This window comes from Onychostruthus taczanowskii, unplaced genomic scaffold, assembly GCF_017590055.1.
Source record: "Onychostruthus taczanowskii isolate IOZ18803 unplaced genomic scaffold, ASM1759005v1 scaffold4, whole genome shotgun sequence".
In the NCBI taxonomy this organism is placed as follows: Eukaryota; Metazoa; Chordata; class Aves; order Passeriformes; family Passeridae; genus Onychostruthus; species Onychostruthus taczanowskii.
Genome location: NW_024501459.1, coordinates 19,356,261 through 19,427,974, shown reverse-complemented (window position 1 = coordinate 19,427,974; position 71,714 = coordinate 19,356,261). Strand labels below are relative to the sequence as shown.

The 71,714-nt window shown below is 42.8% G+C and overlaps 2 protein-coding genes and 1 non-coding gene across 8 annotated transcripts; 2 read left to right on the top strand and 1 right to left on the bottom strand.

Annotated features, from left to right (window-relative positions):
• Window positions 1-1,376: 1,376 nt before the first annotated feature.
• TRNAS-AGA lies at window positions 1,377-1,458 on the top strand. The gene has a single exon. It is a non-coding gene; the product is annotated as a tRNA-Ser (tRNA).
• A 203-nt stretch (window positions 1,459-1,661) lies between these two features.
• On the top strand, window positions 1,662-12,992 carry CUNH8orf37 (chromosome unknown C8orf37 homolog). 2 transcript variants are annotated; one of them, XM_041413074.1, is made up of 7 exons: window positions 1,662-1,811; window positions 3,671-3,770; window positions 6,130-6,200; window positions 6,704-6,769; window positions 7,568-7,663; window positions 9,614-9,745; window positions 9,841-12,992. In XM_041413074.1, exons 1-7 carry the CDS (start codon window positions 1,663-1,665, stop codon window positions 9,872-9,874), a joined length of 648 nt encoding a protein of 215 aa, XP_041269008.1. In that variant the 5' UTR covers window position 1,662; the 3' UTR covers window positions 9,875-12,992. The 2 variants fall into 2 exon arrangements, with proteins under 2 accessions (XP_041269008.1, XP_041269009.1); XM_041413075.1 differs by having other exon boundaries at window positions 9,614-12,992.
• A 27,161-nt stretch (window positions 12,993-40,153) lies between these two features.
• On the bottom strand, window positions 40,154-59,840 carry PLEKHF2 (pleckstrin homology and FYVE domain containing 2). Of its 5 annotated transcripts, XM_041412912.1 has the most exons (3): window positions 59,734-59,756; window positions 58,891-58,942; window positions 40,154-42,448 (listed from the first exon to the last, which is right to left on the bottom strand). In XM_041412912.1, exon 3 carries the CDS (start codon window positions 42,432-42,434, stop codon window positions 41,685-41,687), a length of 750 nt encoding a protein of 249 aa, XP_041268846.1. In that variant the 5' UTR covers window positions 42,435-42,448; window positions 58,891-58,942; window positions 59,734-59,756; the 3' UTR covers window positions 40,154-41,684. The 5 variants fall into 5 exon arrangements, with proteins under 5 accessions (XP_041268846.1, XP_041268843.1, XP_041268842.1 ...); XM_041412909.1 differs by lacking the exon at window positions 58,891-58,942 and having other exon boundaries at window positions 59,734-59,840; XM_041412908.1 differs by lacking the exons at window positions 58,891-58,942; window positions 59,734-59,756 and adding an exon at window positions 59,332-59,505.
• Between the last annotated feature and the right edge of the window lie 11,874 nt (window positions 59,841-71,714).

Here is a 71,714-nt window from a genome sequence, read left to right as displayed (position 1 = left end):
GGAGAAGGCCTCGAGGCACCCCTGACTTTGGCACCATCATCCCATAGACACTCCATACATTTTTGGCACCTTGCAACAGACACGCTGACAGCCACAGGATTGATGGAAAGGGAAAGAAGCTGTTTTACAGTCAGAAGAGAACATACTCACATTTCTAAGGCCATTTGAAAGAATGCCAGAATGATACTGGATTTCGGCATTCTTAAGCTCCTTTAAGATGCTGCAGCAAGTGGTCTTTTCCACATGTGATGATGTATTTCAGGACAAGAGTTTCTTCAAGATTTTCCAAGCCTGTGGGCTCCTGATCCTTTTTCAAATTAAAGAGATGATAGCATACTGGGGAGAATTGTGATTAGTTTAAACTCTCCACAGCTGCAAGAGATGAATGTAAAATTCCACCCAAAAATCCACTTCTTCTGGATTGAATTTACCTACATGACACAGAGTCCTGGCCAAGGGACCACTTAAAAGGGCTGGAGCAGCATCAATGCTATTTAGTTTCTTCCATCACATCAACCCAGGAGAGGCTCACAACTCTTCTTCCCAACACATCTCCCCCAGCAGCACTGACATGGATCAGGCAGGGTATTAACAGTGACCTGAGATATGTGGGGAGGAAAATGGAACAATGAAATAAAAGCTTAAGTATGAGGGAATTCAGACAGGGTTTGCAACGCATTAATTGAAAAGCACAGAGAATTGTAAAATACCTTGTAACAGAGAGGCTTTGCTTGGAGCTCTTAAGGACAGCAGAACCCACTTCATCACAGGCTGAGAAATCTAGAGCCATCTTGGCAACGGGAGGGTAAAGCACTGTGCCTTCCATCTCAGCTGACCTAAGGAGATGGCAATGCTCTGTTTAGCTTAACAGGACCTCTCCCTCTAAATTGCTTCATTATACTTCTAAAAGAATAAAATAATATGCTGCCCTTGGAAGACTGGTGACTGACACCTCCCACGTCTGTCTGGATTTATTATCAGGGCCATAGGTGAGACCCACCTTTATGGGGCTTTCCTCAAAAATGCCTGCCCCGACTTCCCGGGCGCTACTGGGGATGCCAGCTGTGGAGTGATCCTGGTTTGAAGGGGACTGAGGCCGCTCGCTCCACAACTGCTCCTAATCTACGCCAAAAACAAAAACAAAAAAAGTTTAAAAAACAAAAACAGGTTTCTCCCGCGAAACCTAGCAAAGCCTAACCTTTTGGCTCTAAACAGACCAATATCCAGCCCCGTGAACTGTATGACAGATGCATGAAGTTTAACCTCTATTTTAAACCTTTCACTGAGCCCCGTGAGGAAGACAGACCCTGGCACCAAACCCTGCTCCCTCTAGGGGAAGTAGTCATGGTAAGGCGGGAAAGCCTAACATGGCATGCGTAGTCGTGGCCGAGTGGTTAAGGCGATGGACTAGAAATCCATTGGGGTCTCCCCGCGCAGGTTCGAATCCTGCCGACTACGGCCGCGGTTTCGTGGCTTTGTATTTTCCTTTTTTTTTCTTCTTCCCCTAGTTCACTGCCGAACGCCGGGAGCGGCGCAGCGGGGCGGCAGCAGCGGCCCGACCCCGCAGGAGCCACGGAACCACCCCCGCCGCGGCCGGGCGGGAGGGCAGACCCCGCCCCTGCCGGCGCCGCGGGGCCGCCTTGGCAACCGCGGGGCGGCAAGATGGCGGACGATCTAGACCGGCTCCTGGACGAGGTGGAGAGGCGGCTGTGCCAGCGGCACGGCATCGGCGAGGAGCACGAAGCGGAGAGGCGGCTGTGCCGGCGGCACGGCATCGGCGAGGAGGAGCCCGCGGCGGCCAAGGAGGGCAGGTTAGCGCTCCCGCCACGCTCCCGCCCCCTCACGCACCCTCCCCGCCGAGCCAGGCGCCGCCTGGGGGGCGCGCAGCCGTCCCGCCTGCCCCGTGCGGCCGGACCTCCCAAGAGCCCAGAACAGGCGGGCTCGGGAGCCGGAGCGGGGCCGACGGTCGGCGAGTGTCACCTGCAGCCCGTGTTTTTGAAAGACCCAAATGGTGTGCCAGCGAGTTTAGTTATTTCAGTCTTTGTCGCCTGCGCGTACAGCAGCCTTGGATTAAATATGGCGTTAAAAGCTGCAGTAATTTGCCTCTGAGTTAGGGTTGGGGATTATTTGGCTCTGTTACTGACCTTATGATATAACCTCTCTGTATGTAACTGACCTCAAATATCTATAAATCTCGCGATTTAGAGCAGGAAGAACTTTAGCAGTAGCATTATCACATTTTTTATTCTCTTGATACTTCAGTCATTTCACTGAAATCACAGAATATTCAGAATTGGAAGGGACGCACAAGGATCATTGATGTCCAGCTCCTGGCCCTGCCCAGGACACCGCAAGAGTCACACCGTGTGTCTGAGAGCATTGTCCAGAGGCTTCTTGGGCTCTGGCAGGCTGTGCTGTGACCATTTCCCTGGGGAGCTGTTCCAGTGCCCAAACACCCTCTGGATGAAGAAACTTTTCCTGATGTCCAGCCTAAACCTCCTCTGACACAGCTTCATGCTCTTCCCTCTGGTCTGCTTTTTTCTGTTCATCATTTTTCTGTTCATACTTTACTAACCATATCCACTACAGTAAGCACTTAACTTACATGCTACACTTTGAGGTATCTGCCTCAAATTCCACAGTTTTCAAAATGGTGATTTTGCCAGTTTGGTCCTGGCAGGGTCATTGCTTACAGTACTGCCAAGCATTCTGTGTCCGACGTCCCAGCCTGCCCTCAAGCTTCCATCCCAGACATCAGGTATCCATCCTGGCCCTGAGGTTTCCATCCTGGCCCCGACAGGCATCTTTGCCAGCCCTCGAGTTTCCATCCTGACCATCAGATTTACATCCCAGCCCTCACAGGCATCTCAGATTCCTTTTGGAAGGTCTGTGGACCAGAGAGGCTTGGCCAGATAGAGCTATCTCCACAGGTGAGCTGCTGAACACTTTCCCAACACACATTTCAAAGTCTCAGGAAAGGATCTTGAAGAATCCAATGACTAATGCAGGACTAGCATCTTTGGTCACATTACTGGACTTCCACATTGTTTGCATAATGGTTAGATGAGCACTTAATTTTAGTCTATCTAATTACAATCTTGGAAAAAAAATTGCACCGTTTTCTTCTTTCTTAGGAGTAGATTTGTTCTTGATTGGTTAATGCAGTGGTACTACAGGCCTCTTTCTTTGACAAAGAGCTAGCAAACAGCAGACTTGAGTGTTACTTGAGCAAAAGCAAGTGCAGGTGATCTTTCTAAATGCATCCAGGAATTCTCCTCAGGACACCTGCAGTTGTGTAGCTTGAGTAGAGACCTTCCTCTGACCTTATCATATTCCTGCTGCTGAAGATAAGTGTGAAAAATCAGGGTTGTCCAGTTAATTGCCCAGTAGTAGCAGGGGTTATACTGTCACACTTTTATTCACAGTTGGGAGTGGTTGGAAATTAAAAGAAGCAAGCAAAAATAAGACCTATGATGGGACAACTCAACAGTGACTGAAAGGTGTTATCCTGCAGTTTACATCTGTTCGGTCATGATTTGGATGGCTTACCTGAGGTACTACAAAAATATTAGGGGGAAAAGGCTGTAACTGTTTATATTTTTAAACTCACAGTTCTTAGAATTGCTGTAGTCTTGCTACAAAAATGAAGGCTGATTTATTTATTTTTCAGATCAGCTAAAGTGTTAATGAGTGCTGGCAGCAGCGAAGAAGATCTAGACAACATTATTGATGAAATCTGTAATGACAGCAGCTTTACCAAAACACCTCCGGTGAGTAGGGGTTTGCAGAACAAGTCAGATTCAACAATGGAAGTAAAAGCACCATAAGCTAAAACTTTTAAAGCAAAACATGAATGAAAGCAAGCTGTAGAATAAACTTGGAAAGTAAAGCAGAAAGGAAAATGCAGTAATCCTGTGGTGAGAAACAGGAGAGATGTCCTTACCTAGGCAATAACAGGAAATTAAAGAACATGCTAGTTCAAAATAGAGCATAGTGTCAATGCTCAGAATCACAGAATGGTCACAGTTGGAAGAGGGACCTCTGGAGATCATCTGGTCCAAGCACCTGCTTAAGCAGGACTGCCTAGAGCCAGTTGCCCAGGACTCTGTCCAAATGGCTTTCAATTATCCCTGAGGATGTAGACTGCAGCCTCTCTTAAGTAGCCTGTTGCAGTGTTTGACCACCCTCACAAGTCATGAAGGTTTTTTGTACATTTGAGTGGAAATTCTTGTACTTCAGTTTGCACCCATTGCCTCTCCTGGCAGTGATCCCACTGAGAGGAATCTGGCTACGTGTTCTTTATTTCTCCCTGACATACCTTCATAAGGTTCTCCTGACCATTGTTTTCTCTAGGCTAAACAATTCCAACTCTCTTAGCTGATACCTGGATGTCAGGTGGTCTAAATCCTTAAGGACCTTCATGGTCCTTTCCTGGGCCCACTCCATTATGTCCATGCTTCTTTTGTATGGGACATAGTGCTCCAGACATGTCTGTGAGGTCGTATCTGGAGTAATGTGATCTGTTCTGGTCTCTCAAATACAAGAGATTAACCTACTGGAGAACCTTCAGCAAAGGCCCATGGAGATGGTTAAGGGACTGAAATGCCTGTCTTATGAGGAGCAGCTGAGAGAGCTGGGACTGTTCAGTCTGGAGAAGAGAAGGCTCCAGGGGGATCTTATCAGTGTGTATAAATAGCTGTGGATGTATTAAAGGAGGGGCCAGGCTCTCCTCCATAGTGCCCAGTGACAGGACAAAAGGCAATGGACATGAAAACACACTAAATACCATCTGTACACAAGAAAACACTTTTCTTACTATGAGGGTGGTTAAACACAGGGACAGTCTTCACTGAGAGGTTGTGGAGTCTCCATCTGTGGAGGTGTTCAAAATGCAGCTGGACACAGTCCTTGGTGAGCTGCTGTAACTGACCCTGTTTTGAGCAGGGGAGGATCCCTTCCAGCTGAAATGATTCTTTGATTCTGTCTCATCAGTGCTGAGTAGAGAGGAGGGATCACTTCCCTGGACATGCTGGCAGCATCCCTCCTAATGCATCCCAAGATACTGTTGGCCCTCTGTGCTGTAAGGACGCGTTGCTGGCTCGTGGTCAGCTTGTTATTGACTGAATTTCCCACAGCCCTCTCTGCAAAGCTGCTTTCTGGCTGCTCAGCCCACGTGCTGTTCTGTGCATAAGGATTATTCCTCCCCTGGGGTGAGAGTTTGCATTTCACCTTAGCTGAACTTGAAAAGATTCTTCTCACCCCGTTTCTGGAAGTCATTTGAGGTCCTTCTTAATGGCAGCTCAGTCATCTGATACATCAACCACTGCTCCCCATTTTGTATCCTCTGCAAATGTCTTGTCACTTCACAGCAGGAGATGGAGATGAAGCTGCAAATTTACATTCTCAAGGCAGTTACAATGATAGCAGGCATTGAAAATAGATATTCATTTGGGTATCAGCAGTAGAAAATGGTGTTACTTACACTTCATAACCTCCTGCAGATTCCCATATTTTCACGAGTGACATTGTTTTTGTCTTGTTTTTGATTTTTTACAGAGTGATTAAATCTGAACCAACAAAAAATACTTCTGTACATCTGAAGGAGAGAGAATTATGCCAGTAAATTTGTATAATTTTATCATTTTATATCCCTAGAACTTCCCCTTTAGGATCTAGAGTTCTCATTCTAGAATTCAAATAAACTCTTCTGTGTGCAGCAAATAAGAAACCTTTCAAAGACTCTGTCTTTTTGAATAACCTAAGTTTTGATGGGTTTTAATTAAACAAAAGCTAAAAAACATCAAGGAAGAGGGTTTCAAATTATAACTGTTTTTAAAAGCAAAATTAGCAAAAGAAGGCCATGAAATACTAAGTCTTGATTGTAAAGTCTAAGTAATCATGTAGTGTGGAATTCCTTCAGCCAGACCTGGAAATTCAGTGTGGGAAGAGAAGCCTTGTTCCTCATTTACCTGTTACTTCACAGCCTGACAAACTTGAACAAGAAAATTCCCGAAGTCTTAGTCTCCTTCTTTTGTGACTGAAATTTTCTGGCTCCTGGTTATTAAGTAAAACAGAATATTGTGACTTTGCTGTAATGCTGCATTTTATTCTTTGGTTGTTTTTAAACAGAAGTTGAAGTCTAATTCTGCAAGTCTCACACCTGAAAGAAATAGTCTTGTTGTACAGGCACATGGGAAAAGGTAGGTGAAAAATGTTCTGGCTTGTTGGACATTGCTTGATTATAACTTCTTATCAGGCTAATAATACTGCTGTTGTTTAATCTGTGTTGGCATTTCTTAAGAAAGATACCAAGAAGAGACACAGTCTTTTTAAAGAAAAAGCAAAGATAAGCAGGTAATTTCAAAGAATTGTTAATGTGTTTTCTTGTGGTCAAAATTTATTATAAATTTATTAATTATTTGAACAATCTCTTCCTTTGCTTTATGGACATATACATTTATCAAGTGCTGCAATATGTAGATCTTTGTATATTTGGCATAGAGAATGTTTTCCATTGAGTTTTTCTTTGAACACTTTGATAATGGAAATTTTAAAATTCTGTACTTTACAAGCATTTGGATGCTTTGCCTATATGTAAAAAAATATTTTATAAATACTATGCTGTTAAACTAGGGAGAAATGTTATACTGCTTTCTCCAACCTGTTTTGCTGTAATTTAATATTTTTTAATGAATCCATATAGATGCTGTCCAGTGTACTTGGGTGGAAGCCTTTCACCATCTGGGATAGGAACAAATATTTCAAAAAGGTAGGAAACCTGAAAAAATATGTGCTACTTGCTTAATCATTGTTTTTATTCACAGCTGTGTTTCTGTGGTGGTACAAAATTCTGCATTTGAACTGGGCAGAACAACCTTAGAGTCATCTAAAGAAGTGGCTGCTTGTAACTGCACTTGAAATCAGCTGGTCCCTTCCAGCCCTCTCTTGTTGACCACTTGACCTTTTGTTTGTTTGAGGTGGTGAAAGATGCTTGCAAATGAGACATGAAACCAAAAATCAGTAACAAGTAGTTAAGGAAATTGCTGCTGTGTTGTTATTTTTCCCTGCCTCTCTTGATCTTTCTATGTGATGCCAAGTATGTGACTTAAATCAGTGGATTGGTTGAAATCTCCCAGAACCTGAACTGAAAATGGTCAGAGTACTTTGCAATTGCAGCTGAATTTAGCAGAGGAGGTACTTTGATGATTTATCCACAACATTCTTTAGAACATTACTGCATTTCCATGTGGCATTTTTTGTAGTAAGTAATTGTGCACTCAACAGATATTTGGGTGCTGCCCAGGTACTGTGTCAGTGAGGAAGACTAGGGAGAATATATCAAGTGAATATCAGTTTATTTTATGTGTTCAGTGAAGATAGGAACCTGTAAAAATAATACATGAACATATAGTTAAATCCCATACCATAATTCTGAACATGCCAGAGATGTAAAGGCATTAAGATTAGGTGACATTGCTTCTAGTCTTTCTGATTGCTGTACTTTGGCCCATTTATGGTGGATGTGCATTGTATCAGTCAGCTTCTCTGATTGTTCTTCTTTGTCCAGAGCGTGCGATCAGCTGCGTTGTACTGCTTGTGACTTCCGCGTGTCACTTTTCAATGACTACGTCTGGGATCAGTCCTGTGACTATCTTTTTTTCAGGTGTGTCTGGGGTGGCTATTAGTGTTGTGCTACCATGCTTTGGAGCTCAGTAAGAAAAGCTGAAAAGCCCTTAGCCGTGCTGTGTCACCTAAAAAGCATGCATGATACCTGTTTGGGATCAGGTGGGACAGTCTGTGGGGAGGGGGAAGCAACATCTCCCAAAATCTGTTTTCATCCATTTCTATCACCTCTCCCATGACTCTCCCTGTGCCTTTCAAAAATAATTCAAGTTTCATGGCTGAAAAGGCCAGGTTATTGCTGAAATAAGCAGGTAATCCATGTGATGGGTTGAACTCTGCCAACCAGTGCAGGGTATCTGCCATGTCACCAACATGAATACGGGCTGTTCAGCATGTGCTTTGTACCTCACCTTCACTCCTACAGACTCTGATGGTTTCAAGGCAGATGTTCTTTTTTCCACTATCAGGTGTGCTGTCATGTTCTGTGAAAATCAAATAGCTTTATTTCTTAAGATTTCTTTATTGAAATACATTATCTATTCTCTATATTCTCTATTGGTTAAGTGGAGAGGTGGGATTTTTGTTTTCTACTTGTATTGCGATGTTTTTAATTCTTTAAATAGTTTTTGAAGACTCTAAAGTAAGGAGTTCTTATTTCCAGTTCTCTAAAGCTAATGCCAAGACTTAGTGAAAGATAGTGTAGTAGGCACGTTCCTAACAGACATCAGATTTGGAGTCCTCTTATTTTAGTACAGTCTCTGTGTGAGCTTGGTAACTGATGGCAGAGGTGGATGTGTTCAGAGTATGTGCTTGGAGAGTCACATGACAGTCAGAGAAGAACATTAATGGAGATACTGGCTCCTTTTCCTTTATTTTTCCCATGTTACATCTTTGGTTATTCCAGTATTTTTCTTCCAGTCTCAAAATTCGTATTTCTTATTGAATACCATTATTTTTCCCATTACTTAAAGCAGTTTTAAAAATACCATGCTGCACTAGTCTCCTAAGATTAGTTTGATAGTGGAAAAGATTTAAACAAAAGTGAGATTCTTTTATTTACCCAAAGTCAAAATTATTTTGCTTCTCAGAACTTGAAAGTAATTAATGAAACAAAAGAAAAAAAAACACATGAGCGGTATTAGTATCAGATACCTGTAACATTGACTAAAATCTGTAATCTCTAGCAAGATACTTGCCTGTTTATTTTGAAAAACCTGAATTTTAGAAAGCAAACTTTAAGGTTAAACATTTTCCTTCCATCAATAGGTGTCTGATCTCTTCTTCTAAAATCCTTGATAATTGTTTTGCGTTTTCTTTAATTGGGCTTGTTAATGTTATTTTTGAGCAATTCAATGTCTAGTGGCCAGGAGGAGGTCATGAGAGCAGAGATAGCTAAAATGCTACATTTTCACTTGGATTTTTTGAAACAACTTGTTCTTGTCATAGCATGCTGATTTTTCATTTGTTATGGTTAATGGCTGCACAGGAATTATTTCTGGTTTGATGTCCATTCTACCTTCTTATGGCCATTTCATTTCAGTCACTTTAACAATCACCTTGAGTAGCAGTTCCTGATGAAAAATTTAACCCTATAATTTTACCCATTATGCATAGCGATTTTTACAGTAAGTTTGATAAGATAAATTCATTTTTGGGTAATTTTTTAACACAAGAATTAGCTTTGCTTGGTTTTCTTCACAATTCTTTCTCTGGAGGCTGACTGGAAATCTCTAAACCCAACAGATAACATTGTTTACAAAAACATCAGTCTGTGGTTTATCTGAGAACACAGAAACTACCCACTGAGACTGCTCTCAGGAAAGGAGTGTTCAAAACAGAATTCAAATGTATCCCTAAATTAATCCATGACAGCAGTACTCAGAATTGTCAAGATGTCTTCCGATTTGAAATGGCCTCATGAATATTTTTTCTTTAAAAAAAACCCAAAACAACCCAGAATGATCCTAACTTGAATTCACTTCTTTGGCAGGAATAACATGCCTGAGCTCAGTAAACTAAGAGCAAAGATGATAAAGAAGAAAGGAGCACGTGCATATGCTTGTCAGTGCAGCTGGAGATCCATTGATGAATTAACTGACCTGCAAACAGAGCAGCAGCTTCGGTGGGTTTGTGGTAAACATGGAGAATGAAGTCTTCTTGTGTGGGATATCTACTTGTCTGGAAATGGCTCTTAAAATCAATTTGTTTCCCGTGCAGTTCTCTGAGAACAGATGGAAAATTGAATACTTAGATCCAGAAATAGATTATAGCACCTTGAGACTCTTCCTCACATCTAGCAGAGAGCCTCATTTCCCATGTCTGCAGAATCCTGGATTCAAAATGGTGGGTTGGGAAACAACCATGACACACAAGCATATGAATTTCTGCACAGAAGTGAATCCTGCTCTTCTGCTTTGCTCATTGTTGTTAATGAGCAAGTGGTTGTTTATCTCTTAAAAAATTACTATGGGATCAGCTCTCATCTTCAAGGTTTCAGCACACCCCCAAACTTTACTTACTTTTACCCATCAGTAACCAAAACTGCAGGTGCTGAACATTTTCTTCCAATTCCTACTGCTTTCTTCAGAGCACTTTCTGCTGACTAAGGACTTCTGCCACAATGAATTTCTTGAACTTCTCTTCAGCCCTCACTGCACAAGAGATGAAAAAATTATTGTGCAATTATTAAATGTTCAGTTTTTAAATATGCAATTTTAAAGATTTTGAAGGGTATGTTACTCTTTTTATCAGTATTTTTAAGGGAAAAAGGCTCAAGCTTTTAAGAGTGAGAAAATATAAATCCCTACTGATGTTCAAATTCAGATTTTTTTTAAGTTTCACTTACCTTTCACTTCAGCTTCTCTTTAAAAAAATTTGTATTCAGAAAGTGCAACTGTCCTGTTTCAACATACTCCCTTCCCTCAGTAACTTGTTACTTGGTGAGTTGTGTTTCTTACAGTCAGTCACTATAGTTAATGAGCTTTTTCTTTTCATTATGTATACATAACACAGAAGATAGATTTCAGTTTTAGGCAGGGGGAGAGGGAGGAAGGAATAACCAGCCCTGTCATTTACTACATTGAAAAGTGTCTCAGTATGGGAAGTATGTCAGTGTTTTTGCTGTGCCGTATGTGTATCTGTACAGATAAATTCAGAATTACTTACTTTGCACAATTCTAGCTGTACAGAGCCATTTCCCTTTTTCTGAAGTTTTGCTCATGGTTCTAGTCTGTATATTTGTTCTGTTTCTGAGCCTTCCCAGAACAATTGTGTGGTCTTACAGAGGTGATTCCTGTGTCTGTCGCCCTCTGAAAGAGCAGATCTCAGTAGTGATCAGAGGCATCACACACTCTGCACCCTGCTTACCTTGTCCTTCCAAGAGTGCTTGTTCTAGAGCCTGCAGAGGCCCAGCAGTGTGCCTGGGAAGTCTGGCAGTGCTTCCTCGGTGCTCCAGACTGCTCCTTCCAGTGCCCATGCAGCCTTGCTGCAGTCAGAGGTGAGTTAGCTTTGGAGAGGTACTACTTGGCATGATGGTGTAGACATATTTAGGGTCATGTGTTGTTTTCAATGAATTTAGTATTTCGGGCTGAGGTTTCAACTCCTAGAGTCCAAAACTGCAGTTTCAGGACCAGGGACCAGTTGACTACTGCTCAGACAGCTCCTAAAAGAGCTCTGCTTGCCTTTCTGTCCTTTGTGAAGATGTAGCCCTGGTCTGGGCTGTATGCATTGAGTGTTCCTGGGTGTTCTTCAAGTGGGCCCAAGCGGCTTTCATGCCTAGAGAACATGAGTGCTAAGAATAAGAGAAGAACCCAGAGGCAGGTAACAAGCTCTTGGGAGGAAGAAACCTGCTTTCCATTCTTCTCAAAGAATGCATTTCAAAAAGTGCTGAGTTGTCTTGGCTTTTGTGTTTCAAGGCTATTTGAAACTTATGACAAAGTAATTCCACATGGTTTCTTTTGGCTAGAATTGTACTGGAACTTGTGCCACAGTGTAGAAACAAGTTGGACTTGCAATCTGTGAGCCAAAAATGGGGAAAATCCTAATTCCCATCTCAGTTCATGAGACCAAGTCTTATGTGACTAGGAAAGGGATGGTGGAGTGTCTCCTGTACCCTGAAGACCCCCCTGGAATAATCAGGTATATTCAAGTGTAATTGTTTCTGGCCTTGGTCAGAGTGGTGGAATATGACAGCTTTTTGTCCAAGGGAAGTTGTAAACAGGTACAGAATAGTACTTCTTGTACAGGTTTTCAGAATTTATCATATTTCTAGATTTGAGAATAATTGCTGCGTCATTAGATACAATTATTTTGTTGGAGGGAGGAGCAGTATTAAGATTTGATTCCCTTTCCTTTGCTTTCTTCAGTTAAATCTTACAAACCACTCCAAAGTCCTCAGATGAAAAGAATGTAAAGAAAGGTAAAACTAGGGCTTGAGTGTTCATCTGATGAAGGTATTGTCAGATTGTACAAGGTTCTCAAGATGTTGTAGCCCAGACCCTAAGTGATATTTCTGTGTTGGTTATCTGAGATAGGAGGGATTATGTACAGAATTCTGTTTAAGAGTATGTAAAGAATTCTGTTTAAGAATGCAACTCAGCTGTTGTCGAATGGAAGTACTGGAGAAGAGTGTTGCTAAGTATAAACATAACCACTGTTTTCCTCCAATTTTTTGCTTTGGAATATTAATACCATTTCCAATTGTGAAATGGGCAAGGTGAAAAGTTAACACTTTTATTTTGCTTACTGATACGCTTTGAAATTTTCTGGCCTGTCCCATTAGTCTGCAGCAGATCCCTCAAAAAAACAAGCAATGAAGGATGACAAAATGAGATTCCATCAACTTCTAATATGCTGCTCTGACTTAACTTTCACTTGTTTTACCTGCAAACTATGGAGGGTGAATATAGCTGAGAAGAGTCATTATTAAGACTTGACCTGCCATTAAAGTTAACTTACAGAAGCATAATATCATTACATATTGCTCTGCACTGTATTATATCAAATAAAGATTTTTTTTGTCCTAACACCTATTTTAGTTTTGTACAGAAGATATTCTGCAAATGCTGCCACTTGCTGAAAGACTGCCACTTCTCTTGTTTCCTGACATGTGAGTCTTTGGATCATGTCACCAGCACATGTGGTAGTCACACAATACATGAAGTGCTGTGTTGGGAGCTGCATACACAAATTTCTCTTCCTGCCAGGCCCTTTTTTCAAAAGACCGGACATTCTGTGCGTGGTGTGACACCTGGTAACTGCAGGCAGGTGGAGTAAAGGAACATCAGGTGCTGCTCATTTGTGAGGGCTACATCTGATGCCTAGGGTTTGGCTTGTGTGCTTTGAGAAAGTTCTTCAAATGTCAGCGCTTAATAAAATGAAAAGTTGGAACTAATCTGAATCTTGTGTTGCGTGAGTTCTAGTGTACTGTTCCTATCCAAGAGGAGCCTTATAAAAATGATGGTTTTTGTCAGAAGTGTTATGACATGTCCTTAGTTCAAAAGCATTGTCCAGCTCATAAGAAGCAATAAGTATTGTTGTGTTTTCTCACATCAGTGGGGATACAGCAAATAGAGGAGAATTAAAGAAGCTTTAACATTCTTTACCAGCTAACATGAGGAGAGCACATGAAATAGAGAGATCATAAAGGTGAAGGCATTTGCCACGCTTCTTGGATGTTTACTGAGGATAAAATGTGGAGGCAGGTGCTGTACAGGGTGTCAGATAGCTAAACAACTTGCAGAGTGGGGTGCTGGTAGCCTGGTGTATCAGTCATGCATTTGCTGTGGCTCATGTGCCCCAGGTCTTGCTGCAGGAAACTCTTCTTAGTACCAGGGAGGAGTTGCTCTGCATATGGAAGTTGGAACTTGTTTCTCCACCATCCAGAAATGCCGTGTGGCTTACATTAGAGTAACAAACATAAATACTTCCTGTACCTCATTCTGAATTTGGATTCCAGGCATGGGTGCTATTCAGGCAGTAATTATTTCCTCAACTTAATTGGCAGTGTGGACACAGTGAGGATCATCAGAAACTAGCCACTGCCTCAGGAGTACTCCTGACTTCCTGAGGACTTGCAGTGTCACAGTGGTGTTCATGTGTGTTTCATTCACTTTGATAACTTCTTTTTCTGCTGAGATAGAAGTACGTGATCAGGGTTAATATGTGATTATGCAATCCAGTCTGCAGAGGGCAGAGCAGCACCGCTGAGAGTTACACTTCAGGCTTCTGTCTTACTTGTTCATACTCCTATTTTTTTCTGTAATAGTGGTTTACATTCAGCAGACCAAGGCTTGCATTTGTCTCCTACTAGTGTCATTATAAGTGGGGTAGCCAGATCTGTAGGAATTTCAATTGATTTTTATATGAATTCATCCAAATGGTCTTTAAGTGGTCCTTGACCAATACTGAAGTAGATTAAATTTTTAACTGTCATGTAAAGAAGCATAAAAAAACTCTTTGTGTGTCTATATGTAGGTATATTTGTGTATGTTTATCCTCTAATAACATCAGTAGAAAACCTGAATTGCTTCGTGATTTTTTCACCCTGCCCAAATTAATTTTCCCTGAAAATGTTAAATAATTTTGGCAAATAGAGGTTGCATATGTTAGGATCTTCTAATATTCAATATAAATTTATATAGCACATCACCCAAGGTGACAGCTCTTTAAAAGGAAATAGTAAAAGTTCAAAGTTTAGATATAAAAAAAAGTTGTTCCTGTCTATGTAGGAAAGCAATGTAGACCAGAAATGCTGCAGAGCAGTCTGAGATACAGCATGGGAATCATCCAAAGACCTACATCCTGCAGTCCATCATCCATGAGCCATGGCTGAGGTTAGTGAAGTCTCACTCTCTGAACTCTTCTGGTTCTTTGGGAGTCCAGAAAGTAAGTGTACAAAGCAGTACACTTTTTTTTTTTTTTACATTTAAAGTGCATGGAAGTAAACATTATTTCTAATAACCAGTTGTGTCTGTTTCTGCAGAAGTGACACGGTGCTTTTAACTAGAATACAAACATAACTAAACCATAAAACTAAAGTTTACATATTTTACTCTTAAAATAGGGAGTATGATCTAAATTTAGCCTAGTTACACCATAGGTGAGTGGCCTCTGTGACACTTCATTCTTTATTTACTTAATTTCTTCTAAGAGGAGAAACAATTGAATTAAAAGTTTAATAGAGCAGAAAGGAACAAGCAAGGCTGAGTAGCACACTGTCAGAGGTTTCATATATATTTTGATAAAACATTTTTTCGGATAAGCAATAAGCAGTTTGTTTTTGTTTGCTTCTAGACACACGTAAGTGAAAGAAATAAAAAATACCATGCTGCAGGGAGAGGTTCAAATGTCCATTTGCCAAAAGCAAGGACAAAACTTCACATGGGAGATGTCCTTTCTAGGAATCTTTTATGATTGCAGTTCCACAGGCTGGCCCAGAAGATGGAGGTGAATCCACCACCCCCACCTCCCCGCTAATTCCCTTTTTCAGGGTTTCCTGTAGTATTTTGAAACCTGTTTCCTGTTGTTAGGTTTTACAGATAATAGCTAACATAGATATTATATTTAGATATCAGAGCTAAGATATTCAGGGTTTGTAAAACCCTCTTAGACAGTGGTTAAAAACTGTTATTCAAATATAAGCAAAAGATATTGAAGTTTTTAAAGAGAGTTGGGTGAAACTAAAACCCTTGCAGCTTCAGAACTTTTTGCTAAAGGACTGGGAGGCAGAGAGGAGGAAAGGCATTTTCACAGCAGTCAAACCAGCACATAACATTCTAGCTCCTTAGTACCTTAAATTCCTCTGCCTAGAAAATGTGATTGCCTGCAAAGAGGAAAAAATGTTCACTATTGAATGGTGATCTGATGTTTATGATGTACCCATAGAATTTTTCAATCTCTCTTTGAAGGCAAGCCATATTGCCTCTCTAAGACATTGCAGTAGATTTGACAGTGAGCACACATCTTCCAGCTAGGAGCTTTGGGATAGTCAGCAGTCTGAGTGTGCTTGGAATTCTGTGTCCTGACTGCCCTGATGTAAACAGCATTCACAGGAAGGGGGAAGCAGTTAGCAGAGACAGGAAGGCTGAATTTAGCATCAAACTCCTTATCTAGGCAGAGCGGGCTGCTCAGGATGCTGATAAGAAAAAGTGTATAAATTACTCCAGCAGCCTGTGATAGCTGCCTGGCCCTTCCTGGGAAGACCATTCTCATCAGTGTAATCAGAGTACAATCTTACACGTGCAGATGCGTTTAGGAAGGGATTATATCTGGGGACCACTTGTCCAAAATAATGCTTCATGTACTACAGTCTCATTCAGTCTGGTTTACTGGCACTTGAAGGAAGAGATTAATCTGCATGTTGAAGTAGGAGGTGTGTGGGGTTTTTTATTTAATTTATTTTTAAAAATAAAAACTTTGTCATAGTAAGAGTTATTATTAGTCTTGCTAGCCATAAAGGAATATAAACCTTTCCTGAATCTGAACATGCACTGCAATATCTGGTTTAATTTTTAGATTACAGATTTTATATCAGTGCTGGCACAGCTCTGGTTCCACCTCTTCAGAAATAAAAGCTGTTGCTGCATTGTCTTAAGTGCTTTGGGTCAGTGAGATGTCTTGTTTACAAGTGGCAGATACATGGCTTCAAAACACTATTTGCAGTGTAATTAGTTTCTCATTAACATACGATGTCATTTTTCCTTTTGATTTATGTGTGTCTATATTTTGGGAAATCCATCTGCTCTGAGTCTACAGCACAGCAAAGCACCATTCCATCAATATGTGCTCCTCAGTGGCTGAAGTGGCACAAAATGCTAGGCTCCTCCACAGTGGTGGAGGAGCCTAGCATTTCTATGAATGATGACTCTCATTTCTCATGTCTTCCCCAAAGTATACTGAGAAATTGTTTTGGCTAAGATTGAGACCTGGAGGCAGTTTAAAACAGTCTTTTAGTTGCTTCTTCACACACATAGAAGTATCTTTGCCTTTCCTTTTCCCTTTCCCCTTCCCCATCCTCCATGCTAGATTTATATTTATTTCCATTCTAGTGAGGAAGGCTAGAAACAAACTATGAAAAAGGAGAGTGGTATAAAAGAGTCTGCCCATGCCCTGAGCAGCAACAAAGCAATCTGTCCTGAGTCATTGCAAAGATGACATTCTGGATTTGAATGGCTAAAGTAATTCAAGTCAAGAGGATATTGGGGTCTATCTGTTCTGCTCACTGAATGTGAGTACCACACATCTCCTGAGCACAAGAGGATGTGGTGACACAGCTGTCAGCAGTCTTAGCACTGGAGTATCCAGCCAGGTGCTCCACACCAGGGTTGCTAGGGTAAGCCAAAATCTTTAATCCTTCTAGTTTTGCAAGAGTTTTATCTCTGTGGTATGTTGCAAATCGTTCCTCAAACCTGGAGAACACTATTCTTTATAAAGTATATGTTTGTAAACTGGATAATTTCCAGATGTCAAATCAGTTGGCAGACTTTACAATAACAGTTCTCTACTCCGGATTCTCAGCCAGTGCTGGACATGTGGTTACCTTGGGTGTTTTCAGGATCCATCATAAGGCAAATGACACCTTTAAGTAAGTAGGGGAAAAACAAGCAGCCTAATGGGCACCTCGTGGCAGAGAGCCATCAGGTTTATACACATTCTCACATCATTGTTCAAGAGGGTAACAGGCCATAAAAGAATGAAGCAGCTACTTTCCTTTTCTGTCAGATGTTGCAGGTTACTCATATTTCCTGTCCTGCTTTTTAAAGGACTAAGGGCTGAATATGATAGTTCATTAACTTGTCTGGAATTAAATATTCTCCTTTTTCTACAGCCATGCTCAAATGAATTACAGTAACATAGGGCTGCAAGGCGTCACCTTCTGCCTTGAGACAGGAGTACCCCTACAGGAAGCTCAGGCTGAGCCCAGGTGCAGGTTGCTATAAGAAATGCCCCTCCTGTCTGCAGGGGAACTGGCTACAGGATGCATCAAAGAAAGTGGCACCACGTGTTCCATGCCAGCTGCCCCGTGTGTCCCAGGAGGAAGGGAAGGAACACCCTTCTCTCCCTGCTGACTGATGGGTTGGGCTGTGTCCTAGCCAAGAAGAGAAATACCTGGGAGAACAGGGGAGAGCTGCAATAAGCTAACATCACAGTGGGCTTTAGGCACTTGATGATATTTTTGACAGTCTTGCTTTAAGTGAACACATACATGCTTCAAACATTTTAAAATAAAACATTGCTTCCCGCAATTTTTTTTTTGCTCCTGTTGGCTGTTGTTTTCTTTATGGACTTAAAACTATGCTTATTCTTCCTCCAGAAAAATCCTTATCTCTGTCCAAATGGCCTGGGAAAAGCTTAGGGCATGCTTGCAAAGCAAACTTTGAGGAAGTAAATTTAGTTTCTCAATAAATATAGCCAATTCAACTGTTGTGTTCAACAGCCATCCTTCTAAATTTTGAAGGAGACTGAGCAATTCTCTGGGGCGTGCAGTCTGGAGCTGTGGGTCCTTGGGCCTTGGGGCCCCAGGAGGTCACAGGCCACATCAAATAGGTCTAAGAAGGGTAGCTAAGAAAAGCAATTCTGTTGTCAGCAGCCTTAAATTTTTCTGTGCTGATAACTGTACTGCTGGGGAAAAAATAAAGTGTGGGTTTGCAGATTGAAAGAAAGGTCTGAGAGTATGGCCACAATTGGGACAGCCACAGCTGTTGTGTTTTTCAAAATACAGAGCCAAATTCTTTTTGAAATGCAAAGATGTTTTCAGGAAAATCTTTCCACCGTAGCATATTGTGATTCAGCTCTTGTGTGTAAACTATAGACCATTAACATATTTGTGTACAAACATCATCACATAAGTTGCTGCCATCCAGGTAGGTGTGAGTGAGCCTGCTCCCTGGAAAGGCACACCTGAGGAGCTCCCCTCACTCTGCTAATTATACTCTAGGAAGTTTGAATTTATGGCACCAACCCACCCTGCCAGCCAAGGGGCTCCATTTTTTTCCATGCACCTTAAATACAAAGGAAGGGGCTCCTAGCAGGAGCTCCTCAGTGGTTGCTGCCAAAAAGAGTAACAATGAGTTTGAAAGGGGGAGGAGATGGAGGATGCTTCCTGTGAGATGAAGGCCCTTCCACACCTCCTCCTCTCCTCAATCCCACACTGCTAGTAGGGATTTGGGGCTCTACCATGAAAGAAGAAGGCATCTGTGACGCTGTAAGTGCACTGTGCTTGAGGAAGGCTTGTCAGCAGCCAGAAGGCAGAGGAAGATGAGATGAAGGAGGCAGGCTGCACTTTTTTAGAAGTTTGGGGAGTTCAGACAATGAGTACTCACATGCATAGCATACTTTTTAAAATTTCTCCATAAACTGCTAGTTATTTAAAAAAAAAGTCACCTCTTAGCAAGGAAAGCAAAAAAATTAAAGAGAATAAGCTACAGCCACAGTCTAATGACACAGGTTTTTACACCTTACAGCCTTGAGAAATTATCTTCCTTTGATTCATAAAATAAATCAACATGATGCAAACAGCATCAGGAACTTAATAGTTTTAAGAGGAGTTGATGCTAAAATAAGGTATGCCAGCCCTGAAATGCCTCCAGACTGTGGTTGTGTAATGGGGATAAGTACAGTACTTCTTTGGAGCATTAACCTGAATTAAAGGATGAAAGCACTCGGTGGCTGGGCAGGGATCAAGGACACCCCTGGTAACTGCTGAGGCCTTGACTGAAGGATTAGGCAAAAAAAAAGAATTTTTTTTCTCAGAAATTCCCACTGAGGAGTGCAGCAGTTTTCTTAAAAGGACCAAACTGGCTCTCAGGGCAGCCGTGGCTGTGGAGGGAGGCATTCAAGAAAGGGTTCAGCATTCACTCTCCACCACGTCCACGGCCAGTGCTTGGGGGGCACAGCTCCAGACTGACCCTGCTCACCCCACAGGTTGCAGTGGCTCTCCACAGAGCTGAGCATTGCTTTCCAGGGAAGGCAGATGGATGAAGTATTAGGGACTGATGCAAAAGCAGTTTATTGTGTCTATGATGCAGCTGCGTCAGGAGTTACATACATAAATCCTTCCACATCACAGCGGGGGAATGCTCCCTACGCAATGCTGCTTGTTGACAGCAATCCTTCCAACTCACTCTTCAAAGTACAGCACACAGCAATTGCTGCTGTGCTGTGGAAAAAACTGTGGTGTGTTCCTAAGTCACGTAGAGCCTGATCTTCAGCTGGGGTCAGGCCGTGTGAACCAGGGTGACACCTGCCACAGCTGGTTCATCCCGCTGGAGGCATTCCTTCCTGTGAGAGCACAGGCAAGGCCACACACCAACAGGAGGCTCCACTTCAAATACACCCTTCAACTGGATTATTCCAGGTTTTCCTTGGGGATCTTGAGTCTGGATTTAGCTAATAGCACATACACAAATGCCATTTGAACTAAATCCACTAGTTTTGTTTCAGTTGAGAGATACCTCAAAGGAACATAGCTCTGTGTGCTTCACAACCCAAGAATGGATTTTAAGATGCTGTTGCCTGCATAGGGCCTGTAATGCACTCTGCCCTTGCAGAGCTGCCTTGTATATGGCACACAGGACAACCTTAACCTTCAAACTGCACACCAGAAAAAGCTTTCCTTTACTACTGATTAAAGGCAACGTGAAGATGTTTGGCTGGTGTGTTCCCCTAAACTGATCGTGTGTCTGAGCACTAAAACGTGCTATAACTAGGCAAGGCACGCTGGTTTAACATGTGCTGGGGAACAAGCTGACAGTGCCTTTACTTGTTTTACACTGTGGTGGTTCCATCAAACCAGCTGAGATGATCATCCCTTTCAGCACTAGAATTAGAAAGCCAGAAATAAGGTCAGCTAGACTTTGATACTCTCCTAAGAAAACTAGTTTAAGAGTCATACCTCAGGACCTTATCTAAATGTAGGATTGCATTAATTCAACAGGAACAATTAACCTAATTGAAGCTTTTGCAAAACATTGTGCACTTGCATTTTAAACAAGTGTTTTTCATACCTGCCTCCACCATTGTTTGTTCCAGTGGCTTTTGGTGTGTGCTTTCTCCACATTCATACACGTCATAAAAAACAGCTGAGATAAGCAATTTGGCAGCAGGTTTGAATTCCTCTTGGATAACTACTGGAAAGTGTCTGAGCAAATGACAAATTTTAAAAGATAAAAAAACTACTGGCTTCTTTAGTGAGCTAAATAAGCATAGAGCTAAGCCTGGGGATGAAACCCACCTCTCCCTCGTACAACGATGCCTTGGGAGTGACCTGACTGATGGTCCTGGAGCATGGAGCAGAGGTGCTGTGGCAGGGCACTGGGGTGTAGCTGCAAAGTGGGATCCCATCTCACCACTTGTTCTCTCCATGTCACAGGCTTCAAAAATAAATTTAAGAAATCACAACCTCTCGCCACCTCACCTCTGCCAAACCCAGGTGCTCAGATCTGCTGTGATTTCCAGAGCATCGCTGTCCAGCTGCAAACCTGGGTGACCAACCCCCAGCACACACAAGGCACCCATGGCACTGCCCTTCCCACTGTCCCCTGTCAACACATGTGATCCTACACACAGGGATGTCCCCACATGGCTGAGGTTTGGTTTTACAAAGAATCCTCAGCCTTGCTAGCAGGTGGGAGCTGAACCAAGCTGGCTCCTCAGGGAAGATTTTGCCTGTGTGATTTCAGTAGTTTCCACAGCTAAAATACAAAGCATTGAGGCTGAAGAGCTTAAAATCTGCATCCACACTGATTATTTTATAGAATTATTATTACTGTATAAAAATGTACTCTTCAGATCCTCTCAGAAGCAAATGCTGGGGTAGTGACACATGGTGGGAAGGAGAAAGACTCACAGAGGTTTCACCCCTTTTCATCCTTTAAACCGCATTTTTAAATTATAGTAATCACAGTATCTAATCATATTCCAGATGACAGAACCATTCCCAACAGAGTTGTCCTCCTTGAAGTGTTTAACCTTGAAATGTAAATAGATTTATTTCAGATAATTTTTTATAATTACAGATAACTTTTGGCCGCTGAAATGTCCATTCATTTCCTGTACACTCACCACTTTTTTAATTTGGTTTCTTTTTTAAGGATCTGCTTTTGCAGAAGTAAGAAAGTAGCATCAAGTACAATTTCATTGTCTTAACCTGCTTTTAAATTAGTGATCTAACAATATGTTAAACAACCACCACTCCAAATATTTCAGTTATAGCCAAATCAATTGATGTGCTCAACTGTAGCTAAAGAATAAGGGAAATATAGAGAGAAAAATCTATGAAGAAAGAAATTTTGGAATGTTTGTTTACATATATGTCCTTTTATCAAACCAGTATTTAGCTATCTCATAAAAGATAGAACCTGGAGCAAGGAGCTCAGCTATTCCTGCAGTTCTTTTACATTAATTTGAAGAATCATGCACTTAAAACGGAAGAGGATCACCTCTATAACAGCAGATATCAGTGTGCAGATGTTTCCTCTGGACAGTGAGATGTCTGAAGCTCACAAACCTTTCTCTTGCTGTGAGAGCAGACTGGCATTAAGGCAGATGAGAGACTGCTTATTTAACACAGAAATAACCTGTCAGGAGTTGTGCTGACACTGCCGCTCTCCTTTCAACCACAGGCACTTGGTGGGGGAAATCAGAGATGCTACAGTGAGGAAAGGTGACACTGAGGAGCACAAGGCATGACTAGCAGTACTAGTACTCAACGGGAGGTTGAGTATGACTGGTGAAGCAGCTGGAGAAGGTAGCACAGAGCAGGGAAGAAGAGGTTAAAGTGTGTTTGGGAAGTGCAGGACCCATTCATGTTTTTAGGGGAAACACCGGGAGTGATGGGGACAGATATTTGTGCCAAGGAACCCACAAGGGACAGTGACAGACTCAGCATGGCAAAGGGTGACATTAATGCCCTTGGAAGAAACCACTATGCCAATGACACAGCCAGAGGAGGAGCTCCTTCATGTCCACAGCAGCAGCTTGGGAGAGGCTTGTGGAACACTGAAGTGTTTGGGGTGACCAAGGGCTGACTGTCCCACAGCAACTCCTCAGCACCCTGAGGTCTCTCAGCCCTCCTCCCATCCTGGGAAGGTCTCTCCATTTCTAGGGGCAGGTTTGAGCCTCCTATTTCCCCTTCCTGCCATTTTTCAACTACCAGACTTCATGGCATCAGCAGAGATCTGGAGGATTATCCAGCCCTCACTCAGGAGGCAAGAGACAAAGGCTCATGCTGTTTCCTCCTGCATTAGCTGTGTATTTCTATTTCAGTGGCTATCAGAAACTGGGAAGGGGTATGGGCAACTAATAGCATGGCTGCTGTTCTCCAGCTTCCTGAAAGAACTTAGGTACAGGAAAGCAAATCAGGCAAAATAAGTAACCTATTTCCACTGTCCTCCTTGGCACTCCCTTTCCTCATTCCAGCAGCTGGAGACACACTGCAAGCAAAGAACATTACCCCAGCATAGGCAGGGTTGTGCTGTACAGGAGCAAAAGTCCAGAGGTGCCTCCCTTCCATATCCCAGACATCAAGAAGCTTCAGCTACCTCCATTTGCTTGGGGAGCTGCAGAAGGACAAAGCACAAGCTCTGTCTGTCCCACCAAACAAGGTTAAAAAGATACTTTCAATGTCAAGAGACCTTATTGCTCTCTACAACTTCTTGGAGGGAGGTTGTAGACAGGTGGGGTCGGTCTCTTCCACCGGCCAGCAACTGACAGAACCAGAGGACACAGTCTCAAGCTATGTCAGGGAAGGTATAGGTTGGATATTAGGAAAAAAATTTTCACTGAAAGAATAACAAAGTACTGGAATGCTCTTCCCAGAGGGGGGGTAAAACCACCATCTCTGGATGTGTTTAAAAAACGGCTGGACATGGCACTTTGGCATTTGGTGCTATAGTCTAGATTCTGAGTTGAGGTGTTAGGACATAGGTTGGACTCGATGATCCTGGAGGTCTCTTCCAACCTCATTATTCTGTGATTCTGTGAAAATGACCCTGTGGGGCCTGAAGTGCCCTTCTCCAGTAGATGCTGCCTGCCTTGCCAGACCAAAATCCACCATGGATGAGGTGTCATGGAACTGGGGAAAACCACCTGCTGGGCTGGATCAGACCCCACTTGTAGCTGGGGCTGATCATCAACGCGTCTTTCAGAGTAGCAAGCTTAGCAGGAGACACCTGAGAAAACAACCCCACATTCCCAGCCTATTTTCATATCCCAGGGTTCCAGATGTCATTCCTGTGCCTCTGTGGATGCCTCCAGCTTGGCAGCTCCCCCCGTGCAGCCCACAGAAGGATAACCCACATCTGTACCCAATTCTATGTTCTTCAGAGTGGTTTTGAAGCAGGTTTAGCCCCCCAGGTACTGACTGTGCCAGTCCTTGACATGTCGGCTGCTCTGCTCAGAGACACAAGCACTGCTTTTATTCATCAGGGAAACGACTGCAGCAAAAACAAAATTAGTATTTATTTGGTTTTCTTCTCTCAGGAAGACTTTCAAAAAGCACCATTTCTGTGGCTTCAGCCTCAAACCCATCTGAGGTCCATTATGGCCTCAGCTTCTGCAGTGTTTCGCTTGAGCCTCAGGCACGTGGCAGGGTGGAGCTGGGTGCAAGAGGAATGCAAGGTGCTGTATTTAGATTCCCATTTGCTGGGTAAGTAAAGACCTGGTGAACAAGGGACATTCCTCTGAGCTTGCAGGACCTGCCCTTCATCCCCACCAGTGGCCACTCACCACTGAGCCACTGCTAAAATGCTTTTTTAAGGCTTGTGCCTTTGCTGGTGTAGGGCATTGCCAGTGTAAATATTAAAAGAGCCACTTTGGCATGCTCAGAAGTTCTGCAAAGCATCTGTAGAGTGGTGCTGCCACGGGTGAGCTGCCCTCTGAGAGATACAGAACTGATTTTTGTTGTGTTAGTGTGACTTGGAGGGGCTAACACTGGGGAGGAAAGTCTGAATGTTTGGAAACAAAGATAAAGTCAGATGGGGCCTTGACATTTGTCCAAAATGAGTTCAGCCCAGAGAGGCCTGAGCATGCATGCAGACCAAGATGGGGAACCTTATTTCCCTCATTAAAGGGGATCTCTCACCCCAAAGTGCTTAGAGGAGGGTGGTGTGAGCTGGCCCTGTGGCACCATGCAACTGCCCAGGCAGCTCCAGCTCTCAGCCCCCGTGTCACACGTGCCCAGCCTGATGGCTGTAATATTTAAAATTACCACTTCCTTCATGCTGACAGCACAGGACATGCCCTGGCATCCAGGGCATCCCCTGCATGAAGCCATGGAGCCTTGCCAATTACAGCTAATCATGTTTACTCCCTGCATTCCTTCCCACCTGCCCACTTTCGGCAAGTTAAAATACATGAATAATATCTAAATGAAGAATGCCTTTGTGATTCCTAGTAATTTCCCTTGAAGTAGTTATGATGAGCACATTAACTGCTACTAATTAATCATGCTGCTTGTAATCTGGCCAGGATTCAGATGGGAGAACCTGTTTTCACAGCAGCTAATAAAAGATGGTTTATTGCTGCCCTACCAGGTGTCCTGGAGCTCCAGTCACCTTCTCAGCACAGCAGCCATGAGCATCTGCTTCCCTTGGCACAGGCTTCTGGTTAGAGACATGACAATTTACAAATAGGCCAGGCTGGTTATGACTCAGCCCTAATCACCACAAACAGTCCTTTTGTTTCATCAAGGGAAAACCAGATGGAGCAAACATCTACTGAATGCTGTGCAGCTCAGGTGCATTATACAGCACCTGAAGCCCAGGGATGTGTTCATAGGCCTTGCCCTAAAACACAGTGCAGGCTCAGGAAACCAAATTACACTGTGACCTTGCTTATGCATCATGCTTACAGCTGCTCCAGCTCACACTGGCACCCCCTGCTTCTGGGGTTCCCACGAGGCCAGACCTGCAGCAGGGATTGGCACAGCAGCACCGAGGACTTCAACCCAGACCCAGGATTCCAAAAAGGGAAGCTGAGGAAAAGGACTGCAAGAGATTGGCAGGATCCCCAGGTCAGAGAGCACTGACAGTAGAGCTCTGTGCTTATTCCCCCTCAGCAAGGCAGGAATTAAGTTAAAACCTGGTTTGTGAAGGCTGTGTGGGCTCTGCTGACTCACACCAGGATGTCAGAGGAGGGGGCTTGCCTTGTTAATCAGAGAAATGGCAAGGCTGGGAGAGGAAGAAAGGGCTGAGATTTCCATCCCACTTTTGCCAGCACACCCAAATCCTGTAAGGCAACACACTCATCCATGGGGTGGAAATTGCTTACAGGAACAGGGAGGGAATTGTCAGTCCCTCTAATTTGAAAGTGTTTATCCCAGTGAGGGCAAGGACAGAGGGCACTTGCCATAGGGGATGCAAAGAGCTTGCCAAGTACCTCCTTATGGCTAAAGATGCTAAGCTTCTGCTAAACCCATCAGTTAATAATAGCTAATAGCTAAGAAGAAAAGAAAGATTTGGGTTTTGGGGTCCCAGTCAAGGCCATGTGAAGACCTGACCCACAGTGGCCCCCAAGCCAGCAATATCGTGGAGTTGCTAGTAGCATCACATGCCTGTGTCACTGCATGGCAGCACTGTCCCTACACCCCTAGGTGCTGGAGCATCCCTGTCCCACCCCTCCTTTCTCAGGAGCCAACTGCACTTCATCCCTCAATATCAAGTTACCAGGCTGGGGGCAAACAAGCTCAGCCAGGAGCAGGAGGCATTGCAGGGTCCTTGGGTTAGGTCTGGCTCTCCTTCCCCACTGGGACAGTCTCATCATGGTCAATCTTCATCTGCTTTTGCTCACTGCTGCTGATGTACTTGTGTAGCAATGGTACAACTTGTAGGGTTCCAGCCATGAATACAAAATTTAAAAAGCCTCACAGCTGTATGGCCGCAGCAGAGACCCTGACCCTCCCCATGTTCAGTCTCATGAGGTGTCACCACTACCCAGAGGCAGCATGTGGGGACTGTTCCCAAGGAGCTGCTGTTTGCAGCAGTGCTCTGCTCTCCAGCACATCTTTGGAAGATGTGCCATGAAAGATGACACTTTTTGGAGCCAGATCCTTGGTTTTACGCACTCAATACTCCTCATAACTTCAAGAAGATTGCAATCAGGTAGAGGACTGCTAGGGCATGATAACCCACATCTAGCTTTGCCTTGTTGAAGGTCAGTTGCTCCATGGCCTCAAGAAGTTATTTTGCTTCTTACCTCCCCACTCAAAACCTGGACAAGCAGCTGTGCAAAACAGGCTGTAGACACTCAGGGGTGCTGAAGGGTTGTTGGGTATTTAGCCATGCACCAGCTTGCCCTTCATTAGTGATCAGACTCTAAGAATGAGGCTAAGTCAGGCTTAGATGTTAAAAATTGCATTTTGATTCCGTACATTCTGCCACACCACCAGCAACCATGTCTTCACATTTAAAAAATACCTCAAAAGCAAACTACAAACACAATTGGTAGTTTTAAAGTGGGTGGGGATGGCTTATCACACACTAACGTAGACCCAGATTCTTTCTCCAAGATGCAGCTAATTTCACATTCATTATTCTTGGGCATCTCCCCCCTTTTCCAGGTGCAGATGTAATCTAAAGCCCAATTTTCTCTGTTGGCAGTACAAGACTAGAATAGCCCTATGCTGAGAGGTGAAATAGATGACTTTGCAGCGTGAAAGGCTACAAAAACCAAAACCTTTAAGAAATTTCTACCACATTATCCTGCTATTCTGTTGTAAACTCTGGAGACAGCTCACCCCTGCAACATCTTCTGTGAGCCAAGTTCTTGCAGCAGATAATTTGCTTGGCCAGAGAACTCATTGGCACTTCATTCCACAGATGGTGGCATGAAGGCAATTTCGGCCTCTCCAAGGGGTGGGCAGTGCTTTCTCCCCTCTCCTGCACCTTTCATCCCCAGGGGCTGGGCTGTGCCCATCAGTAAATCCTTGTCCACTCCAGACCCATCCCAAACTACGCCCCTCTGTCTTCACCTCACCAGCAAAGCAGCAGCTCCTGGCCCAAGGCTGGCCAGACACTGGCATGTACTCCATCAAAAGAAATGTCCAGAAGGACAAGAGTCATCCTAGACCAGCCTGACCCCATCTCAAATTCTAGTTCTTTTTATTTTCTAATCCATTTTACTTTATTGTTTTCTGATCTATCTTTCTCTCTTCTGTCTTATCTTGCTTCCAGGCCTTTCTCTCCTTGCTTTTCCTTTGCAGCCCCTTCCCTAGCTGTCTTCCCCTCCCTCCCTGCAGCATTGCAGGGTAAACCATCACCCGTGGATGTGGCTGCCAGTACTCAGCAGTGCAGATGACAGCCTTGTGAGCACTCCTGTAACTCTTGCCTTGCAAGTTTAGGTGCTATATTGCAGGCTCACAGATCTTCCCTGTTTCCATCCAAGCAGACAGCAGCTGACACTTTTCTGGACCTTGGCAGGAGCCCAGGCAGTGCCTCCAGCAGCAATCACACCTGGAATGGAGGGGCTGGGTTTGCCCAGGCTAGCCCCAGCTCTTCACTGACAGAGCTTTGGCAATGAAAGTTCTTCCTAAATTAGTAAGAAAAGGGGGCTACCTTGCTTAAAGGGTTTGTACGTTTAGGCCATTGTACTATTTGCTATAGGAGGCAAAGGGTGAGGAATTGATGCAGGGAGAACCAAGGGGTAGAGAGTGGAGAGGCACCCAAGGCAGTGGCATCAGGCTTTGGGAAGCACATCAAAGCCCCTAAGCCATTAAGCTACAGCGTGGCTTAACCAGGAAGTAACCAAAGCTGCCAAACAAAAGATAAAAAGCAGGAGCAGCACACCACTTTGCACAGAGCTGCCAGCTCTCAAGAATGTAAAGGTCAGAACTCAATGCTTAAAAAGCAAGAATTTACATACAATGCACTTGCTTCTCCTTCAGACTGGGAGCCTTTAGGGTTGTGTTTCAGTTTTCCTCCCAAACCACTAACTGCTTAATGAAACCTGACATTTTGATGTACTTCATATTACTCTAGGAAGGTGGAGCTTTAATAAAACACTAAATACATCAAGAGCCAGTAGCACCTTTTTCATGGCACTTTGCAGCCAGCTGCCATTCTAATAGCCAGCAAAAGAATTCCTCTTCTGTGGGTTCCTCTTCTGACATTTAATTTCCAGAGCAAATTAACCATCCTAACTGCTCTGCTGAAGAGGAATGCTGTGTAGTCTTAACAACCCCAAAAAAAAAGACAGTAAAACATGAGAGGCAGAATCTGGTTGAGAAGAAAATTATTAACCAGCCATGTAATTCACTCCCCACTGCTTTTTTGGAGCCATTGCTGAAGCAGCACATTACCCTCACCCTGGATAAATACAGCACCATCCTGCCCACCTGCAGACAGGCATCCAGTCCTGCTCTGTGTCAGGTAAACAGCACTGTAGTGTACCCAAAAATGAATTCACACTGGTGTTGGGGCTCTCCCCATGCATGGCTTCCAGCCAAATTCTTGTCTTCTCCAAGAGCTCTGCTCATTCTTGGTTTCTTATCCAGTTTGTGCTGCAAGACTCAGAACTACGATTTTAGCCAGGTCATCTGAGGAAAGCAGTCCTTCTCTCCTGTTTAACATGCTTAAACAGGTTTTGAATCTGCCCACCGTATTTTAACATAATGAGGAAAGAAAAAGAAAATTAGAAGCCTTGAAGCCTGCAGAAGTCTTGTGAAGATAGAAACAGTAAATAAAAATCTTGCCATCACCCTCATGGCAGAAAAGGCTGAGAAAGGAAGCCAGTTTGCAGCAGGCATCAGGGAATCCCACAACAGAACCCCATCTCTGCTGGCTCACACAGCTGCCCATCTACAGGGCTTCTGTAAAGCAGCTCCTACTTTGGGCAGTTACAGCATTTCAGAAACACATGCAACATTTCTCTTGTCCCGTGTGGAGCAGCTTCCCACGGCAAACAGGGGCTCTGGCAGCACAGGGCCGCTCCGCTCTCAGTGCCCGCAGGCTGGAGGGCTCCACGCAGAAAGGGTCCGGAGGACACGGTGGCTCTGCACCATGAGCTGCCCTTTGCTCCATGGAAAGCCTGATGGAGGTGAGCAATGAGCAGGTTTCTCTGCTCATTGTGTGGCACAGTCTCCTTGTGACGTTCTCCATGTCAAACCCTGGGTGCCTCCTGGGTTTGAATCATGAGCCTCCTGTCTGATTTGCTTCCACGATAAGACTTTCAATAACTGACTGCATGTACAACTAAATAAATATTCAAACAACTCAGAGCTAGATTGCTGATCAAATATCTTTAAATCTTTCTTCTCTCCCTGTTAAAAGCGAAAGCCCACACATGCAGCCTGCAGGGGAAAAGATTGCTCTCTTGGCACTTCCCTCAGCTCATGAGATAAATAAGCAGCTACCAGTTTTGTACTTTACAAAAAGCAGGCGAGGCAGCTGCACCACTGCATACCATGGTAATGTGCTGGGAAAGAGCCAGATGCCTGCTGAGCTCTGGCTCCTCTTTTGCTCTTTAGTTCTGCCCTCCAACCCAGTTCACTGGCATGGCAGCATGGGCTGCCTGAGCTGCCTCTGGCCAGGAGAGGAGGCGAATGCCATCTCCTGTTCTTCCCCATCAAGTGGAAGGGCCTCAGACTAAAGAAAATCTCTAGAGAGACCATGGCTGAAAAGCCCAGGCTTAAAACAGAGGAGGAAAGAAGGAATATGGGACACATCCTCTTTCCTGGTTGTGGATCCTGCGAAGGTTGTGGATTCTGCAAAAGTGAGTGCCAGCCCCAGAGCAGGATTGCACCTGAGGACCAAGCAGAAGCCAATGTCCAATTGTTTCTGCATGCCACCATGGGTTTGGGAGCCCCTTCTGCAGGGCAAGGCAGTGGCTCCTGGTAAGGGGAGGCAAACTCTTCTTCCCCCACTGCTGGCATCATTTGACCAAAGGAGGGACACGGTCCATCATGTAAAACATCTGCATGCAAAACAGCAGAAAAGGTTTGTGTCCAGCCCCAGCATACTCTGCAAAATGCTTTGGGTCTGTTGGAAAGTTACTTGACTTTTCTCCAGGTATGCAAACTTTTACTTATAAGAATGAGAAACCCAGACCTGTGAATGACACGTTTGGGGCTGACCAGTGCTGCTCTGTTTGGAGCAGTCCTTTGTTGCAAGCAGCAAATCCAAAACACGAATGACTTCTTAAAACTTCTTGTCTGTGAGGAGTTGAAACTTGAGACACAAAACCCAAAAAGTAACCACGTGCTGCTTAAGCACAGGCTTGGCTGCCCACCAAGTATCAGTGACCACAGTGACTGGTGGAGAAACACAGGCCAGAGCCGTGTGTCACTAACAGCTTAGCATCCCCTGGTAACACCAGCTCAGCAAACAGCTTCCCCATGGGACAGACAACAACTGACAGCCACTTACCCTAAGCATTTTATCGGGGGGGAGCTCATATTCATGAGTTTCAGAGAATCATTATGGTTGTAAAAGACCTCTAAGATTCCCAGTGAATTGTGCATCTGTGTTCACATTAGTTTGACGTTGGACCCACAAGGATAACAGCTCCTTAAAAGGGCTTTGATTGTTACTTGTACAAAGATCTGTGTTGCAAAAACAATTGGCAGCACCTGAAAACTGAGATTTTCCTCTTTGTCCTCAGTTTGTAGGCAAACAGCAGAAAATGGCTGCCTTTCCTTTCCCCTCCGTACCTTTCCTGGTTTCCACCACAGCATGCTAGGGAAAGAGAAAAGAGCAGCCAATTTTCTTTCACAGGTGCTCCACTGTGAATCCCTTTGGAAGAAGCCTGCATTGTTGTATCAGACTCTGTGCTTGTTCCCTGGGTTGGAGGAGTTGCCCTCCCTCTCAGTTACAAGGAGGTTCATGCCTTCTCCTCAGCGAAGTGCATCGAAGCAGCTCTGCACAGCCCCTGCCTTGGCACAGGAAAGGACGGAAAGTGGCTGTGGTGCCATTGCCAGGGAGCTCCCCCTTCACAGGGGCTGGCCAGAGTAGCTCTTGCAGCACCTGTTACCCCACCTTGCTCTTAAACCAAGCTGCACTGGAAATCTACCAAGCACAGCTCAAGTTATCGACAGCGCCGAGCAAAGGCACAGGGAACTGCAGAGAGGGGAAAGGGACATCAATGGCATCTTTGACAGAGGAATGAATCTGAGCAGAGCAGAGGACTCAAAGATTTGGGGAAGCTTCCTGAAGGCCCTGAATAGCTTCCTGGAAGGCTGCATGGCACACTGCACTGTGAACTAGGCTCCACTGAACACCATCATATCCCTGGCAGTGGCCGTGCCTGACCCGGTGACACGGCCACTGCCACGCAGGCAGCTGAGCCAGGCAGATGCTGTCTGGAGACAGGCAGGCTCTGACGCAGTAGGGATTTAGCCCAGTTGGAGCTTTGCAGAGCATAAGCTGCACCCTTACCTCCACCTGCTAAAACAGCCCTGGCAGCCACTAGCTGCAAGGCAGGCACAGCATGGGAAACCCTCTCCTTCCTGCCACGGCCTCTGCAATTCCCAGCACAAGCAGTTACACAAATTGTAAGAGGAAAATCCAACCTGCAGCATTTCTTTATTATTTAACCTTGGTTCAGCTCCCTTCCTGTCTCCTTGCATGAAAAGCTTACCTGTAGTTCTGCTTTGATTTTTCCATGCAAAAAGACAGCCTTGGTTGCTTGGTCACTAACAGGTGACTGCCTGCTCCCCACATCCTAATACCCACAAAATACAGCTCTTAACATCCAGACAGCACCATTGCACGGGTCATGCACTATGTACAGTGAAGGACTGGGGCAAAGAGGAGTCTGCTCCAACCTTCCTGGAGCCACATCAGTGTTGAGCGTGCTCCCAGTGCACAAGTATGCTATGAGTGAGATGGATTTCCACCTAGACCCCCAGCACTGCCCTCCCTCCCCTTGAGAGAGGTGAGAGTGCTGCTTCTGAGGGAAATGTGAGGTCAGGCTTGATTACCAAACCTCTGATAGAAGAGGAGAAAAAACTGCACACAGCAGAGAAAGCGAGTCAAGAGGAAAACAGCACAGCAGTCTCCAAACCCTGCCTTGAGCTTCTTTTGAATTGCCCTGAACCAGTTGTTTCTCTGTGACTCATATTTCTCTTCTCCTTTATCTGCCCTTTTTTCTTCCAAACTTGTTAGAGAAGGCAGGTTTCAGCATTCCTACGAAGTGAAGCAACAAAGAAGCCCTTATCTCAGCAGGGATGCAGGGCTTCTGCAAGGGTTTCTGTAAGAGCCGGGGTGGGGTGTTGCCTCACAGAGGCGGAGAAGCACCGCTCCCTGCTCCTCACCTCCCTTGTCCCAGCTCCTTGCCTTCCTGGCCCTGCTCCTCGCCTCCCTGTCCCTGCTCCTCACCTCCCTGTGCCTGGTCCTCACCTCCCCAGCCCTACTCCTCACCCCCCTGTCCCTGCTCCTCACCGCCCTATTCCTGCTCCTCACCCCCCTGTCCCTGCTCCTCACCGCCCTGTCCCTGCTCCTCACCGCCCTGTCCCTGCTCCTCACCGCCCTGTCCCTGCTCCTCACCTCCCCAGCCCTGCTCCTCACCTCCCTGTCCCTGCTCCTCACGCCCCTGTCCCTGCTCATCACCCCCTGTCCCTGCTCCCCAGGCTCCCTGCTCCAAGGCGGGTGTCACCTGGCCCAGGACACGCTTCTTCGCCAGGGCACCCTGAGTGTTTAACGCCAAGGCCGATGCCCATCCCGCTTTTGCTTTGTGGTTTCATGCTCTGAGCACCACATCCTCTGCCCACCTTCTGCATGGCTGGAAGTGCAGCACCTACCACACCTCTGCCGGCAGGAAGCTGCTTTGGGCATTGAGGACAAGCACACTGAGGAGAGGGAAGTCCTGCTCCCACTGCCACAGGCTGTCATGGAACCAACACCCACAGATGGGCTATTTTAGTCACAGGCAGGCCCACAGGTGTGGCAGCGGCCATGCGTCATCTGGGATGTAACCATCCCAAACACAGCCAAGATTTTTGGCATGGGAACTCCTGGCTGGAGCAAATCAAATCCTCACACTGTGTTGGGAAGGCCAAATCAAAACAGTGTCAGCTTTTCTGCTAGAAAACAGAGAAGTATTTAAAAGGTTGGGTAGACTTCTCCCCTTCTCCCACCTAGAAACATGGGTGAGAATGCATGGCAGAGCAAAGGGGTGGCAACACGGTAAACATCCTTGTGTGAAAAATCTGGGTACAAATAAAGAAAATACCAGCAACTTTTAAAACCTCCTCCTTCCTCTTTCAAAACACATAAAAATACAAGTTGGGTTTGGTTTATTTTTGTTGGGGGGGGGGGGGGGGGGGGGGATGGGAAGAAGGAACACAACTACACAGGTGGGACCAGCAAACCTGAAATAAAAAAATTAAGTGAGCAGAAGTTTATAGATGTGCCCAGTACTTCATGATCCAATTTATCCAAGGCAAAATATGCCCTTGCAGCAAAGGCAGCAAACAGTATCTTCAGCTGCATGAGGAAAAATTGCCAGCAAATGGAGAGAGGTGATTCCTCCCCTTCACTTGGCCCTAGTGAGGCTAAACCTGAATCCAGTCCAGCTGTGGGCTCTCTAGTAGAAAAGAGACATGCACATACCAGAGAGAATCCAATGAAGGTCCACAAGGATTGTTAAAGGAGTGGAGCATCTCTCCTATGAAGAAAGGCTGAGTGAGCTGGAAAAGTTCAGCCTGGAGAAGAGTAGGCTCAAGGAGAACCTTATCAATCTATATAAATACCTGAAGGGAGGGTACAATGAGGGAGCCAGGCTCTTTCCAGTGACAGGACCAGAGGCAGCAGGCACACCCTGAAACACAGGGATGTCAGGAAACATTTTTTCACTGTGAGGGCAACTGAGCACTGGAATACATTGCCCAGAGAGATGGTGTAGTGTCCATCCTTGAGGATATTAAAAAGCCACCAGGACACATGCCTGGACAAACAACTCCAGCCCCCACTGCTGAGCAGGGGCTAGTTTGGACAACATCCAGAGGTCCTACCAGCCTCAGCTGTCCCATGACTTCCCACAGGAAGCAGCAGACAGACACCGTTTTCCTTCTTCTCCCAGTTTACACAGGTACAACAAGACCAAGAGAACAGGTCACAGATTTTTCTTCAGCCAAGGAGTTGGGTCAGTCCCAGCCTCATGTCAGTGGTCTAACAGCACACAGGACAGAGGAGCAGAAGAGACCTTGCGTGGCACTGTTGGTCCCTTGCTCCTGCCAGCAGTTGTGTTGTATTTATTCTGTGGACCAACAAGCTTCCTTTTAACCCCACTCAGGTTGCCACTGCGTGCTGGGGTGAACAGCAGCAGCCAGAAACACAGCAGGGCAGAAGCAGGCACCAAGCATTAGTCACCTGTACACCAGCACTGACGCTTGCACAAGCAGGACAACTGCCTGACGCTCTTCTGACAACCAAAACAGCCTCTTAACACGGTACCAACAAAGAACACCAGATCCAAGACAGAAACTGCAGATAAAGCTTCTCAGCCAGCAGCTGCGGTGCCAGGTATTCATCGCTGAGCCGCACCCACCCGACAGAGCCAAGCGACAGGCACGAGGCATGCTGACACTTGTGCTCTACACAGATTGCGGTCTCTGCACTTGCTGTACTACCAACTGCAAATTTCACCGAACCCACCTGCATCCTGGGGTGATCCTCCCTGCACCCCCTAGCCAGCTCTGAGTTACCCAGCCCGCTCAGGTGAGGACTGCAGGGGCACAGCAGGGCAGCAAGGGTTCACTGCATTTTTGGAGAGCTGCTGTAGAGCACCCAACAGTGCTGGGCTCCCTCTCCCAGGGCAGACAGGCACAGGACACTTCAGATAAGGCATGTTCCTTCCCTGTGAGTGGTTTTGAGACCGTATGGCAGGAAGGTACTTGTCTCCAAAACTACATCAAAGGATCCTCAGGCATTTGCAGCCACTAAGAATCACACACTGAACTTGCCAGCATTAATTTCTACATGTTGACCAGCAACAGCAATAAATTTTTCCTTCCCAAATTGTTCCTGTCCCTTGGAAAGGGTGAACAAGGAGGGTCCTTGTTAACACTGTACTCATGTGACCTGCTGACAGCACCTGTAAACCTGAAGCCACCGGTATGCAGCACATCGAGACTTTGTTTTAGGAATGAGAGAACAGCACCGTGCTCACTGATTTGCATTAAATATTCCCTGCAACAAGTCAGATAGATTAGTTTATTCACAGAGATGAGATTTTCTTGGATTTACCACATTTAACTTCCATCAAGGGAAGTAACACATGAACTACCTCAACAGAAGGTAAATTTCCTCTGCTTCCAGTTGTCTCATGTGAGACAAACTATATGCATCACTAAAAGCCAAATAGAATAATATTCAAAATAGACTTTTTATGTGCTCCTACTCTCATGCTCTTGTTTCAGCACTGTTAAGAACATTATACAACACTCTTATTTAAAAGCCAGGTTGATCTTTCCAACCTTAAAGCCCATCTATTCAACAAGTCAAGTTATTTTAAGTAACTTCAGCTCAGAAGCACACGAGTAATACTTTCACAGACCTAATACAGACTTCTTTTTTCTTTCAATAGTAACTTTAGCTTCTAGACTGCAGAGTCTCCAATGCCCATTCCCACTGAGGCTGGTTGCCTTTCCCTCTGCATCTGGCAGTAAGCACCACAGCATTTTACATGCTCTCAGTAGACTGAGAGGCCAGGTCTTCCCTTACAGTGTTTGTTTTGCCAGTGAAGCCCTTAGCTCTGTTGTCTTCCTCATTCCCAGCACAGTGTACACATCCCACAACCTGCTGTAACACCACAGGAGCACTCAACCATCCCGGTCCCACCGGAGAGGCAGGCTCAGCCCTCAGTCATTTATCTTCTAGGGCAATACCCTGATAAGGCAAGTATGCAGCAAGCCAGGTGGGAAAGGAAGGAAATTACCTACATATTTACACAGATGGAAGCAGATATCCCAACTCATTTTGGAGTTGTCATTCTGGAGAGTGCACAAGCCTGGAGTGGGGCAAACAAGTACCAGAAGGAACTGACTGCTATTTCCAACAGACAAAGCACATCCCCTTCCTTTGCTGCTGGACACATTTCTCAGAGACTGCTGAAGTTATGCAAATCTGATACAAGCCCAGAGGTTAGAAGTGCTCAACAGTAGCACCAGGCTCTATAAATAAAATAGCCAGCAAGCCCTAACTCTCATTACAACACAGTCTATGATTAAATTTGCATAAAGGCAACAGCTTTTGGAGACAAAAATCTAAATAGTAGGTCTAGCAGCCAGATGCTAAAATGAATCAGCAGCAAGACACTCACACCTGTAATAGAGCTGACTACATCTACTTTTCATCACCAAAAAAGACTACCTAAGAAAGGTCAACAAATGCTCTTGAAGATCTGACTGTTGAAAGATTTAAGCCCTTGAACTCATTAGCATTATGCCTCAGAATATCTGAATAAAATAATCTCTTGCTTTCTACCTGAACAATTATTTAGTCTGGGGGTATCATCTTGTCTAAAAGGATTTGTAAAGGAGGCTCCTTTTAGAGAAGTTCTTACCATTTAATCTAGTTACCTTCTGTGTAACTGAGAATGACCCTGAACAGGGCAGGGGAGGAGGCTGTGAGTGCAATCAAGCCTCTTGGCATCACCTTGGCCTTTGCTGCTGCTTCTTTTGCTGCTTTGTGTTAGCCTTCTATGCTTGCAGAAATTAACCTGAGATGGAGCTTTAAAAAATACTAGGTACAAGTAACTCTGAGTTTCATAAATGTAAAACTTCATCCCAAGGGACACATTCGTTCACTTAGATAGGACCAGTTAGATGCACTAAGTGACTAGGGAGCCTTCTGCTCTTTAGCATATTATTTCACTGTCAACTCAACTGATTCACTCTGTTAATTTTTATCCTAAATGTGTCCAAGTACATTTGAAACATTTTGGTTTTTACTCTGGGCACATGTAGTATTTCACAGACAATTAAAAATTTATACAGCAACTAAACTCTATTCCAAAGAGTGAGGTTCAAATTTCTTACTGATGAATGAATTTCAGAGAATGTTCAGGTCGGTGCAGTACAGCAGAGCCAGTGCTGCGCTCCCGAGCAGCTCCCGGCTCCATCACGGCAAGGGAACAGAGCAGAGATTCTTCCCAGCGCCGGGAGAGACCCGATGAGTCACGGGAGCCAGCTCTGGCAAGAGACCGGCTGCAGGCACAAACAAGTAGCTCAGATTTCATCAAATGAAATGCAACAGAGAGCCAAAAGACTTTCCAATATTTACTACAATAATTTGCAGTTGGAGGGGAAAGGGGGGACATCAACACCCTTAACTCTTTTCTGACTGTATCTGCAAACAGAACCAGGCATGCTTCTCTCAGTTCAGAGCTTACAGGAAAATACAAAAATCACCATACAATCCATAATCTGCTTCCACAGAAACATTAACCAGCAACTACGACAACCACAGTTTCATCTGCATTAAGAGATTAGCTAAAGCGTGTCCCCTGGGGGAAAAGCCTCACATAAATACAAGGTTTCTGAATGTGATTTTCATAATCTGCCTGTTAGAGACAGGACTTTAAAAGCCCCACTGCACACTCAGCACTCATTAATCCACTCTCCCATTTTGTTAAACTTTGTTTCAACTGAGTAGCAGTGCTTGACCCTCAGATTACAGCTACAGCAAATTCAGCTGCATCAAATCTGAACGGAGGGCAGCTGAAACTATCTTAAATGGCAGTTTAGGTGCAAAAGCTAAAATTAGTAGTGCTCAATTAAAATCTTCAAAAGAAAGCCTTTTCCCTTTCCTTTAACATTTCCAGCAAATGAACTATGAAGTACTGGTAAACAGTGTTCAAAATGTGAACTCAGCTAAAGCAAACACATACTTATTTTTCCAATACAGAATCTTCAACAAAGCAGAAACTGACTGCAGAGCCTTGCAAGAGACATTCCCCCTATCGCTTTTATTTAATTGAATTTGGAGGAAAAAAAAAAAAAAAAAAAAAAGGTTAAAACCACCAGAAACAAAAAAGTACATCAAATACAAAGACTGCTCACACATAAACCCTATTTTATGATCTGGAGAGTGCAGAAGTTTTGGGAAAAGTACCACATTCCTCTCCTGTTCGATACCCCAAGAAGTCTTGTTCCCAGGGGTGGTCTGACAGGACCAAGAACAGAGACCTGTAGCACTGGAGCTGGGCCACTCCAAATGCAGGAGCCCCCAGCCTCTTCCAGTGACTGGAACTGTCAGTTCCAGCAACCAATACCAATCCAACAAAACCCAAACTTTGCAACATGCTTGGCCATACTTCTTTTAAACAATTCCTGAAGTGCCCAAGTGGCTTCTAAATCCATAACCACACTTATTTCAAAATTAGTCTCAAAACTCCTTCAGTAGGGTTATGCTCCCAGTTTATTGGTATCTCCTGACAGTGAATAAACCTGCTGCACTAAACTACATGTCAATATAAAAACCAGCTGCCCTGTTTTCTCTCACCTTTGAAGGCCCACAGTTAAAGAAAATTAAACACAGGCTTGAAGCTACACCATGTATTTGTAGATAAAATAACTTGACAGGATAAGATTACAAAGTATAAAATGAGCCCTTTCAGAAAGTTTTAACTACAAGAGAAGTCAATGTTCAGTCCATTTTGTAAAGTTTTAAACAAATATCACTGAGGAATATTTCCATAAAACACATTTTTTAATGCTTTTTTAAAAAGCTTGGACCATATACAACAATTTCAGATGAAAAATTCCACACGCACGCATTGGTTTGGTTACAGCTTCAGGGGTCAGTGCAGCACAGTGCAAGTTTCATTCACAGATAAAAAGATATATGAAGTAGGTACAAGTACATTCTCAAAATACAGGATGCGATCTAAATCTCAGGAACCCTTTTCCCACCACCAAAAGGTGATGAAAAGCAAAACATATGAAAATCAAGGGGAAAGTACACAAGGAGATGGACTCTTTAATAAGACAAGTTAATATTTGACAGCTTAAGAAAGAGGAAACAATTGGATAAGGAAGAAAATGATTGTTAGTCATTGGAAGGTATGTACGAGGGAGGTTTGTACTTTGAATCTATAGAAAAACTGAAGCTGGCAAGTCTCCACTCCTAAAATAGAAATACCAAAAGTTACAAAAAGTAAGCACTAATTAACCCAAAGTGCCTTCTCAGAACAGCCCATTCTCCCTCACCTTTCAAGGAAAAAGTATATGCAACTCTTTATTTCCACTAGTCTTTCAAGATATACAATCTGGCAATTTTACAGAATCTTCCTGGTCCCAAGTCTGTATCAGTGTTTTTCCCCTTTGTGTATTTATTTCCAAGTAGAACAAATACTCCTCAGTGCTTCTAAAGAAAGCCTTATTTTGAGCCTCATGTCTAAGCTAAAAATACTGATGCAATTTTCACCTGAAGCAATGTCTTGCAAAGTATGAATGTAGAGTGCCTCTCTATAGATGCTAAGTGCATCTTTAGCTACCAGAAATCTCATGGAGGGATACAGCTCTGAAGTACTCTGCTAAATTTTATAAGAAATATGACTGCCACTTTCAGCATACAGAATGGGAGACTAGTGCAACATGCAGCATTGATTGTTTATTCAATAAATACTTAACCCAATTATTGCCAACCAAGGCAAACAGTGCAGAAATTGTCATTTATAGATACAAAAGTTTAACAATTTTTTGTATAAAGTCAGTTGCTACTATATCCATACAAGTACTTCAAAGAGGTTTTTCTGCTTCAAAATTGAGGTTATCATTATAAAAATACAGAAACATATAGCTGGGGGTTTAACATGTCTTTGCAAGTGTAAATTCTACAGTTATATGGGAACATGACACTTCTATGTTCAAGAAATTAAAGTGAACACTGTGATAGAGACATTTTCTGCACTGACAATTTCATGATAGTCCTTAAATATATCTTTCTTGGTCCTGGGTATACATTTAAAATGAACTTGCATCACATGTTTATCCTGAGGTCAGCTGTGTAAAAAGGAAAGCCAGTTTTACAAAGATACTTGCAGGCTTCTTGTTCAAAATATGAGGTTATTTTTATACAAGCCAATAAAACTCCTGGGGGGAAGGAAAAAACCCAGCACTCTCACCAGTGTTTTAAGAAAAAAACTTGTGACATCTTTGGGAATTACTTCCAAAAATATGTAGGCTAGCACACCCAAATGCTGTATCACCCAACTAAAATTTCAATATGCATTTGCCAAATTTGAAACTTAGAAACCGTTCTGAAAATAAAGTATATAAATCCCCATGAAGAATCTCCTTAACTTTCTCATCTCAAGATCCCAACCTACAACACAACTTCTGCAAGGAGGAAGCTGCTGAAGCCTGTGGGAATCTGCAGAGTCTTCAGGCCTGCCTGCACAGGTGAGGACGTAACATTTGGGTGTCCATCACCCAGCATGGGGTGCAGTTATGATCTTGTCAAAGCTCCACTTTGAACACAGCAGTTATTTTCAATAGCACCAACAATCTCTCAGATACCAGCATTTAGGCAAATACAGACAAAAAACAGGTTTGTTTCTTCCTGAATCAGCACAACTGGTACAAGGCACTGCTTGGCATAGGAAGTCATAAGTAACAGCAAAACAAGAGTTCCCAAGTTTTGTGACATTTAGGTTTGTGCATTGGATGACCTTGTAATTAATTATATACCATGGCTAGAAAAATAAGACAGTCTACATGATTAACAAAAACATCACCATCCCGTGCATGCTCACAGTTTTCCTCCCTGGTTCTAAAAAAACCCCACATAACATACCAATGTGAAACATTACAAAGTATGGATTGTTAAATTAAGAAAGTACATTTCATTCTCCAATCTTCCATGAAAGTCTAACCTAGACACAACTCAAGTAAATGAAGTTGGAAAATATTCTAATAACATTTGCACCAGTCTATCCCTGCAGAGGAGAAAAAAACCCAACTATTGTCTAGAGAATTCATAGATTGAGGCACATTGCAGTTGAAGATATTCAGGCATATTTCATGGCTAGAACAGGATTTCTCTGAGGAACCTCACTACAGACTTCCCCAAAAGCAGCTCCATATGGTTTGAAACACAGCTTGCAACACATGGAAAAACATTTGGTCCTTAATCGCTACTGTCTTCATCATCATCATCATCAGATACATCATTTAAAGATGACTTAGGCGACTGGCTGTAGGAGTCTGACCGAGTGGACTGACAAGCAGCCATCTCCCCCGTGGAAAGAAGATCGTAGCAGAAGTCGCAGATTCTCACCGGCTTGGAGGACTGGCTGGGGAGCAGGAACCTCTTTTCCGAGCAGGGCCCGCACACGACGAAGCCGCACTTGCGGCAGTGGTGACGGCGATTGACGGGCGTGAACTTGGCCTTCTGACAGCGCATGCACACCGTGGCTTCCGAGTCCGGTACCCACACAGCTGCGTGTTCATTGCTAGGGGTCTTCCCACTTTTGGAAAGCAAATCAGAAACACACTTATTTATGTGGTTCATCCACTCTGACTTCTCTGTAGCAGTGGCAGCATAAACCGCAAAAGACTTTGTTGGTGTCTTGATAAGCCACCCATTCCGTAAGTCCCCCTCATCCTGGATGGAATCAATAGTGACGTTTTCCAGTGGGATTATGTGCTGTTTGTTGTATTTCTTCTTCTGGATGACGATGTTACCATAAACAAGAATGTCATTGAACAGGAAAAACTGCCTTGCTTTGGGCTTCTTCCTACACAGTTTTGTTAGGACTCCTTCTCCAATCAGAACACGGCCAGGAATAGTCAGGGGTTGACCAGCTGCTCCAAAGCAGTTTTCCACTATACTTATTCTTCTAGTATTTGCCTCGCTGTTTGCCAAGCGATCCACCATCTTTCACAAGTATCCTAAAATCAGAAAAAAGGTTTTGTTATTAGAAGAGGACTGAATTCAACAGCAAGCAACCTTCCCCAAGGAAGGTACCAACCCCGCATTTCTTAAAATATCTAACAGGACCTGCTGGCTGAGAGGCATTGACTTGGGCTAGATTTAAATAAGTATTAACACCTAAGAATTTTTAGCAACAGATTAGTCTTTTTTCCAAAAGCAAAAATGTTCTATGCTGCTGACAGCTATCTTTATCACACAGACAGCACCTACAGCACTGCATTTGGGAGCATCCCGCAACAAACTAGCTCCTCTCTAGTAAGACTACTGCATCCTGGTTTAATGCTCATATTTCTCTGTATATCCTCCTGCACCTACTCCAGATAGCAACAGGAAGTATCATCCATCATTTCAAATTCTAATGCTAAAAAAACATCAAGTTAACTGAGCAGCCTGGAGACCCACATTAGTTTTAACACAACAAACAAATTATATAATTGCTGTTCACATAGGAAACCACACTTCCCAAGCTAGCTCACTACTGCTCATTTTTTTTCAGTATGTAAACCTCAAATCATGGGCCAAAACCATGAATCTACCTGCTGGAAACATTTTGTACAGGCCACAGCTTGCACCCCCCACTACATCTGCTTTCATGGCAAACTCTTGAGCCAGAAACAGGGAGTGAGTCATGGCTGGTGGCTCATCACCTGCTTGCTGCTGCCTTCATTTTGCAGGAGTCCCACAGTTCCTCCCTCCTCATCTACATGAACCACATCTGCATCCATCACATTCAGGCAACCTACACAGAGGATAAGCCACACAGCTCACAATTGCTCCTGACAAAGACTAAGTGACCTGCACCAGCTCAAAGTTTAAAAAAGATTACTTTTTATTTCAGGAAGTGCTAATGAACTGTATGCTCCAATTACAGATTAAAGCCCCATCTTGCTGTTCCTCAAGTAGCAAATAAGATTTTTTTTCTTGCGTGAGATAGCTAAGGCACCCAACAGGGAACTAAAATTAAGAAGTCACTATAGTGATTCATACCTTGGCAAACCACTCTTTAGCCTCTTTTGCCCCAGAATTTCCCAGGCAGAACTCTGGCAAAGGCAAATCCTGCCAGCCCAATCCAGATCTGCTCCCTTCAAACTCCTTGTGAGTACAGCCATGAAGCTGTGCTTGATGGAGCAGTGAGGCATCTGGCAGAGGCAAGTACTACAGACAGACTTTCTCAGCACGCCGAAGACGCCCCGCCATGCCTCGCACAGGGCTGATGCTCACACCACCCCTTGCTACAGCCACGGCTTTGAACGGTGAAGAAGAGTAGAACAGCAAATACTCCAGTGCCTTCTACCTGTGCTTCACAACACATCCCAGGCTGGGAAATCCTCTACATCACCTACTTCTTTAACCTGCACTGCCTGCCATCAATACAGCAGCAGCCTACAACTGAGAGGAAACTGGGCTGAAACAAGGCTCAGACTTGATGTTACTCAGACTTGATGTTACTCAGACTCCATTGCTCTGCTACAACCTGATCCAGGCAATCTTCCTCCTCTGAATCAAAGCACAGATACTTCCTTAGAAAACAGGGATGAAACATCTCACCAGGCCTCAACTAAATAAATATGTTACCTGTGATCACATATATTTTATTGTAAGTTACTGCTTTGAAAGTGTAATTAGTTTCACACTAAAGGAGTTTGACAAGTGAGCTTGCACAGATAGAACTACCTTTTTTAAGGTCTGCACACATTATCTTGTATTTAAGTCTGACACTCAAGACAGAAGAACCTCTAAAAGTTGTTTCTCAGCGCTGTTTTTGAATTTTCTTTACACGCCTCACAGCATTAGTTACAATACATGAGTATTGCATTAACTGCTTTTATGGTTAGGAGAATTATAAAGCCACCAAATACAAAACAATTTTGATCAGCAGAAGTTGAAGACAAAATACAAACTGCCAAGTAAAAAGTAATAAGAAGGGAATGGAAAAGAAACTAGCAGCTTTTTTATGTGCACTTGCTGCTGTCCTAGGCTCCAAAATGAAATTCAGGTGCCTGAATGCTAAAGCCTGGGATCTGGAATGACAGTTAATTGCCATTAACTGCCAAATAACCATTCCCATTTAACAACATAACAGAAATTCACAGCCTTTGCAAGCATCAAAACTGAACCGACAGCCCTTCAAATTTAAAAAGCAAGGCCTCAGTCACAGGGTCAGTCTGAAGTTATTTAGTAATCCCATGCTCTCCATGAAGTGGGAAAGGACATCAGTCATCAGAACGCAAAGCGAACAGCCCAGAAAACACATTTTTCTGCAGGTACAAATCAATATGCACTTATGTACTTACACATTTACACAAATTATCTGCAAGTTACATCAAGTTAAATGTTTTTGGTTAGTCCACAGGGGGAACACTACTCCCACCCCCACAAACACAACCATATTGAAGGGTTTCAGTGGAGCAAGCTCTCGGTGTGAAGTCACAGCCACCTGTAGGAAGCAGTCGCTGCTCCACAGCTCCAACTCAGCCTCTGCACTCCCGCCAATAAACAGCAAACTCAGTTCAAGGCCACTGCGAAAGCTTTCAAAATACAAGTCACTGGGAGAAGAAAACAAGGGCAGAAAAAACCTAAAGGTTTTAATTAACTGTTCCCTAGGACAATTGCAGAGAAAACAACTCCAGCCAGGATCATTTAATAATCACCATGGCTTGAAATCAAGAGACACGGCTCCAGAACTTTTGCCTGAGACTATTTTGAGCTTGTTGTGAAAATAACCACTAACTGGACATTAAACAAGAATCCTGGGAAAGTTAAAGACTATTACAAAAGACAAGATAAATTGCATTTCTTCTAGATTGAAACTTTTTTCTGTGATGGATAAACATTCCCACTTGCCAGCCTCAAGGCCATAAATGCCAGAGACTACTGCTGCCAATTCCACCTTTCCAAGGCATTAATTGTATCTTCCCACACTAACAGATTGGACTTTTTAGAATAAGCATTCAGATATTTTTCTCTTGAGTTTTTCAAAAACTAGAAATGAAAAATCCATCTGAAATCCTATGCACACTAATGCTCATACACCTTCACTAGCCTTTTCTAAGAAAGGAAGTAAGTTCAGAAATGGAAGGGAAACTACCCAAAATACATCCTGATTACAAATAATCATGAAATGTGACAAAAACAAATACAAGAGAAGACATCCCTAACAGACAGGAGCTGAAGTTACAAGAAGTTCACCTCTTCCTCTCATGAGCACACTGACCAAGGAGATGTAAATTAAATATTATCTGGACACACAAAGGAGTCTTTAACCCCAAGATGTCACAGTCCAAAAGCAAAGTTATCAATCAGCAGTCTTTAAAAATTACAATCTTGTCTTAAAGCATATTCAGATCTATGGTAAGAGACAGCAGATCATCATGCTCTGGAACTGGGTGGCAATATCCTCCTCTCTTCCAGCTAAACTTTATTCTGAAGTTTCTACTGTTGGCCACCACGAGAAGCAGATACTGGATTACTGCCCTGAAGACGAAGGATGTCAAGACCTGACCAAACAAAGTGATTCCTGATTGATGGCAAATTGCTGAAAACATACCCAAAACCTTCCTCAAGCAAGTGAGGAATAAACCAGAACTACAGGCTTCAAAATAAAAGGTTAGACAGCTCCACTTAAGGGGAGAGTGTCTTACACATAGTCTCAGTTTAGGGATGCTATGAAATCTATCATATGTGACTAATTTCACACTTCTGGCACACAGACTCCTAAACTCCTAAAAGTCCTGAGGCTTTACGCAAGGGGGACTCCATTTGTGATGGACTGCTGGTCCTCACAGACATCAGATTCATGTGCTGTGTCCAGACTGCAGCACAATACTAGCAGCTAGTCAAAACATTACAAAACCTGCCCCCAAACAAACCAAAAGAACACAAACAGATCACTTTGTAAGAAAAGTAGCTACAAAGAGCTACTTCACAAGCAGGGTTTAGCAGCCTTTCCAAATTAATAAATCTCAACTCTCAAAATGCTGCAATACCTTCAGTTTGTCCATCTCACACACACACTCTTAGTACCTTTCATGATTAAAATGCTGGGCAAAGGCTTTCATTTCCATGGCATAATATGCTGTTTAAAGGTGACAAAATATTTCATGACACAAAGCCCCAACTATTCTACAATATGAAGAACTGTTTATGACACTTATTTCCACTTTTATTCACAAGAAGCTTCTAGAGAAAGAACAATTCTGTTATCAAGATATCAAGATCTTCTTGCTCCCCTATTTCAATCTAGTTTTACACTTGTATCCTGTTGGTGAGAACAACCACCTTCAATGTGATCAAGCAATAGACATCAGTAAAATTTCTGAAGAACTAACAAGTTATCCACTTACCTAAAAAACAATCCGTGTTGAGGAAATCACACATTCACTACAATTATTAACATTCCAAACTACTGCAGCAGGAAATTAATTCTATTAGGGTTGCTGTGCACTGACAAGTCACTTTCCACATAATTTTTTCTTTCTGCCACTGTATCCTGGAGACCAAACCAATGACGTCCCAGAACTCAATGCTTCTACAGGTCTCATTTAAAATAGAATGTTTATTTCATATGCTAGCTCTGCTTGTGATAGTGGCCAGACTAAACTGCACAGAATTGCTGCAGCTGAAGATAGACATAAGGAGTCAACCAAAAAGAATGCAACCCTGACTGACACAGTCACACCCAATTCACTACCAGTACATTAGCACTGCAGCAGATAGCATTAGCACCATAAGCAGAACCACAAACAACAAAGGTGCTGGAGGGGAGAAATGAGATGGAAAAGCTGTTGTGGCACAGTGAGGCACACTGCATACAGCTCAGCACAAAAACATTTCCTCACCCCAGCTCAGTGTATACTACTATCGCCTGCACTCCCTTCAGGCTGTAGGACAGGCACAGAGGGTGTGCAGGAGAGACACAACCCAAATTCCCAAGTTTCTTCAGCAAGACAGCAGAACTGGCAGTGCTTCATTACTTCTGGCTTGAGCAAGAACAAATCAAGTCCAGTGTACAGTCCCTGCTAGCAACTGTTAATTAATAAGCATCTAATTTTTAGCATAATTTTTCTTCAACACTGCTTCAAGGGAGAAAAATATTACTGGCCTTGTTATAATTATCAGTTCATCTATCATCATCTTTGCAATTAGCTATTAGAGGCTGTTAACAACTACATTTAACATACTGCATTAATACAAACCAGGCAGTCTGTATTTCTCAGAGCTATGGTATCAGGACACAGTTTATCCATTCCTATGAATACTCATAGTTAAGGTGATAGCTTTAAAGAAAAAGAAGCATATTTAAGCCGCTGAAAAAAGTACAAGAGCTCAGAGCTAATCACAAAGGGGTCCATCCAGTCCTAAAGTTGCAGCAGGATCCTGGATGTTTTAAAGCCAGATTCAGTAACACAAGCCCAATAAAAAAGTGTCACAAGCCACACCATCAGAATGGCCAGGTGAGATCTAGATATGGGTGCACTGAAGCAAACGTAGAGAATAGAAAAGAGTCAGAAATGGAAGAGTATAAAAAGAAATAAAGACAGAAAAGGTAGAAACAGAAGCTCTAAATCAAAGCATGTTATACCTTGCCACCCAGTAACTTCTAAATAATTATCCAGTTGTGATAGAGAGCCCTTGTTCTCACACCTGCACATACAACACCAGCAACTACGCTACAACACATACGTTCAAATTAGCCAACTCTCCTTCTTACCTAAAGGTAACATACATGCTTCACACAAGTTTCTAAGTCTCTTAATAGCAGGCAAAAGTTACAGGTTTTATCATGTTTGACTCCACAACTTGAAGGTTCTGAATAAAACAGAAATTTCAAACAGAAATTCATTTTGCTTCATTATACTTAAATCACACAAATTAAACATACATGAAAGGTACAGAAGAACAAAAAATTTTTTTGCAAGAAGAAAAAAGTAAATTGTAAACCAAAGACAGCCAAGAACTATCTGCACACCAGATATCTAATGTGCATTAAATAACTGGTTTGCAAGATGGTTCATTATTTGGATTCACAGAGGAAAATATCACTCTTCCTAAGAGTTCATCAGGCAGATGATGAGACTTCATCAGGCAGAATCAGTCATTTAGTTACATGGAAGTATTTTAGTAACAAGTTTCAAATAATTATTATATTAGATCATCACATCAGACTCATACAATTTTTCCTCTTGCACTTTATCTATGCAAGGAAGACAGGCTAATTTGAGTTACAGTTGCACAAACACCAAAAATTGAGTTACCCAGAACCCTCATACATCCCTCACTTAAAGCTCTGTCAGAAACAGCAGTATCACTACTTTTTGTGGACAGCTATAAAGGCATCTCAGTACTGTTATACAATATGGTGACCTCTATAAATATTATATATACTGGTCTTAAGAGCAACATTTGACATTTTGCACTACTGCCAAGTAAAACACAAGTGTAAATTTCTGAAGTGCAACCTGTTTAAGGAAACTTATCCATGTTTAACGTGCTGAAAATTGTTTTAGTGTGGAAAATTGCTGAACTAAAAACACGCACAGCAGATCTGATACAAGTGAGAAGACAAATCAGCATGTTTTAAATCTTACTTCAGCCTCGCTAGTTACACCTCCTACCCTGCATCCTTCAGTACATCCAGAGAAGGATGGATACTGACGCTCGTCCTGGCTGGCAAAATTACATTTTCTATGGACTTAGATCTCATCAGCTGTAATCAGAATCCAAGCATTCATGCACAAGCCACCTTTATGGTCCTTGACAGGTAGGGACAATAACAAAAGCTGGATTAAACATAATATAGAAAGAAGCATTTAATCAAACTTTATTTCTATAATTTAGCATGTAAAAGAAAATACTGAGGAAAATTAAGAGTTAAGCTTTAGCAGCCCATTTTTAATCTATTTGTATTTCATTCAATTATCTACAGTTATTTAAATACATCTGTAACAATTAACTGATGGCTTTTTTAGTGTTAATTATATAGTTGCATTATCCACCAATTGCTTTTTATTAAATAGTAAAAAGACCAATTTGAGCATACAGTTAAGTGAAATTAAAAAAAAATGCACCCACAAAAATACTATGTTGATATGAGATATGGGTATGACAAATGTTTTCTAAAGGTCTTATCACTGCTAAAAGCTGACACAACAGCAACAACTGAATGCCTGTCCTGTGCTGGAGCTAGGTGGATGCTATTTAAAACATAAGCCAACAACTGTCACTTAAAGAGAAATACAGCCTTCTAACAAGCAGTTCTCTTAATTATTCTCTTCAAAAAAGTATTCCCCAAACTGCTGTGTTTAACAAACAGTCTTGCTATCCCTATCATAACCAGCTGCTAAGGATATCGAGGATAACCCTTATAATACATCAAAGATGTAACAAGTGCAACAAAAAGCTTCATCGCAATACTGAAAAGAAAAAAGACCAGAGATATGAAAGAGACTTTATCAAGGTAGAGATGATAGCAGGAAATGAGGCAATAAGATCCCTCTGAACTTCAGCATAGTCTTTATTCAGATAATCACTTTTGACTGACCTGGTTAATGGCTGCAGTGTTCAGAAAGGTGTTGATAGTGGGATAGAAACTTTGACTTGATTTACAGACCAAAAAAAAAAAAAAAAGAGCCCAAACAACCTTATCCTTATGGCAATGTAAGCTACTGAATCTTCAAACCTTTCCCCACATCCTTAATAAATACTGGTACTTAAAAAAGGCAAAAAACCTGCAAGACAAAACACTAGAACAGATGATGGCAACACCAAGGCTGCTTCAGATTACAGATGTAAAGATGCTTGCAACATTTTATTCTGAACACTATAAAGAAACAGTGTAAGCAGCAATCAGTAGCACACTGGCAGCAAAGAGGGTGTTACTGTAGACCTCTCCCAAGTCTTATTTTATGATTCTCATGATTTTTAGGATTTTCTTCCCCCCATGAAGACATCTTCCTGCATTGTGCAAGCCTGTGGAGCAATGGCTCCAGCGTGGGGAAACAGAGATTAGCTAACTCACCCCCTTACTGGTATATCCAGTATGACCCAGCAATCTTAACCCTTCATTTGTCTCAACCTGCTGGCCAATGCTGTGGCATCAACCACAGAAACCATGCCGGAAATATGTTAACAGCAACCACATTACTTCATACTCTGCAGCCTGTGAACACTCTGCCTTGACAAAACTTTAGAAACCTTCAGATTATTTCTGAGTCCAGCATACAGTCACGTCCAACTACATCAGGAAAGTCATGAAAGCAAATCCATGCATTTGTCTGGTTGGATGTCATCATAAACCTATAATTACTATAATGAACCATATGACAGTTCATACAAACTATAATTAACTGTTTTGTTTTTACCTTCTGCACATGATTGTCACAAAGCAAATCCTACTAAAATTCTTCTTGAAAGAACAGTGCAGAAATTCTTGTTTTAACTGGCTGACATCTTATAGTTTAGTAATCCTTTCTACAAATTACAGTTAATTTTTGTATAATCTGACTTCTATCTTACAAGCAAAGACTGCTCTTTCACTTTAGTTCACCAGTTGTGCAATAATTGCTCATATAATGTAAATCATTCTAAATGTATAACAACAACCAAAAACCTCACTTTATTATCAAACTTGCACAGCAAGTGCATTGCTTTTCAAGTTTGCATTATCCAAATGAGTTAGGAAGTCCTGAGTTAAGACTGCCTAGAAAGGCCAATTCTATCTTCAGGATAGAGATCATTTCTAGGGAGATCTTTCAAGATGTAAGTTCCCTAACCCACTCAGAAGCTCATTTGGGTACAGAAAGCTATTTTTAGCAAAAGACTATTTATTTTGCCAAGCAGCATATGTATTAGCAGAATAAGAGCAGAGCAATGCTGTTTTACTATCCAGGCTACTCTGCTGAACAATCACCACCACACTCCTTGAGCCGCTGTATGCAGGCAAAACCGCCCAAGTTCTGCACATCAGCTGCACACAAGGTTTGGTATTTAACACCATAAACCTCAGCTGGAAATAGAACACCCACTTAACCTGCTTGTAAACAGAAAGTCCACCTCCCACATCCAGAAGAGTTATAATTCTAAGTAATCATAGAGGAGACACAAAGAAAATAAAGGCATGCAGAAGAGGGCTGTCCCACCAGACATGTCTGGCCTGTTTTAAACCTGCCCTGCATGAAGGATGAGAGGAACCACCTTGGCCATAAAGCCACGTGCAGGAATAGCAGCACCCCTGCTCCAAGCAAGAAACATGTGGCACCCATGAAAGAAACAGACAAATCCAGAATTACTGAGTTCAAAGCTGCTCCCACTATTTTCTCCTGCTTGAGAAAACATGAAAGATGGAAATGCAAGCACTACTAAAGGGTTTGTACCACAGGGAAGTACATGACAGGAGGCCTCAATGCACACCTAGACCAGTTGGAAGGGGTAGTATTTCCCTTCTGTCCCCTGCAGCACCAGAAGTCATCCCTGAATGCCTCTTAGGAGAGAGGATACCTCACTGCAGAAGTCCAGGAGGAACATTCTTGTAAGAGGTCCAACTTTTTAATGAAGTCAGCTGCTTATTACCACTGTCAGGCATCTATCTACAATAAACCATGGTAGCTAGTACTGTTTTTGTCTTCTGGCATGATAGAGACAGAGCTGCTGTTCTGTAATAATTCTTCATCCCCCACCTGGCAGTCAGGAGTTGGAGCAAACAGAGCAGTTATCTAAACTAACTTCTCTGTGTCCTTACCCATCTCTTGATAAACTGAGCATTTCCCAAGCACCTACACAGGCTTACATGGCTTTGAGCAGCACTTTGGGAGCTGAGATGCTGCCACATTTAGATGAGGAAATTCTTAACACTGTTCAAGATGTGAAAGAGAAGGTTGCCAGCATGAGCATGTGAAATAGCTACAATTAAAGCAATTATTATAAAAGTAACCAACAAAAAACATACCAAAAAAAACCAAAATAACAAAAAAAAAAAAAAAAACCCACAGCACACACCCAAAAAACCTGAAAGCTTGAATTCTGCAAAGATGAACAGGCAGGCCTGATCCACCATGAATAGTGCTCAACTTTGACAAACTTGTCTCTCAAAGCACAAAAAGCAAGATCCAGGCAACTACAGGCACAGCAAATACTTGCAGCTGTCAGCATACTAAAACGGGGATAAGTAAAAAGGCTGATATTTTCTATATCTAAAAATTATGTATTAATAAACTACATAACACAAGCGTGCCCTTTAAAATTAATTAACAAACAACTGACTAAAAAAGTCCAGTATTCAGATCAAGTTTTTGTTGTCATGGGAAAACACCTTAGTATTTTGACTTGCCATTTCCATGTATTTAAGAGCACTATCAGTGGTTTAGCTTAACTTCTGGTGCTGGCAAACTGCATCTTTCATTTTAACCAAAGCACTGGGGACATACACCAGAGTATAGTTTCAAAATCAATTTCCACAGAGCTGAAGTTCAAAAAAGCTGAAGTTCATTCTGAAGTTTTCCACAGTTCTAAGTAAATAAAAGACATCAGAAGAAGCACAGACAACAGATCAACACCTTCGAAATGTGCCTGAAGAGTCAAGGGCAAAGGACACAGCAGCCTGGGATCCTACTCCACTTCAAGAAGCTCCAGGAGACACAAATCCCAGCTGCTAGGTCGGTGCCTGAAAGATACTTGACCCGGCAGCGATACCAAACAGTAGGATGTATTTTTCTGTTTACAATGTAACGTTTCCCTACTCCAAGTGTTTAGCTGTTTGGAGAGCCTCTCCCACAAAATGTTACTGTCCCGTTTGGCAGCAGGGACTCACTCACCCCTCCCTCCCTCCCAGGCTGCCTGGACAGAGGCCGGGAGCGCCCCTCCCATGCGCCACACGGCTTTCCAAGGAACAGCTTCACTGGTGACAGCCACTGCGGCAGCGCCGGGCCGCACATCCGGACAGCTGGGCTAGCAAAATACTATGACAGACATACACACTTAACATTAAACGGACATTGGGTGAGAGACATTTAAAAAACACCAAAAAACCAGCCAAAAGGACCTGACCAATTTCTGAGCAAGCTAGAGCCTACTTCAGCTTTGTCAACCCGGCATAACAAAGAGAACCCACTGCATCAACATTTTCAGTTTTAGAAAAGACCTATTTAAATTCTTTTGAGGAGGGGACGCAGCATCATCAGTATAGAAAAACACAGATGCAGATGCAGCTGTTCTACAAGAACTATTGCCAAATCCATCTCGCAAGCAATTTTCCAAAACCAGATTGGCTGTGTGGTTTGTTGTTGTTATGGATTATTACAGCACACGGGGAGGTAACTTGTAAATGGCTACCCAGACCTCTCAGTCTATGTGAAAAAGAGGATTTTGGCTTCCAGTGACTGAAATAAATTGTATTTTTCAGCATGCTTCTTGCAGCAACTTTAACTGACAAGTACAGAATATTCACAGAAAGATCTCTATGCATCTGTAAGACACAAGTATACATTAAAAATAGCACCTCCTGGATGTCAGGGCACCTGCTTGTTTCAGCACCTGAGAGCTACCAGACCACCTACATGTTCCAAAGGCCTTCATCAAGTTCACGGAATTTATTTTTCCTTTTTTTTTTTTCCCCCAAAAATGCAAACCTGTGACACGCCAGCCTGTTCAGTGGCTCATGTATTTTTTATTATGCATACGTACTTAAACAAGATTTAAAAAAAAAAAAAGCTTTCTGTTGTAAGTTTTCTTCGATTCACTTTTATTACCATTATGAGAGAAGTTACTGACTTCACTAACAGTCAAACAAGGACTAGAGGACGGGTAATAATTCACAGCACGACCAAACTAGAGAGTTACCAAATAGTCAGAGCCTGATGAGAGCCATTAATTTTCTACAAAGTACTACAACACAAAAGGACTTTCACTTCTAGCAAGCCATGTTTTAAAAGAGAGCAAAGTTTTCCCATGAAGTCTCACAATTTACAAGCACAGCAACATAATATCATTGCTATTTCATTTTTATTATATCAATTTTTTTCACCTGCACATGTTCTTTGAATCCTGTTATAGGAAAAGAAGCTGCACAACAAAGAGGTTTCTTTTATCAGCTCAGTAATTTTAAGCATTTCCACAAAACTAAACAAGACAAACCAAGTAACACTCAACCTTCTCTCTTCTAAGCAGGTGCAATCACCTCAACTTTCCCCTGCTCCTGACCCACCTAAGCTAAGAAATATCTACTTTAAGAGGTAACCCTAATAATATATTATACTGTAGAAATACTTTCAGGAGGTCAGGCAGCTGACTGCTGACCTAACAGGATCAAACAAAACACTGCTGGAGCACATTTTCAATATTATAGTAGGAAAACCAGAATATACAGACTTACTGAACTCTTTCAAATTCTTCACTCCTTAATTAAAAAAAAAGCTCCAGGTAACTTCTACCACTAGTTCACCAGCAAGAACAGACTAAGGACAAGTATGACTGGTCGCAGGGAATCCTTTCCCTACTATTTAAAACCACTGAAACAAGTTGCCCAAATTCGTACCAAAAATGGCTCATACCCCAGTAACCATGTGCAGGGCTGGCATCAGGAGATCCCAGAGGTGCAGGCAGCCAAAAGACAGCTCAGGGCTCGGAATCAAACTCCATGTGATTTTCAGAAAGCTTGACAACACTGAAGTGCTGCCATCATGGACCTGTCACTGCTGATCCCTAGCAGTATTTAAAATATCTTTACCCAGCATTATTTAAAAACACATAAGCCAGTATGGCAAGGGCTGAATTCTCTTTCTCAGCAAGGGACACAAGACCTTTCTTACACCAAATGCTGCTACCTGGTGAAACATGGATGAATGATAAAGGTCTAGAAAACCGACATCTGACAGCTATTAATAAAAACCAAAAGGAAAGCTGTAACAATGATACCATAAATAAAATTTGTCAACCTTCAATGTAACCAGCTTTTCAAACATAACCTGTGTGTTAAAAGGGCAGTTCACTTGCCTTGATGCTGTTAACCTAGATCAGAGAGAAGGGTGGAGGGGGAACTAATCACTGCCACACACAGCTTTCAGAACAGAAGTACACTGAAAATCACTCTCACAAGTTTTACATTACCAAGTATTGACAGCTAAGGCAGGAGAAATTTAAAGCAGAAGGAGAAGGGTAAAATCAAGGAATTATTTCCTGAAAGAACCCCTTAATCACAGCAGTTTAGTGTAGGTGATGGCTTCCTGGGAAATGCATTCACTGGCCCTTTACCCTTTCACTGCTTGTCAGATGTGTTTGATTTATTTTAGTTATATGGAAAGCAACTGGAGTACAGACTATACTGAGGAAAATTGGAAAACTGCACAAAGGTTTGCACTGAAGTTAACCTGCACAAGGAAGATGCTGGCAACCTGAATGGCTGCATGTATGGCACACTGTTAATTTGGTTAGCAAATGATGTGTACCCTTTAGAAATGCAGATGTTAAAGAACATGCTGTAACTTTTCCTTTTTCAGAAGGCATACTAAGCACTTAAAAGCAAAACAGTTACCTCTAGATGATATGCTGGAGGCACAAGAAGCACTTAAAAAAAGCTAAAGCTGCTGATACAAAGATCCTATTTATCACTATTTAGCAGCCCCCTGTGTCTATTTGAATCAGTAAAATTTCTCAAGAGATTGCCTCTCAACACAGTAAATAACTGCTTGCATGTCATCTTACTGCATTCACCCACATTCTTACAACCCCCATTACATTGGGGATTGCAGGGCAGGCTGATGCAGCAACAACATTCCTGTATTTGAAATCCTTAACTTTCAACTGTTTTTTTTTTTTTCTTCTTTTGGCACACATAGTAGGATTTTGGCACAGTCTGACAAATGCCAAAATCCCGCTACATTACATACACAAGACACTTAACACTGTTTTACTGTAAAATAAAATTATGCAAAGAGAAAAAACAGAAAGTCACTCTCTTCCATTTCACTTTTAAAATCCTTAAATTATTTACAATCACTAAAAGCTAAAAAAACCCCAACCAAATGAACAAAAAAAAAAATCAAAATGTGATTTTGTCCAAAGAAGCAGTACTCTTACCTATGTATGCAACTAAAGTCAAAATGTGTGCATTTTTGACTGTGTAGCATTAAAGTGGCAGGCTGAAAAACATGCAGTACTCTTCTCTCCAACAACACTTCTGCACAATAATACTTATTTTCATAAAAGGAGAATCTTTGTCCTACAAGTCTCAATAAAGCCACTTCTCATGTGTAAAGATTCATTTATTTCAACCCAACTACTCTTGCAGTCCTGAATTTGCAGGACTCTACTTGCTAACATATTCATATCTTACAATTCACAACAACAATAAAATAATCTTTAGCAAACATATTCTACCACACCTATCTATAGAGCAGTTTTTCATTTTCACCCCCTCAACTATAAAAACAAGTCCTCCAATGAATCATGAAGACAAAAGTTATCCTACAACAGCAAACTTGGCACTTGCAGCATTAGAGAGAAAGTTTTAAATACGTGTTTCTATTTCAGAAATCCACATTTGCCTGTATGTATTCTCTTTTGGAATATCATACTTTCATCCAAATACTGAATTAGTTCATGAAAGCAGTAAAATATACATATACAAGCACAATCTATAACTTAAAAAACCCCAAAAATTAAATGGGAAAAGTAAGCTTCAATATTAACACAGCTCAAAATAAGACACAAAAGTACCTTTACACAATTTGAAGCTGTACAGAATAAGGTTTCATTTCCTAGTACAAAATCAAGAATTTGTACTTCTTACCTATCATCATCTAAGAATCGTATTAGTTGTTAATACTGGGATTTCCTTATTTGACATCACCCATTAATAGGTGTACTTTAAAAACAAAAACTGGCATGCCATTTTGTTTGCTAGGACACCACTTCCAACTTTTTCTCACATACATTTTCATAAAATCAGGTCTGCAAGTACTAAAAAATTCAACTCTGCCTTATCTATGTGTCATGCCTTGACCCTCAGCTTTCACTTAAACAGTTCTAGCCCTCTTTGGTGAAGACAAGCCACTAAAAATGCTGTAAGTGTACGAAACCAGTGTTTGTACTCTGCCATAATTGCTCTCATGGGGCTTTTGGCAATGCTCTGTCATATTGTGCCTTACCTGAAATAGCAGTTCCACCTCTTTACTGCTCTGAAACTAGCCTGCATCCACTAACCACAGCAGTGAAACTTAAAACCCACCACACCTTTTGAATATAGCAAACGTTTTGCCAATGATAATTGTTGTAAACTAAAGGGCTTTAGGATACTACGGATAAATCCTTCTGTCACTCTGGGGACATGTCTAATTACTACGGTTAAAGCTCAGCCCTTGATTTCAGGGAGACAGGACAAAGCTCTAGCTGAAAAATTATTTAATCACTGCATCTAATGAAAACTTGCTTTTCTGGTAAAAAGATGCTACTCTCTTTCTACAGAATACAACAGAGGAAACTGAACCAGCTCCTCCAGCTAAAAAATTCTACACACCAGTTTTCATTTAGCATTTAAGGGACTTCCTCTATGTGGGCTTCCATGTAGAGCAAAACTCAGACACACCAAACGGCACACAGCTGATTTGCATTCAGAAGGAAGAATTTGGGACTCAGGCACACAACACTTCACTTTCACTGTTGTTTTCAACAAAATTGGTGGCACTAAAACTCTTGGGAAAGTATTACTTAAGAAACTGAGCTGATATAAAAGACATTTAACAACACTGGGATTCTTATTATCCACTGGGATTAGTCAACAGTATTTAGATTAGAGGCTAAAAGCAAGAGCACTGCCTTCTGAGCTAAAGAACCGATTCCATTCTGCATGCTGATGACTGAACACAAAGCAATTAATCTGCAGGATCTCAGCACCCATTACACTGCTGTCTTTAAATACTTTCCTTCTTTCAGACAGGCATCCCTAAAATAATTCAATATACACGTATCAGAACTTAACATCGGAATATTTAAGTTCTCCTTATTTCAGGAGAGAAAGGGGAATTTGCAGTCTCAGTTCTGAAACAGATTCCTGTGTTGTGGGTCTGGTTTTAGAGTCACTTTGCCTACTGTATTAACCTCATCTGACCTTAAGCTGTTAGGCACATTGAAGCATCAGTGAAACATATAGTGTTTCTCGAATAAGCATCAACCCTTTCAGTGACTCTTAGCACACCCTGAGGACAGCCTGAATTAGAACTTAATGATGCTTCTGGAACCATTTGCATCAATTGAGCCAAAAGACAATCCTCGATCTCTGGTTAAGAATATAAAAAGGTCCTTTGCTTATCAACAGCCATTGTACTGATGCTTCATGTCAAAACTCGAGTTACAGCTGTTTCCCTTAGTAGGGACAAAGCCGATGCCAGGACGTGCTGCCCAGCAGACTCACCCATCGCTTTCTTGCCGTGATGAGCAGTTTTGCCATTTATAAACATCGGTGCCTATGAACATAAGTATTTCGAATGAGGCGAGAGGAAAAACATGCAGCTGTCTTTTCTCGAGCTACTTTCAGAAAACAGCTTATGAGCCATACGTATCTCTGGCACACCAGTTACACTGCCCTCAAAACAAGCGACTTGCACGGAGGGGAAAAAAAAACCAAAAAAACCACCTTATGCTCGCAGCCGCACGAATCGCGGTTCCGCTGTGTTTTCACAACAGTGTCAACACTTTTCAGGCGACTCGCTCCGAGAACGACACGGAATTTCACCGGGCGAGCGAGGGGTCGGGGGAGCGCGCCCCGCCAGCCCGCCGGGGCAGGAAGCGCCCTCCGCCCGCCGCCTCAAGGCGCCTCGGCGGAGTCACGAGTCCAGGAGTTTCGGGCACTTACGTAACGCCGCGGGGCCGCCGCCGTTGTTGTTTCTCCCCTTTCCCGAAGACGAACTCGTTTCCGAGACCCTCAACTCCCTCAGTGCCCTAGGACAAGCCAGCGCCCGCCGCCGCCGCTTCCTTCCCCAGGTCCTGCCCGCCCCGCCGCCTCCCTCCCTCCCTGCCGGCGGGACGCGGCGCTGCCCCAGCCCCGCGGCGGGACAGCGGAGCCCAGCGCCGCCTCCCACCGGGGAGCTCCTTCCCCCCCCCGGGCAGCCCCCGGTTCCCAACATGGCCGCGGGAGAGCGGCCGGAGTCCCGGCGGAGAAGAGCTCCGCAAGGAAAGTTTTCCTCTCGCTCCCCAGCGGGCCCCGACCCAAGCCGATCCCTGGCCGCCCGTAACACGGCCGGACGGTGCTGCTCACCCGGTACACCCCGCTCCGGCCGCCTGCCCTATTCGCCGCACGGCCGCGGTCATACACCCCGCGCCGGGGGACGGGCTCCGGGACACCGCCCGGCGGGGCGGGGCCGCCGCCATCTTGGGCGGGAAGGAACAGCGCCTCAGCCCGGAGCTGCCCTCAGAGCCGCCCTGAGCGGGCTGGGAGCGCCGGGGGCGGCTCGGCTGATCCCGACCCATGAGTGGCACCTCGTGGAAGAGGGATACTCCAGGCAGGACAGCTGCCTCTTGGGGGTTTTTTAAGAGGCGTTCTTTGTGGACGATCGCGAGTTTGTGCTCGCGCCCGTGGCTCTAAGTATGCTCGCCCAGAGGTAATTCAGGATGGGCGCGTTTTTAAGCACCTCTCTCTACGCAGCACACGGAAGGGAATTAGTAACATGTCTCAGTCTGAAGAGGTGCTGGTCAGCCTGGAGAAACTATGGCAGAAGGGCTCTCACCAGAAACACTGTCAACACAAGAAGCCCCTTCCACCTTCTGTGTCAGAATTTTTTGTGTGTACACATCGAGTTATCCAGAGCAGTATTTTCCAAATCTAGCCGGCTGCTCGGCAGCTCTCCTGATCCTCTAGGATTTCAATCTGTTGATGGATGCTGTCAGGGGGGAAGGGTGGCTGGGAAGGTTCTGAAGAGCTGTGGGGCAAGGAGAGGTAAGAGTGCACAGCACTATTAACTTCGATGGTGTCGCTCTGATGCCAAAGTGTGCGCTGGAAAATGGCCCAATGGGCTTTTTTTTTTATTTCCCCCAAGAAAATTTCACTTATATGTAATATGACAGCTACTGGAAAAGGGCCCAATGGGCTTTTGTTTTTTTTATTTCCCCCAAGAAAATTTCACTTATATGTAATATGACAGCTTCGTTTTTCAAATTTCACATTATTGAGCAATAATGTGGTTGGCTTTTCTGGGGATTAAAAATAGGTAGTGGGGCTTTCCAGTAGTAATCACGAAACTGCTGAACTTTCTGACTTTTGGCTGAATTTTCTATCCCAGCTCAGGGACACAGATAGGCATGAGCCACATCACTGAGCTGGGTTTCTCCTGCTGTGGAGGAGGCACACAGGAAAGGGAGCAGGACATGGAGGTCTGAGCACCCTACGGTATGACAGTCTGATCACTTCTCCCTGAAATCCATCCAGTGTGTCAGCCTGAGCTGTCATGTAATTACTCTTAATGCACTGATTTATATAAGGCGTGGGCCAAACTGTTTAACGTGAGTTTTTGGAAACAGGTTCTTGTGGCTTAAGCCACAAATCTCAGAGTGTGTGTAGCAGGGTGTATTTGGCAGGTGCTTCATGTGTAAGGAACTCGGGCACAGCCAATATTTAAATTGGCCACAAGTGTCTTCATTTTGCTACTGCCAATTGCTGAGAGATCATCTTTTTGGGATGGGATGGTTCTTGTGAACTAAAAAGATCTCTTTGTGTTGTAAATTTCTGTAGATTTAACTTGTCCTCTAAATCAATTTTCTTGGCATCAGAAGGAGCTTCATGGTTAATTAAATTTTCTTTCATGCTTACAAATAATTTTGTAACACCCAGTCGAGTTAAGATGCAGCAGAAAGTTGGATACAGGCAAAGAGAAGCAGTCCTAGTGTTTTTACCTGTGTGTCTGTGTTTTGAGTCTCACCATGAAGTGCAAACTCACACTGTTTTCTGAAAGGTTTGCAAAGTGTAACTAAGAGCAGTGAGATGCTTTTTCTACCATATGTAGTCATGGAAAATCTGCACAAGACCTTAACTCGGGTTAAGAACTGAATAAGTAATCTAAGTATTAAGTAACAAGTTGTCTGAGGAAGGCTAGGAACTAAAAGTGACTTAATGTTATCATGCAAAGCAACTTTAGTGCTGTGAAAGCCTGCCATAATTGTTTCCTGTTATCTTCCTATATCTTCAGAATTCTTTTTTTCCTACTGAATGGGATTTTTTTACTCTGTTTAGCAAGAGGGGAAAATAAACCTGAAAATGGTCTGTTTGCAAATCCTCAAACACTTCTTCCTAAGTATCTATAAAAAAAAGTAAACATTTGACCTAATTCTTAAGTAGTTTTCAAAAACTTGGCTAAATGCCTCTGATTCTTGCTTTGTGTTCACTACATCGAAATGTCATACTGATCATGTGTGCCGGTTTCAATGGGGTTTTTTGTATTTATCTATCCTTGCTCTTACATGGCAACTTTGTATCTCAGTAGTGTAGCAGCAGTCTTGCAAAAATCTGGCTGAACAGAGAAGATCCATAGAAGGCAAAGGATGGGAGATCATGGGGTGTTCTACTGGAAGAAGTAGACACTAATTTATTTTACTATTTCACATAGAGTGATTATTTATTTGTAATTTTAATTTAGCTGAACAAAAATTCTTCCAATGCATAGTGTAATCTAAAGTGACATTTATGTTTGCTCTCTAATTATAATCTTAGTGTCGGTTATGCCACAGCTGTGCTTTAAGGGTGGAGGAAATATCTTCTTCAGAAAATATGAAATAGCAGTGATATGCTGCAACACATGTCTCATACTGTGCTTCCTGAGCTGCCTTGTGATTTTTGAATGGACACTGTTTGCACACAGCTGTATCAGGGCTTGCATTTTCACTTCAGATCTTCACAGGGATCACATGGAAACTGAAGCAAATCTGTCTGATGTTGAGCCAAGGCAAATAGTTGTTTCAGTAAGGATTTTTACTTCATCATGTCAGTGAGACATTTACACTATTTATGAAAGCTTCCAGTAATGGACTGTCTACAAGTCCCTTGGCTTACAGGTTTCTCTCCAGCAATTTGAAAATTGCTGTGAACATTTCCTTTCTACTGACATCGAAATTCTGATGGAACATTATTGAGGTTGTAGCTTTCTTTAACATATAAAAATGCTTCAAAATTTTCAGCACTGTTGAATGGGGTTTTTTTAGCAGTAGTAAAAAGTAGTTTTAAGAAAATTAAAAAGTAATATTAAAAAAATTATAGAAACCAGCATATATGTGGGTTTGGAGATTTACTGTGAGGCAAGATTAGACACCTTTAAAGGTGTCTTGCCTTTAAAAGCTGGAGTTGGAGATTTTTTCCTTTAGCGTTTCATGTACAGTGAATTGTCTACTGGTAGTCAACTGTAGTTTGCTTCATGGAAGTCTATTTGTCTCTCCCACAAACTCTGGGTTTTTTTCAAACACTCAAGCATCACTTTTACAAGGGATAAAACTTGTAACTAGAAGCTTGCAGTGCTTGTTGTGCTTGGGCTAGAATAAGAATCTGTCCGCTTCTTACAGATGAGTAACAGCTGAGTTCTGTGTTACAAAATGAATTTATTAGAGATTTAATTATTAACATATATTCTTGGTCAGCAAAATTCAGTCATGTATATTGAAATGGGATTTTAAATGCTTTGCTTTTAGTAACTTTTAAAAGTATTACAAACAATGAGAAGAAAATATTTGTCTTTTGCTTCTTTATTAAATGAAATTCATTTTGAAGGGGCAGCATCTTGGCTTTTCTAGCTGATGGAAATGCAGAAATGCAGAATACCTTCCCAGCTTTAGATTACTTCTTTTTTATCCCACACAAAGGGAGAGCAAACCCAGAAATTTAAAGCTATTTAAGGGGCAATTAAATGCTTTACTCTCAAATCTTGCCTTTTGTGAAAATGAGAATGAACATGCAGAACTGGTGGTTTCTAAGTTATCCTGGACTCAGCTTCTTCACTGGAAGTTTGTTTGGCTCCACTGTGTTGTGACCACCCCTGCTGGTATGTCAGAGCTTTTGGATGTGTCCTTCTGGGATGTTAAAATCTTTTCTCAATGTTTTGTACATACATTATCCTCTTTATGAATTTCATTTGCTGCCTCGTTGAATTGTGTAGGAACCCTTTTTGTCTTTTCTCACACTTTAGCTGTTACCACCGTGTTATCCACAAAGAGTTTTGTGAGGTGAGCTGAGCTGTGTGGTTTAGGGATGGGGGTTATAATAGGCACTTTTCCATCATGATTTTTTCTTATGTGATTTTTTCTTTTTAATTGCAGAGATTTCCTATTCTATGGTACACCAGGGACTGGAAAGACACTGGTAGCTTGTGCAGTTGCTAATGAATGTAGCCAGGGTAATGGGGGAGTAATCTTTTTATGAGAAATGGTGTCAACTGCCTGAGTGAATGGGTAGGAGAATATGAATTACAGTTTTGTTTATTATTTGAGCAGGTATGACTGAAATGTGCCACATGTTCTGTCTGAGTTGTAACTAATTTTCTGTGGTCAAGAAGAAATTTTTTCATGTTTTGTCAGCTCCTTCCACTTCCACAGAAATGGGACTGTCAGTGTTTCCTTTTCCAGTGGGGTTTTGGGAGACTGGAAATCTTGGGATGTATTGGGAAATATTAATAATGCAAACAAAAAAATTTTGCAAAGCACCACCATCCCCCTCAAAAAAAAAAAAAACCAACCCAAACTAACCAGTTCCAGTGCTCTTGTAACCATAATGTTTTTCATGTATTTTCCCTTTCAAACAGTGCTGTTTTCCCGATGTCAGTGTTCCTGTGCTTTCTTTGTAGATCTACCAGATGGGACCTTCAGTTGTTTTCCTGGATGAGATCGATGCTCTTGCTCCTGTATGGTCCAGCAAACAAGACCAGGTTCATAGGTGGGACATGTCTTGTATCTGTATAGAAGGTGCTTGATCTTTGTGAAAAGAAGACTGCACTCTATTTAACTTGGTGTCACTGTGACACTTTCCTTTAACCTGAAAAGTAGTAATTCAGTGCTAGTGAATTTCAGATGATTTTTAAATGAGAATTGAAAACAATTCACTAAGCTTGAAATCAGCCCAAGGTCTGTGTTATTTTATCTGTATTTAGTGTCTTAAAATGAGTCTTTCACAAATCAGCATCTCATCCTTAAAAGCTTGTCTTTTTTGAGGGATCAGTGGAAATGGGTACGTGGAACTGAAGAAAATTTACTAAACCAATGAATGAAAATCACATTTTTCTATTAGCTTGGTTGTTGGAAAACTTCTGGCACTAATGGATGGCTTTGTCAGCAGAAGGGTTGTGGTAATCAGAGCCATCAGCAGACTGGAATCTGTAGATCCTGCTTTACAAAGACCTGGACACTTTGTGTGAGAATTCCATTTCAACTTGCCAAACAAAGAGGTCAGAACTTCAACTCGGCCTTAGTGCTTATGAGGCAAAGTCCATCTTTTTAACAAACCCCCGTAACAAGGCAGCATCCCAGAGCAGTGCAAGTCTCCATCAGCAGTGTCCAGCTTGGACACCAGAGCTGTCTGGAGACTGCATTTACTGTGGTGGCCAGACCTGGTTTTGGTAGTAACTGTAGCAACTTGGAATGGAGTGCTAGGACTGTTTTCCATGAATGAAATGGCAGAAAAGTAAATTTAATAAACTGAGACTGTCACCATGAAATTTTGCTAAATTGCAGAGAATTTGTTGAAAAAAATCTAAGTTTTCAGATGAGGTTTTTAGTACAAATTTTTCTTTATGATTGTTAGGTCTCACACTTATGAAAACTCACTTTTGATGGAAAGTGTACATGTCTTTTATTTCACTGCAACCCTTAGCAAGTGTTTAATGTAACAAGTTGAGAATTATTAACTTTCCCACTTGAAGATGCAAAGATTGCATTAATAACTGACCTTTAAAATGCTTAGGAGATAAGAAAAGTATTTGTGTTGGGGTAAGGGCTTTGGCGGGGGGGGGGGGGGGGGGGGGGGGGGGGTTTGGGGGGGGGGGAGGCGTGGTGTGTGGTTTTTTTTAAGAGAAAACTTACAGCAAACTAAAGTGCAACCCTTTTGTTTTCAGGCAAGAAAAGGGAGTTTCATAAGTCACACGAGACTTGACCCTGAAGACTTTGGAAAACTTTCTTGAAGAGCTGGCTGTGCTATAAAGAACTGTGTTGGTGAAATATGTGTAGTTAACAAAAACTTTCAAGGGAGGAAAAAAAAACAAACATCAAACGATCCCACATTTAAATGACAGGTGCAAAAAATTCCAGGCAGAGCTTTCAGATGCACTTCAGGAGCCACAGGAAGCAAGAAATGATCTTCCCTGGGAGTCAGAATGTGGCACATGACAGCAAGCCAACCCATTTGCTATGCTACACTGAGCCTGCTCTGAAGGCTTTCTAGGGGAAATTAGGAGCTGTTCCCAAAGTCACTGCTGGTTTTCCATCCTTCCAAGCTGCCCAAGAGATGTAAAATGTGGATCAGGAAGGACTCATAGGACTGTCTGTGGTTGTATGACAGCAGGTAGTTGGCCAGGAATATGTTACACATCAGGCACTGCAGGGCACAATTGATGAAACAAGTGTTGCCCGGGTTTTGGAGGCCACCTTCAACATCCCACTTTTCCTGCCAGGCCATGGAGCTCTTCAGTGGAAGAAGATTCCATTCTGGCAGAGCCATTTCAAGATGGAGGACAACACTCATGGAGGAGCACCACCATTGCAATGGTTGCAGTGCGTTGGTTTTGGGTCCATTCTTGCTTGCATGCTCAAGCTCTTTGCAGAGCATGAATTTATGCTCTTTGCAGAGCATAAATTGCAAATCAGAAGCCTACAGAATTTAATTTTTCTACACTGCTCAGTGACTCTGACTACACTCCTGTGTAGTCACACTTCTGTGAGACACACCCTATTCCTGCAGCGGTGCCACACAGGACTTCCTGCTGAGCCCCATCTTTGTGTCTTCCAGGAGCTCACCTGCAAATTTCCTTCAGCTTCTGGATTTCTCATTCCCACAATATCTTCCATAAAGATCTGCACTCAACCCACACCAGCACTCTGTGTCTCTTGGGACTCAGCGCCTGCTCCAGGGGGCAAGCCTGGAGAAACAAGGGTGGTTTGAGTCGGGGGGTGTCCCTGCAGCCTCCTCTTGGAGGACAGTCCCATCCTGTCATGTTCAGGCAGCACATGAGAAGACACAGCAAAGACTAAAATCAGCACTAGAAGCTGGAAATTAGATCAAGGTGCTCCAGCCCTATCTGTCTCTGGACAGGAACAATTCCTGTTCTCCCTGTCCACAAGAAGAGACAATGCATGGCATTAAAAAGCCACTATGGAATGGTCCTGGAGTGACTGGGAGAGACTGAAGGCAACCAGGCAGACACAAGGTAACACAGGCTCTTCTCCAAGGATGTTGATTCCAACCCAGGGACCCTGTAATCCCATGCTACATCCCAACCTACTGCCATCCCCCCCATATACACACCCCTTTGGGGACCATACCCTGGCAAGCTCATCCCAGCACCCTGTACCTGCTGAACCAGCATTCCTGAGATCTGCCTCCCCCCACTCAACCAGCCCTGTTCCACCACTGTGTCCCTGCCTTAATCAGTAAATGCTGGACTGATGCCAGAGGGATGTGTGTTTCCTGGGTGTCCCCATGCACTGGCTATGTGTCCCTTGGTGTCAAGTCCAGTCGGAACACACCCATGTCTTGATGGGTTTGTGTGTCCTATGGATCTGTGTGTCCTGTGTCCAAAACTAGCAAGCATTTCCAGGGATGCAAGAACTGATGAATGAGAAATTAAGTAATTTTTAAATTATCTGTCATTCTATAAACTGACAATATTTCACCTGTCAATCATCTTTTTTGCTTTGCTCTTCTTTTGTTTTTTCCCTGTGTTTGTGGTTTTGGCTCTTTTCCAGTTCTCTTCCATTTCCAATGTGTTGCTTCCTGTGCTGCTGCTGCTCCTTTTTCTTTCTCTTTTTCTTGCTGCCTAGACTCTCCAGAGCTGGCACTGCTGCTCTGCCTTGCATCTTGACTCTCCAAAGGCTGAGGCTACATTTATCTGAACAAACAAAATAAATTACATTAATTCAAACAGTCACCATTTCACTGGGATTTTTCCTCCCAAATTTGTTCTGGGTTCTTTTTTGCCTCTGCATGTGTTTACACCAAAAGTTCTCTCAGCTGCTGACATAACGTCTGACAACACGTGAAAGGTTCTGCTGGAAGGCAGGACAGCTGCTGCTTTGTGAGTGTAGAACACACCAGAAGGGTCAGTCTGCTTCCACCCCTTCTAGCTTATGATCTACCAGACCTATTGATGGATTTCAACTGGTGTATACTGGCCTCTACTGGTACCTGACACCATTTTTAATGTTTACTGTCCAAATCTGAGTGCTCACTGACTGCATTGTGTGTAACTGAGGATGACTCTGACTGATCAGAATACTGACAACAGAAATGTTATAGAAGCTCAAGAGAAAGACTGGCATTTGTGTGTCTTTTATATCCCCAGTCTGCAGATTTGCTCACTGAAAAGGTCCCTTTGTCTTTTCAGCAGAGAGAGATGTTCCTTGGATTGGAGGAAACATTGTTCCAATACTGTCAATAATAAGAATCATAGTTGATGAATTAGTTTTTGTCCAAACTAAGAATGTTTTGGGGGTTACAATCCACTGTAAACCCCCATCTCTAATTAATGGGTGGATATGATCTGGAACTGAGAGCATGAAGTTCAATGGTGCCAGAAGTTTCTGGTACACAGCAATACTATCTGGTTTGGGGATTTCACTGGTGTAACCTTTGAAGATGTTGAGCTGGCTGGATCTAATGTTTCAACCAGTCTCTTTTCCACTCTATAGAACAGTGAAGAGTCACCAGTCTTCAGGTTAATGAATAAACCACATTTCAAAGCACTCCAAATTAAACTAAACACTAACATTTTTGAAGGCCAAATCCCTCTCTGTAGCCACATCACCAGAAGAAGGAGGCAACAATTTTCCTCCTGCACATGGTCACTACATGAACTAACAAAGGTCAGACTAGGAAAAATAAATTTTGACAGCTAGAAATTAATTTTCCTTGCTGTTACTGTTGTTGGCCTGAACCTGCAGGTTCAATTGCAGAACAATATTGTGTGCTCACAACACCTCACCAGGATGTCGGTTGAGGATCCTTGGAAAATCATACAGAGACAACTGACAGTGGCATCTCTGCCTCACCTCTGCAGCTCAAACACCTTCTCATTTACTGCCACTTCATTGGCGGCTTTTTGTATTTCTAACCCTCCCCTGCCTGTCTTCAGAACACCTTTGCTTAAAGAAATAGTGACAGTCCAATGGGTTCATATTTTCTATCACATTACCCCAGCCACTAACTTCTGGGTGAAATTACTGGCTAGGACAGAAGTCAAGAATTGAGGCCAGTAAATGGTATAAAATGGTTCATCAAGAGGAGACTACTGTGAGAGGATGAGAAATGGGATGTATTTATTACTTGCTAAAACTGCAAGCATTTAAAAATGAATTTATTATTTGTTTTACTTGCATTAAGTTTACAGTCCTGGAAAAGTGTCATTGTCGTAGAGGTTACAGGTAGGGCTGGCTCCTATGCCTCAAAGGCTCTAGGAATTCATCATCTCTCTCAATGATGTTAGGACCATTTATTCAGCCATCTACATATTTTTTGGGAAAAAAAACCACATCAGAACCCAGAACCATGAAAATAAAAAGTCCTTTCTCTGTGTTGATAACTACAAGTCTGAAACAGCAGGCTCAGCAGGGACCAGCAACTGAAGGGGCCTGGATCTGACCTAAGCAGAAAATGTGAAGTAACTTCTCAGCTAACGTATTTGATACAGCTAAAGACTGGTAATAAAGACCATCACTCCAAGCAAAAAGTTCATGGTAGAACTGTAGTAACATTATTATTTCAGCCAACAGAAACATTCAGTCTTCTTTTCTCAGTTAATCAGTTACCAGCCAATGAAATGGACTACACAAGTAAGTCCTATGGTTATATAAAACACATTAATAATGTTTAAATTATCATATATCCAATCTGTAAGTGACTTCTAAGTAAATACTGCTAAATTCCTTTTCCCTAATTTGGGAGAAAGTGAGAAAAATATGTATTTTGAGAGGAAATCTCTTCAACTGGTGTTTAATACTTCATGCAGCTCAATGGACATGGGATGTGTTTTAATTATCAATTCCTCCAGAAAACTGCAGTCATATAAAGGTGTCCCAGAGACAAGCAGTGACCCGATTTTCTGGCCACATGTGTGCACTGTCTCACACACACTGAACACCACAATTCTTGCAGCATGCAAGGTTCTCAAGACATCACAGCACATGCATTATTCTCTAAGTACCACCATTTATACAGTCTAGTTTCATATAAGGGCACCAGCTCTAGACATTAAACAACTAGATTTAAGTAAAAATAATAAAAAAGCAAAGAGCATCCCAAAGAATATTTCCATGAAGGAAATACTGTGAAACAAACATGGGATTATTGCTACTCTTGTGATTTTTGCCTAGTAGGTAGACCCTACAAGGTAAAACAATACAAATAATGCAGAATTAGATAAAACTAAACACAAAAACCAAACAGACAAGCTTCTGTGCTTCTAAGTAATCCAAAAGCAGCTACTGTGGAAGAAAAGACAAAGTTAGCAGTTCAGGTGAGTAAAGAAAGCATAACTAATTCAAACCTTTCTTTGCATGCAGCTATTTGAAAATTTTGAAAAGACCACAGCATGCCAAAAGCAAGCACTTGTGACTTGAAGGTGCATTTGTTTTGGTTTTTTTGTTTTATTTTTCTGATGTTTTGTTTTTCCTTTAATTGCATTGGCTTTCTAATAGGAGGTTTGCTATTAATGCAAGAAATTGTATCAATTCAGTTTATGATCAGAGGCCAAAATTGCTTTCAGGAACAAGTCAAGGTAGTCTGTCTGCAAAGGCAAACCTCCAAAAAACCCTAAAATTCCTGTTTAACAAGTCCAAAAAGATACACTGTTCTGCAGGTCTGAGGCAAATCGTTTCCTATTATTTCTAGGATGAATGTCTAAGGGTGAGATTCTGAACTTCAGTTGAACAGAACTGTCACTGTGTTTCCATTATGCCGTAGCCAAGAGCAGAAAAATAATCCATCAGAGTATTATGTGTAATCAAACAATGTGGATTTTTTCATTATTACTTTGTCCCATCCTTCACCATGATTTTACATAGTCTGCTGATAGCAGAGAGCCAGACGTGTGCCAAGACCCTGACTCAACTGTCAGATCTTGTCAGACATCAACACCATTTCTGTTGGGGTGCCAAATTTCCTGAAAGGCATTTAGGACTTAGTAAGAAGAACATCATTATGGTATAGCAGGAGATGAGTGTCTGACATGGGGCAGTTGGTGAGTTCGTACAAAAGAAGCACCTGGAAAACATGAGCAAAATCACCATGGGGCAAAAAAGAAGATAGAGGATGGACATGCTTTTTTTTCCCTAGAGTGAACAGTACAAATATTTTATGTTACTGTTTCTGCTAGAAATGCAGATGTAAATTGAAAGACTGCAGGTTAATGCTGGCCCTGAATGAGTCTTCAGAAGACAAAGGAGAGATGCCAATCAGAGGCTGGAAAAGAAAGTAAATAAATGAGGGAAGAAAAAAGGCAGAAGAGATATCTGTGCTTTGATATGGGCGGCATGAGAAGGAACAGAATTGCTTTCAAAGATTTTCTAATTATTTCATACAGTTTAATGAGGTTTCTATCCCAGGAAAATCAGAAGGGCATGACTCCAGCAAATTCTTGTGCAAGCATGACCAAGTGTACTTCTCATCTCAAAGCCCAGATAACAGTCACATTCACAATTTAATGATATTATTAAATTTTTCCCCTCTTTTCCCTTAGATATACTTACCTTGCCTATACCAAAGTTAGGTACCCACTCCTATGATGGAATCATCCACGGGAGAAATTCTAGAAGACTATTTTCTGCAGCACCACACAGAACTGTAGCATATCATGAATGCAAATGGATGGCAACTGCCTGTGAGAAATAAAAACTGACTGCAGTACATGCTCAAATGCATGTAAAAACAATTTAATCACCAACCCCTCAATTTCCTGCACACCCCATTGCAAGTTTCTCTGCACCTCAGGTGTCAAATCCAACCTGGGCCCCTCAGGTATGTAGGGAAGTGACAGAGAGGGATGATGCTCAACAGATTCCTAA

Excerpts from the sequence above, each read along its gene's own strand:
- CUNH8orf37 (XM_041413074.1), top strand. The coding sequence starts at position 1,663 with ATGGCGGACGATCTAGACCGGCTCCTGGACGAGGTGGAGAGGCGGCTG. Across the intron at positions 1,812-3,670 it reads GCGGCGGCCAAGGAGGGCAG|ATCAGCTAAAGTGTTAATGA; the intron begins GTTAGCGCTCCC and ends TTTATTTTTCAG. Across the intron at positions 7,664-9,613 it reads TGTGACTATCTTTTTTTCAG|GAATAACATGCCTGAGCTCA; the intron begins GTGTGTCTGGGG and ends CTTCTTTGGCAG.
- PLEKHF2 (XM_041412909.1), bottom strand. The coding sequence starts at position 42,434 with ATGGTGGATCGCTTGGCAAACAGCGAGGCAAATACTAGAAGAATAAGT.